Source organism: Nomascus leucogenys, chromosome 12, assembly GCF_006542625.1.
Source record: "Nomascus leucogenys isolate Asia chromosome 12, Asia_NLE_v1, whole genome shotgun sequence".
NCBI classification, from domain to species: domain Eukaryota; kingdom Metazoa; phylum Chordata; class Mammalia; order Primates; family Hylobatidae; genus Nomascus; species Nomascus leucogenys.
Genome location: NC_044392.1, coordinates 33391602 through 33463690, shown reverse-complemented (window position 1 = coordinate 33463690; position 72089 = coordinate 33391602). Strand labels below are relative to the sequence as shown.

At 43.3% G+C, this 72089-nt stretch overlaps 1 long non-coding RNA gene and 1 pseudogene across 1 annotated transcript; one reads left to right on the top strand and one right to left on the bottom strand.

Annotated features, from left to right (window-relative positions):
- Positions 1–8326: 8326 nt before the first annotated feature.
- LOC100606518 lies at positions 8327–8875 on the top strand (annotated as a pseudogene).
- A 31318-nt stretch (positions 8876–40193) lies between these two features.
- LOC100606864 lies at positions 40194–64131 on the bottom strand. The gene is made up of 4 exons (XR_121227.2): positions 64065–64131; positions 63606–63679; positions 53720–53863; positions 40194–42349 (listed from the first exon to the last, which is right to left on the bottom strand). It is a non-coding gene; the product is annotated as an uncharacterized LOC100606864 (long non-coding RNA).
- Between the last annotated feature and the right edge of the window lie 7958 nt (positions 64132–72089).

Here is a 72089-nt window from a genome sequence, read left to right as displayed (position 1 = left end):
ATGTTCCAAAAAGGGGTTGCTGCAAGTCCGCTTTTCTACAAAAGGGAGAAGGGAGAATTAAAAAAGAGGCAGGCCACTCTCAACCCAGGCAAGGCAGTGGTGAGCTCTGCTGAAGAAACGTGCAGATATCAGAGCTTTGCAGATAACAGCTGAGAAATCACAGAGAGCGACAGGCAGATAAGCAAGTTATGACACAGATAACATTCAAATGCATATTTCTTAAAGAGATTACGCGTATTTGGAATAGATGGAAGGATAAATTCCTACAGGAAGAACATATAAGAAATTAACATCATTCTACTTTTTAAAACAGAGCAACTAATTTGTAATCTCAGGGACATCTGTGGATACAATGTATTGTCATTTCTGCCTGACATTCAGGAATGTGCTTTCTGGCTATCTCGGTGGAGAAGAGTGTATAATATATGACTGGATACTATTGTTGTCAGATGTACCCAGACTTGTTGAAACAAACAACATCCATGCTCAACCTGTGGGATGGTCTCTAGTTGAGACAGAGGACTCTGTCCTGGACTTTGACTTTGTCCTGTTCAAGAATTTTATCCTTGACTCATATGAAGAAAGAATATAGAATGAGAACTGTTCATGGGAAAAGATCTGGGGGCCAAAAGATACAGCAGTTACAGAGACAATGAGAGTTCAGAGGCAGGCAAGGTCTAGATGGAGTGTAAAGAACTTGCCTGTGTGCTGTTGGGTCTGAGTCTGGAGTCGGTGGCAGACCTAACACTTAAGGAAGACATTGAGAGTCAGGGCTGTGGTCAAAGCAGGTCTTCAAGGTGGTTACAACACTGGAAAGTGAACATTGCACAAAATTATGGGGTGATTTATGGAAGGGTAGAGAAGAGAGAGTTTTCTTCAGATCTTGGAAGATATTTTATATAGAAGTGTGACTGAGTAGTTCTGAGTGGCACCACAGGCTGGAAATAGTTCTCCAAACCCACTCTTCTTCACTCTTCACTCTCTCAGTTTATAGCAACTCCATTCTAACAGGCCTTCCTCTGAGCATCCTACAAAAAGATCAGCCTATCACTCTTTTTTTCTCCTTACCCATCTCCCTACTGTGTTTTTCTTCACAGCACATGTTAGCACTAAATAACTCTGTGTACTTATTTTTAGGCAGCTTTTGAGAAGCAGTGTAAGTTGGTGTATGATGCTAGGCTGTGGAGTCTGACTGCCTGGGTTCAAAGCCTAGTCCTGTTTCTTTCCTGTAACTTTAGGTATGTGTGTTAACCTCGCTGAACTCTATTTCCTCCTCTATGAAACGGGGGATAAGATAATAATTGTATCTACTTTGTAGGGTAGTGCAAGCACTAAATAAAGTAATTCCTGCAAAGGACTTAGAAGAATTCCTCCCTAAGTACTCAGTAACCATAACTCAGGTGTTGACGAAGGGGCTGGTGGGTCCTTGATTGGGAGTGAGGTACAGTTTATCTCTGCTTTGGTTGGGATGTTGGACTGTCAAGATGCTCTGTAGCTTCTGAAGAGGGAAATGATCTTATAAAGTGACAAATGTCATCACTGGGCAAGAAGTGCAACTGAGGAACTACTGAGTCCACTGACCTTGTAAGGTGCCAGGTCAGACTCTTCTGGGTGTAAATAACAGAAATAGAAACTGGGGCTTGCAACTCCTTGGGAAGCTGAACAATCAGGCATGACAAGCATGCAGGAATTGTAACAGTAGGTAGCTAGTCAGGCATGAGCAGGGCAGGAGGCGGATCTGCCTAATAATGTGGGGCAACCATCAGGTGATGATCAGGTGGTTTTCAGCTGTCTCTCTAAAATAATAATTGGTCACAGCCAGTGCCAGGGAAAGGCAGTCTCCCTACAGATAGAAAAAACCTGAAACTGGTGATCAGTAGCTTCCTGATAAAATTTCAGGAGTTGGGCGAGTTAGCTCAAGCATGTGCATTAAGAGGCAAAATGGTGGAGTTTAACTGGTATATGACCTTCTGCGGGCATTGCACTGGAATGGGAAGAACGCCTCAAGTGAGCATGTGTAAAGACACTGAACCCTCCCCTCCCAAGCACTAGCAGGCCATTACACATGCAGAAAACCCACCCCAAAGGAAGAAGCGGGGAGAAGGGATGCAAGACCCCAGAAGTATGCCAACATATAAAACTCCAAGCCAAAACGTCAAATCCCACACTTGTTCTCCAAGACACCCGCTTAACCCTCTTCCAAGTGTACTTTACTTTCTTTTCATTCCTGCTCTAAAGCTTTTTAATAAACTCTCACTCATGCTCTAAAATTTGCCTCAGTTTCTTCTTCTGCCTTATGTCCCTCAGTCAATTTTTTTCTTCTAAGGAGGCAAGAATTGAGGTTGCTTCAGACTTGTACACATTCGCTGCCAGTAACTCAGATACCCATCACTGAAAACAGAACCAGGTTGGCTCCTGTGGGTCATGAGGCATGAAGCCAAGGTGCTTTTTTCATAACTCATAGCTTCATTGGACGACTACTCTCTAAGTCACTAGGTTGACTTATGGCTGAAAGAAATCTGTATCTGGCACCATCTGGTGTTTGAAGTAAACGAAGTGCTGCTGTCAGCATTTGTTCCAACACTTCACCTTATCATGACACTAAGAAAACCTCAAGCTGGCAATGACATCCAAAGGGGTAGAAGCAGTTTTCTAAATGGTACTGGTATCTGTACTGGCATCTCTGGATGAGAGAGTTCAATTGGCCCCTGTAGTATGTAGGAGGCAGACTCTCTTACCAAGATTCACAAAAATGGGAAATTTTTCCAAATAGAATGTGGGTTTCTGTTATGGTTTGAATATGTTGCTTTCAAAATTCAAGTGGTGCCAATGTGACATTATTAGGCAATGGGAGCCTTTCAGAGGTGATTAGGCCATAAGGGCTCCTCTGTCATTCATGGGATCAAGTCACTTATTAAAGAGGCTTCTGCCAGCATTCAGTTGGCTTGCTAGCCTGCTCTGCGGCTCCCTCTTGCCCTGCCACCTTCTGCCATGTGAGGTTGCAGCAAGAAGGTCCTCACCGGACCAAATACCAGTATCTTGATCTTGGACTTTCCAGTCTCCAGAACTGTGAGAAAATAAATTTCTGTTCTTTATAAACTACCAAGTCTCAGATATTTAGTTTTAGCAGCACAAATGGACTAAGACAGTTAGTTGCTGGCCAGCTGGACAGTGTGGCAGAAGTCCCCTGTGTACTGCCTGCTTCCCCACCACATGAATGCTCATATTCTCAGTGAGCTCCAGGTGTTGGGAGGATAGGCTTGCCCTGCAGATCCGGCTCATACTGTGGATTTGCCCTCAGTCCCCATTCAGCAGCTTCTCTTTTTGCTAGTTCTTCATCTCCCAGTTATGCTGGTTGGTGATATGTAATGTGTCACTTTGCTGGCACGAGATTATTTAGTTTTCATGGTAGCCTTAATAATCTTGTGACTCCAATAACTGTCCTATAATGGTAAGAAAAATAATGGCTACCATGTTAAAAAATGTATCAGATACCAAACATGGTACCTGGGTGTTTACATGTGATATTTCTTTTAATCTTCATTTCCTTGAGGAAGATATAATTTTTTTCCATTTTGTAAGTGAGGAAACCGAGGTCAGTAATCATTAAGTAACTTTCCCAAGGTCCCAGAGCAAGGAAGAGTAGGAGCTTGGATTTCTAAGCCTTTGTCTGACTCCACAGCCTGAGCTCTCAACACTGCACTATATTCTCCCATCATGCAGGTGAAAAAAAAGGTGAATTTCACCTTTACCTTTGTAAAATGCCAATAGTAGATTCCTTAGGCTAGAGCTTGCTCTTCTCTAACTCACTGTAATGTTTACTTTTGAAGTAGAGAAACTCTGTAAGCATGAAACCAATGTAATCTTGCCCTCCAGCGCAGCCACACAGATACGCTCAAACCACCCAGTCAAGGTGGACTGTGAGAGGGGCAGGTGGCAGTGTCAGCTCTAATATCTTGTCCTGGCCACAGTCTTCCTTTCCCTACCTGGAAGAATGTGCAATGCATTGCCGGCTTCCTTTCCCCTGTCTTGCTTGTCTTGGTTTTTCTCTTCTCCTCCCTTTTCATCTCCCTCTCCTCTTTTCTCTTTTCTTCCCTTTTTTCTTCTCTCTCCCTCTTGCTTTCTTTGCTTTCTTTCCTTTCTAGCTTAACAATATTCCCCACCTTATCCCCTGGAATTTTGCCCAGGTACTTTAGAAGAATATCCCTCCTTTACTTACTTCCTTTTCTTTTTTCCTCCTTTATCTCTTTTATTTTGTTTAGTCCATTTGTAGACCAATTTTTTTTTATTATCATTGATAAATGCATGAAAATCGCCACCAAAACATCAGTGGGAAGGAAAGTTGTATATCTGAGGGTGAAATTAGGCAACTGGTATAGTCAGGATAAAAAATCCTGGAAGTCATTTTAGAAAATCCAGGTTTGGCATGGTGCCTCATTCCTGTAAACCCAGCATTTCGGGAGGCTGAAGTGGGTGGATCATTTGAGGTCAGGAGTTCGAGACCAGCCTGGCCAACATGGTGAAACTAAAAAAAAAATAACAAAAATTAGCTGGGTGTGGTGGCGGGCTCCTGTAATCCTAGCTACTTGGGAGGCCGAGGCAGGAGAACTGTTTGAACCCAAGAGATGGAGAGGGCAGTGAGCCGAGATTGTGCCAGTGTACTCCAGCCTGGGTGACAGCGTGAGATTGTCTCAAAAAAAAAAAATAAAAAAAAATAAAAGAAAATTCACACAAGTCTTTAGATACATCTGAATACACTTTTAATGAAATCTGCTTTTTTTCTCAAGCACTGAAATTTAATAAGTAAAACATTCAGTCATGGGCAGTTGGCTAAGACTGGGAAAGCAGAAAAATAATTAAATAAGAAAAAAATCATGCACTCAAAGAACTCCCAATCTAGTTCTACCCATTATTTAAAATCATCTTTGACATTCATTCCTAGTATCAGAGTTATTTTTCTCTCCCTACTAGGTGACTTTTCTTTCAACTACATTTTGGATGGGAATTTTTGCAGGTGGATTTGGAACCCAGCCACCTTTTATAAAAACAATTCTATGGGAAAATGCATTTTTAAGTTCACAGAAATGGACTTGGACACAGATGGAACACAATCCCTTTGTACATGAGGGCTGCTCTGTGAGCTTCGTTGGACGGCTACTCTCTAAGTCACTAGGTTGACTTATGGCTGAAAGTAATCTGTATCTGGCACCACCTGGTGTTTGAAGGAAACGAAGTGCTGCTGTCAGCATTTGTTCCGACACTTCACCTTATCATGACACTAAGAAAACTCCAAGCTGGCAATGACATCCAAAGGGGTAGAAGAAGTTTTCTAAATGGGACTGGTATCTCCACCAGCCATTCAGTTTGATCTTTGGGTTTAAGCTTTATGTCTGTCCTCCTGTTACAGCCGTTCCCTGCCACCTTTCCTGGCTCCTGCCACTCTGTGACACTTTACCACATGAGTAGGTCACTTTATCCACAGAAATCATGTGGTAGTCTGGGAATGCTGTAGCTATGGAGTGGCTGGCAGGGGAAGGGAGAGGAGGGCCCCTGAGAATCTTGGTTGTCCACTGACAGCAATTGGAGCAGGGTGAAACAGATAAGGGCCATGAGAGGACTGTGTCAGCTGTGGCTAGCACTGTTAGGATGGTGATGATGATGATGATGCCAGATGGAAAGCTTGGGCAGGGAAAGAATGGAGGGAAGGAAAGAGGCGAGTGTCAGATTCTTCTGTTACTGGAAGGCTCGTGAAAGAAACAGCAGTACTGGGTATTTCATAATACATGCCACTGGGTGAGAAAATGAGTTTCCTGACATTATTATTTTAAAAATGGCAGTAAAGAGAGCCTACCTAAGTAAAATTAGTCATGAAAGTATGGGGTCCACAAATCTGGAGGTAGATTTAAATCAGGCAGAGGGCCCAAAAGAGGATGGGGCAGTTTGATAGATTATTCTCTTTACATTTCCTCTAAGCTTTGATTTTTTTCAAAACATCAGTGCTGTGACCATGGACTTATGGGGATGAGGTTGGGAGGTGGTAAGGAGAGGAGAGCTCAGAATGTGTAGATCTCTTAGCTGAAAGAGCTTCTGGTGTACAAGGGAGGTGACTGCAGGGTTACTTATGAGACCATCGGCAAACTCGGAGGCATCTTGTTTTTTGAAAACTATCTTCAAGAAAACCAGGGCTCCCTAAATATTATGGCATATAGCACCATTTTCTGAACACTTATGAATGCTCAGAAGATGTATAATTCTGTGACAGAGTTACTTATTTAGCCAACATGTGTTTACTCAATACAGTTCTCTGGCTTACAGAATAGGAGGCAGGGGGTGAGAGAAAAGTGTAAAAATAAAGATAGGGTCCCTTTCTTGAGAGGCACATATTCCTTATGAAACGATGATACTAATATGTAGGGATCAATAAAGGCAAGATCAGAGGCAATGCATAAGGTAGTATGGTACCATGTATATAACCTGTAAATGGAGACCAACAGGGAAGGCCAAAGCCCCCTCGGTGGGCTGGCTGAGGAAAGTGGCATGAAGGAGTTGGGATTTGAGTTGGATCTTGAAAAGGGGGAGGATGTCAGATTGGCAGAGAGGAGGGAAGGAATTGTCAGTAGAAGAATGACCGGCTGATGGGGGAATAGGGAATAGACGTGCTGAACTGGCACAAAGGGAAAGATCTGAACTGAGTGGAAGGTGAGAGGGACAGGCCAAAGTGAGAGTACACAGTCCTATAAGCCAGTGTTGTGTTGATTTTTTTTTATTTTTTTGAGACAGAGTGTTGCTCTGTCACCCAGGCTAGAGTGTGGTGGCATGACCATGATTCACTGCAACATTGACCTCCTGGGCTTAAGTGATCCTCCCACCTTAGCCTCCTGAGCAGCTGGGACCACAGGCGCATGCCATCATGCCTGGGTAATTACAAAATTTTTGTGGAGAAGGAGTCCCACTAAATTGCTCAGGCTATTCTTGAACTCCTGGACTCAAGCGATCCTCCCACCTTGGCCTCCCCAGGTGCTGAGATTACAGGAGTGAGCCACTGTTTCTGGCTGATTCTTGATTCCACAGATGATGAGGAGCCACTGTAGATGTTTGGAAAGGAGGAATGACATGACTTGAATCATAGACACACTTCATTAGAGTTGGAAGAATCCTTAGAGAGCATGAAAGTCAAATTCTTCATTGTATATGTGAGGAAACTGAGGCCCAGAGAGCAAAGATGATTTGTCCAAGGTTATCCACCAAGTTAGTGGCAAGGCCAGGTCTCTGATACCACCCAGCAGTCCAGAGGCCCTTCCCTAATGTTTCAGGGTCCTGTGCTCTTTGGCATATTCCAGTCTTGAGGAGAGAGTCCAGGTCTGTTCATGGTTGCTGTCTTCTACTGACCCAGACTCTGCCTCTGACTCTTCCCTGCCACAGTCCCTGTTTTCTCTCTAAGATTTAGACATCTTTGTGAGAGAAGCAGCTTCCTTTTGGTGCAGAGAGCTAAGTCCAAACAATGATTGTATTCAGAATGACTGGGGAGTTGGAAATATGGCTGATGACTAATCTGTCATACAGCTTGGACATTTGTTCTTTCATCAAATATTTACTGAGCACCTACTAGGTAACAGGCACTGTGCAACATGCTGAGAAGACAACTGGGTTTTTAGGCTAGTGGAAAAAAGAGAATGAGAACATAGCTTAGGAAGTGACATGGGCACAGAGAGCACTGACCTGGTGTGGGGAAGGCAAGGAGCAGTTGGGCAGGCAAAGAGATAATGGGGAGGAAGAAGAGAGAAAGAGAGAAAGGGAAGACATAGTGAGAGAGAGAGAAAGTGCTTTCAGGGTCTGCACTAGGCTCAGTGTGTCTGGAGCAGTGTGTGCTGGCTTGGGAGATTGGGAGATGGGACTGGAAAGGTAAGTGGAACAGACTGTAAAGTCTTTTATCGACCATTTAAGAAGCTTGGATTTTAAATAGCAATCAGTGGGGAACAACAAGTGTTTACAGATGTCTACTTTATGCCAGATATTGTCCTAAGCCTACTACTAACCTCAATCAGTTTTTAAAGCAACTCTAAGAGACTGGGGCTATTATTATTCCCCTTTTACAGATGAGAAGCCTGTGCTAGAAATGAGAGTCAGGATTGAAACTAGGTAGTCCAGCTTCAGAGACCATGCTTTTTAGCACAGCCCCTGGCCTATGTGGCCTCATTTAAGGGTTTCAGCAGAGAAAGGCCATGGCCAGATAGAAATATTGGAATGGCGGAAGTAGCTGGAATCTCAGAAAGACTGACTGACTGACTCTGACAGGATCCAGGGCTGAGGGAAGGAGGCAGTGGCCATGGAGTTGGTTGAGCTGCTCTACAACAAGTCTGAGTACATCAAGACGGCATCTGGGAACAAAGTCAGTCTCCAGTCAGTGTTGTGTGGAAGCCAGAACATAGTTCTCAATGGCAAGACCATTGTGATGAATGACTGTATTATCCGAGGGGATCTGGAAAACGTAAGAGTTGGACGTCATTGTGTTGTGAAAAGTTGTGGTGTCATAAGGCCACCATTCAAGAAATTAAGCAAAAGTGTTGAATTATTTCCTTTACATATTGGGGATCATGTCTTTATTGAGGAAGAGTGTGTGGTCAACGCAGCTCAGATTGGTTCTTGCATTCATGTTGGCAAGAACTGTGTGATTGGGTGCCGGTGTTTGTTGAAAGACTGCTGCAAAATTCTTGACAACACAGCATTACCTCCAGAAACTGTGGTCCCATCATTCACTGTCTTCTCAGGCTGCCCAGGACGCTTCTCAGGAGATCTCCCAGAGTGCACTCAGGAGCTGATGATTGATGTCACCAAGAGCTACTATCAGAAGTTTTTGCCCCTGACACAAGTCTAGCGTCTCTGCCTCACGTCTTGAACCTGCTTGAGCTCTAAGATGAACCTGGGGACAAAGTAAGCCAGTCAGCACCTACAAAGAGCTCCTGTGTCTTTGACATCTACCACCCTCCTTCTTTTAAAAAATTTCTTTGGAATTTCTCAATCCTCAAGGCTCTAAGCTCTTAAGAATTTACTAACAGATGGACTGTCTGGAGGAGTTGTCTTCAAATGCTGTGCTTACACCTTATCTATGACCAGTCACTTTGTACCATTATCTGTGGAACACAGAATCATCTGTTCCCAACACTCCAGCCCCTTGGTCCTGTGCATGGCTGGATCCCACCGGAAATGGGCCTGCACAGCAGCAGCACCCTCCTGGTGTGGAGGTTATGCAGCTGATGTGCTGCTCACGGCCATACACTGCCCATGCTGAGCGCCTCCCACACAGGTAATACCCAGCTTTTCTGCTGTTAACACATTTGGCCAGTTGTTGCAATTGCTCATAATCCTGGGAAAAGGTGTTTGTGACTTTTCAGAGCCCAGATGTCTGTTGGCTATTAAAACTTGAAGGGAGGAGTGATTAATGTTTCTCTCTCTTCTTCCTAAAAGGACCTTAGCTGTCCTAGGGTAGTTAGTAAAAGGCTTTTTACCATTTTGACCTAGGGCCTTTGGCTTTCACTAAAAGTGGGGACCTCAGCATCCCAGATTTTACTTCTGCCAAGTGTTAGATCTGATTCTCTCATGTGGATGCATTAGTCAGGTGGTTACTCCTTGCTTCAAGGTACTTACCTTATTTCATTGAAGACACTGCATTTGTGAACTCTTGCTCCCTGGCCTAGAAAAATTCAGCCTACCCTGTATTTGCCATAAACTCTACAATTCACACCAAAATGTCTGTACTTGGAGACCATTTGCATCTATACATGAAGGACTCTGGAAATCAGTTTGTGGGCACAGAGCACCAGGAGTAAATGAATTTGCTAGGGCTGTTCTTATCATCTCCTTCTGGCCAATAGCACAACCCTTCCTGGTTCTGCTCTGACCTCTTAGCTTAGAAGGAAGATTTAGAAATGAGGGGCTGAGAAGGTTGGCCTTGCTTAATGCTCTGATCTGAAAGTGAATAGGGCAGAACAGTTCAGCCTTGAAGGTTAGAATTTAGCAGGAGCTATCCTGACTTAATGTCCATTTGTGGGGTTTGCAAAATAGAACAGCTGTATGAAATCATTTCCACTATTTCCATCTAGAACTCCTTTCCAGTTTGTCAGTTTTTTAAAACATTTATACATTAAAACAACCAAAATACATAGCTCAGACAAGATGGAAGTTAATTTCTCTCTACCTTAACAGTGCAGAGATAGTCACTTGGTCCAGGCCAGGCAAGCGGCTGGCTCCATGATGGCATCAGGCACCCAGGTTTCTACTGTCTTGCCATGTGGCCACAGTTAGCAACAAGGGAGGCTGCAAATTTAGTTTCTACTTAGGCAGCCAAAACTCTGAGTTAGGAGATTCCTAGTAAAAAGGAGCAGGGGGAGAATGGCCACTGGGAGACGACAAGCAAACTCACCCAGGCCTCTGTGTTGGCTTCGTTTCCTCCTGCTGCACATGAGCCTTCTCTGTGCCATTTGGGGCCATAACAGCTGACAGCTCCAGACCTGCATCCTTCCAGCTTGGGGGTCCGGAATAAAAGGTTTCTTCCAGTCCAGTTCTAATTCGGAAACTCCCGAAGTTCTCAGTGGTTTGTTGTGAGTCCCCATGCCCTCTTGGATCAGTCACTGTGGCCTTGCCACAGTGATTAATCCAGTCTGGATCATGACCTTTTCTCCTCCAAAACAAGGTGCTAGGAAGACAAAAACAATAGCTACTACGAACAATAGGAGTTTATAATTATGTGCTGATGTATTTGAAGATGTTGATAGTCGTGAGTGTGTATCCTCAGAAAGGCCAGCTGGACTCTGTCTCCATGGTGGCTCTCACCCTAGGGACCTAGAACAGTCTGTCACCACACAATTACTTTTATAACCCTAGAGAAGAAAGTCTCCTTGTCCTCAGAATACTTTCTGAAGAACAACCAGATGGGAAGGACCTTGATTTGGACTATTTCCAGTGGGCTTGGGGCAAAGGGAATTTAATGGCTCACATAGCTGAAAAGGCAGGGCTAAGTTGGGCTTCGGGCTGCATCCCAGAACTCCAAACAGGGATCTGTCTCTTCGGCTCTCAGCTCTGCTTTCCTTTGAGTTGGCTTTATTCTTGGGCTTCATGGTGTGGCCCCACAGCACGAGTTATTGGTAAAAAGAGCTCCCATTTGCTGACAGAACTGCTGGATTTAGTTCTCATTGGTCCACACAAGGAAGATATCCAGCCTCAAGTCATCACTGTGGCCAGGAAGATGGGATACACTGAGTGGACAGGCCTGGCATGTATCCACAGAGACTGAGAGTTGGTGCTGATGGTGTGGTGGTGGATGAGATTACCTGAAGAAGGGACGAATGGGTGCTGGGCAGGAAAAAGCATCAGCTGTCCAGTTTAGGCCTCTCCTCTTTCCCTGGCATCTTCACTTTCCTCCCTATCCCTGCTGTCCCTTACCCTCTGCCCAATCTCTCAGTACTCCTGGTCTTGGGAGGTGCCTTCTGAGGATGCTCCTGGCACAGGTACCTGAGCCTGGATTAGAAGGCAGGGGGAAAATGTTGCCTAGCCAAAGTGGGTGTTCAATAAAGAACCATTTGGAGATGGTTTTAAAAAAAGAAATGTTAGAATGACCACTCTGGCCACAGTGAGGGCAGACCTGGCCCAGGTAAGGAAAATGAGCTGTGAAGAGCTGCCCTTGAAAAGGGTGGGACTGTAAGAAGAAAAACATTATCTTTAGCAAGCCGGAAGACGCTGCTGTCCCTGATTCTGGAAGTGGCAGTTGCTTCCTTCACAGTGCGGACAGGAGAACCTCATGCACAATGAGGCTTTTTAGCTGCTGGAATAGATGCACACTTGTGGGTGTTTAGGAGAAAGTAACAGAGCTGACTGAGGAAATGGAGGAGGGATGATGACAGTCAGAATTATGTATGACGGAGCCAAGTGCCTCCTGAGGGCTACAGTGGAAAGCACTGGAAAAAGTCAGATGGACAGAAAGCAGGAAGGCGTGGGGCAGAGGAGGAAGGTGCAGCACCAATCTACACACCCTCGATGGCAGAGAACGCCGTCAGTATGCCCCACGCAGGAGGGGACTGGAGCATCGTTCCCCTTAAGGCAGAATAGGGAAGAGAGGCAACATCTTGGGTGGACATTAGGAAACACCCCCAGCAGCAAGGGGACGCGGGGAGATGATGACCCCTGAATGTCCAATCAGCTCCTCTGTCAGGCGTGAGTCAGCCTCAAAGAGGAGCTTCCCAAGTTCAGCTCTGGATTCTGGCCACACAGAGGTGGCCTGGCCCCTCACTCATGGCTCTGCTCCTGGGGCAGATCCTCTAGGGAGAATAACGCAGAGAGGCAATGGGCTGGGAGAAGGCAGGAATTCTGCAACTGGGGCTGACGTGCCAGTGTTCAGCTTTGCCTTTTCAGCTATAAGGCCTATCTGTTGCTGAAGGGTGGGAAGATAAAGGAATAATGGCCACCGGGCCTGACCCAGGAAGATCCTGTTCTTCACCCTTCCCAGCCTAAATTACTAACACCTAACACAGGGCTTAGCATTCAATTCATGCTCAAAATGCCTGCAGTGCACATCAGGAAGTCCTGCAAAATCAGATTTATAGCTGGAAATAGTGACGGCATGAGGACCCGACAGATAGGAGAGGTCAAAAGCGCATATAGAGTTTTGCAAGCAAACCCAGACTGGGGAAGAGTTGAGTGGGCATCAGTCCTGCTCTGGAGTGGGACAGTGGCTTCTGAGACAGGACAGTTCCTTTATAGTAAGGAAGCCTCTGAGACACTCCTCTTTTGGAAACAGAGAGAAGGGACTTGCTTATTGGGTTAAAAGCTCATCTTGTAAGAAAACCCAGGTTGGCTGTGCAGTTTCCATGGGGAGGGTGCTGCAGCCTGCCTCCCTCCTGCTGCAGGCTGACTCATTCCCTTCTAGACAGACAGATTGTGTCCTGCGTGGGAGTCGCGATGCAGAGCCCAAAGCTGTTCCCTGAGAGTTACAGGAATTACAACCTGCTGAAGGGAATAATTGTTCTGAATATGTTCTTTTTTAGTATATGTGCTGCTGAAGCTAGCATTAAATATGTTCTTTTAATGAGACTTTATTTTTATTATTATTTTATTAATGGAGTCCTAAGAGGAAACAGCAAGAACCACTGTCTTCAGAAAACCATTTGCTTTTTTCTTTGGAGGTGTTTGGTCAATTGGCTCTAAATTCTAAACCCTCCAGTCAGGTCAGGTCTGACTTTTAGTGCCCCTGTGTTTGGAGAAAATCCTGGGCTAAAATTCCCCAGTAAGGCTGCTGCCTTGGGATCAGAGTCTCTGGGTGATCTCCCTTGGCACATGGCATCACCTAGGGATCTAACGCTTAGCAAGGACCTGAAGAAGCATTACTGGTTCATTATGGTTAGGACCTGTCAGAACGGAGCTGGCAGCTGTCAAGGCCTCCAGGGCAAAGAAAAGAGCACATATCATATATGTTATTTTTCCATGTGCCCAGGCAAAAAACCCCCAGGAGGAAGCTGGGCTGGCAGAGGTCCTCACTGCTTGTGTGTGGCACCCCCTAACGTCAGATGATTGCTTTTGGTTCTGTTCTGTTAGAGATGTGGCAAGAGCTAAATTTTTAACCATTCCTAGTTTGCAAAGCTTGGATACTGTGCCTGGTGGCTGCTGATAATGCAGGAGACATCCAGGCCGATTTTTACTAAGTGAATATAAACAAGAGAGGGCCCTGAACAGCAAGATCTCCACTGGGGGTCATCAGGAGGTAGGCTGCACACAGTGCCCAGCTGGCTCGTTAATCCGGCGCAATTTAACAACTGTCTGCCGTGTGCCTGTTGAAGGGCTGGGGCGGGAAGGTGAAAGGTAAGCCCACCTCAAGTTGCACGCGGATAGCAAATTCTTCTTTGATAAAAGTGCTGACAACTCAGCTTTATCATATATAAAATGGAGGTAATAGAAACCTAATGGTGTCCTTGGGAGAATTTAAAGGTACAATACATGTAAAGTATGTTATACATGCCTAGCCCATAATAGGTGCACATTATTTATTGAAGGGATAAATGAATGAAAGTGAATCAAAGGAACAAATATGAGTCAAGCATGCATATTGTGCTGATAGGTAGTAAGTCTGAGCTAGTATCGTAACCCACTTCCAGGTGGGGGAAGGTGCAGGTTAATTTGGGATGGGCTGACCTATTACCTAAGTCAGGAAGTGTGAAGGCTGAGAGCTGACGATCAGAAATGGGTCTCAGAGTGTGTGCTGGGTTGAGTTGGAGGCAACAGCCAAAGTGTTATCAGACCAATGGGGCCTTGGGAGACTCTTGGGAGCCAGGGCCCAGCATTAGCGGTGATCAGAAAGGCAGGGCCAGATCGAGGGTGTGCAGACAGAATGGGCAAAGGAACAGTAAATTTGGAGGCCTGGGGCCCTCCCTGTTGCTAGAGAAGTGTTTCATGGGTGGGCCTTGTCTTTGAAAGGAGGTGGAGAAAGGAAGCTTCTTCCATGAGGCACTTACATTCATTTCTATCTCCCTGGCCTGAGCACAGAGAAGTATTACATTAATACATACTGGTTTAAAGGTTGTTTCTCTTTCCACTGCTTCCACCAGTTTACAGCTTAGCCTAAGAGATAAGGGTGTGGACTGCGAGCCAGGTTCCTCTGTCTACCTCTGCTCTGCCTCTTACTAGGTGTGCAGTCTTACTAAGCAACCTCCTTCTGTCTCAGTTTTCTCATTTGTTAAATGTGAATAATACCTCATAGGGCCATTATAAGGATTGGATGAGTTACCATAAGTCAAATGCTGAGAATAGTCACTCACGCATTGTAATCTTTCCAGCAGCTCTTAGGTGTTATCATTACCTTCACCACTGAAATAAAGATCCATGGAACTCTGGCAAGAGAGTACTGATTGGGAGGAAGGACCTTTGGGTCTCATCCTACAATGTTGTATCCTAATGCCTAGAGCCTGGCACACAGTAGGTGCTCAATAAATATTTGTTATTGTTGAATTGTATAGAGTGGGGTTGCTGGTGCAGGGTAGGGAAGGAAGGACAGGACCCAGGGTCCTTTAGACAATTGCCTGACTTCGGGAAAATGGGGCAGAAAATTGGTGAGGGTGTCTGGACTTGGGACCCAGGCACAGCTGGGATTCTGGTGCCACAGACTTGGGGACTGATCAGTGTGGGGAGCAGGACAGGCAAGGGAGAGGGAAGAGTGAGAATGACTGACTGTGGCCAGCTCCATTCTTGGATAGGCAGAAATCTGGTTTTGAGTCTGTAATCAGCTCTTTAACTTGCATAGGATAGGAGTATTGGGTCAATATTTCTGGTTTTCAGGAGTCTTTTATGTAAAATGGAAATGATAACACCAAAAATATGTCTTGCTTTTCTAAGTCATATGTTTGTTAGTAAGTATCAAATAAGGCTAGACCTGTGAAAGTGCTTAATCAACTGTAAATTACCATGGAAATATTATGACTAGTGTAATTTTCTATCTCGTTGAAACCTTGATTCCTTAGCATGTCTTCAACTTTTCTGTCTCTGGGATATTTGCATTTTCAGAGAGAGTCTAGAAAAAAAGCCTTAATTATGTCAAAGGAATGAATGGTGAAGACTGAAATATCAGAAAGGTGCTTCTGTGCAAGAGAACTTTCTAATCCTGCACATGGGGACTATGATCGCTGGGAGAGAGGAGTCAGGGAAGAAGGTTTAATAAAAGGGTGGCTGCAAAATGCTTCTAATTTCCATTACTGCTAACCTCCACAATTCTGTCCTTTCTTTTTTAATCTCACTAAGTTGTAAGTGTCACAGAGGGTCAGGATGGGAACTCTGTCCGTGAGGCTAAGGTGAGGGCAGGAATTGTCCTTGTGGGGCTTCTGTCCCCAGAGAGTACAATGCCTGTTGCTTTTAAATAACTCTCATAAATAAATTGAAAATATCATGTTGCAGTAATATTGAATCCACTTGTACACATGCAAAAATACCTCCACTGAACACTCTGGGGAAATATTCCCCTTCAATTTCTTTCCTTGTGCATGTAAACCTCTTTTTTCAATATTGATCAATCTACGTACAGCAAACCATGTACAGCAGGAAGCAACCCCTTCTTTTTTGAAAGAGGGAGTTTCATTCTCTTTCCATGTGCAAGACGATTGGGAGAGAAAAGTTTGATTCTTATTTCCCATAGTTTAGTGAGGAATGAGTGGAACAAACTAAGGAAGGTTTTAGTTAGGAAAGTAACACAGTTCTGCAGAGAAATCACCACCTAGTTGCATTTAAGGAGCTGTCAGACTTGAAAGTTAAAAGAGTGGGCTGGGCGCCGTGGCTCATGCCTGTAATCCCAGCATTTCGGAGGCCAAAGTGGGAGGATCGCTTGAGCCAAGGAGTTCAAGACCAGCCTGGGCAACATAGCAATAATCCATCTTAAAAAAAAAAAAAAGTTAAAAAAGTGAGTGAATTTCAAGTGCTTCCTGGCAGGTGAGGTACTCACTGTTTATCCTCACACAGAAATGTTTTCCACCCTCCTTTTCATCGACTGTCAGAGCTACTTGACCAGAAGAATTGCACTTATGCATAATTTCCCTCTCAGCTCTCTTTCTCGTGGATGCTGATTAGTTAATGCGTCCATTTGCTTAAAGATGTTAATTGAGCAGCATTTGATTTTATAGTATGGCTTTTGATAGTAGCAAAGTGTGTGGGTTCTGCTAAAAATTTACCCCCAAATGCAAAGTCTCTTTCCTCTTTGCACTCGATTTTAAGGAATTCCATTCAAACATTGGTAAGAGAATAAATTACTGCGAAGATGCAACGACGAGGGCGGGGCAGCAGAATGGGGACGATGTGGCTGGGGCATGAGGTCAAGTCCAAATGAAGAGGTCAAGCTATTGAGAAAACAATTGAGGGCAAGATCGAGAGATATGCGAAGGAAACAAAAGAAGGGGTGAGTTCCAGTGCATGTGTAGAAATGAGGATACAGACTCAGATGATGCTGCACTCACAAATTCTTGGTAGGGAGGGCATCTTGAACCTAAGCAGGGCTTGTCCTAGGGTCCAGACATGACAGAATGAGAGAAGGGTCTGCTGGGGCTTTCAGTATGAGGACGTGCTTCTCAACCTCCTCCTGTTCATGGTCTACATAGAGAATGATCGTCATGGTATGCCACACTGAGGTAAACTGAGGGGCTGCTGTCTGCATAGGGGGCCTGGCTCTGCGGCTTTTGACCTTCAGTGCCAGCCCAGCAACCCTGGAGACTTCAGGGGAAGGATATCTCCTGGCACACCATGACCTATCTGCAGCATGCTGGTTGGAAAGCTCTGGTTTTGAGGAACCTACTTCTTTTCCCCAGGGGAGAGAGAACTGAGCTACACAAGTTTTTTTTTTTTTTTTTTTTGAGGCGGAGTCTTGCTCTGTCCCCCAGGCTGGAGTGCAGTGGTGCGATCTCGGCTCACTGCAAGCTCCGCCTCCCGGGTTCATGCCATTCTCCTGCCTCAGCCTCCCGAACAAGTTTTTTTTGAAGAAGGCGGGTGGATCATGAGGTCAGGAGATCCAGACCATTTTGGCCAACATGGTGAAACCCCGTCTCTACTAAAGTTACAAAAATTGGCTGGGTGTGGTGGCACGTGCCTGTAATCCCAGCTACTCAGGAGGCCAAAGCAGGAGAATTACTTGAACCAGGGAGTGGGAGGTTGCAGTGAGCTGAGATCGTGCCACTGCAGTCCAGCCCGGTGACGCAGCAAGACTCCATCTCAAAAAAAGAAAAATGACTTGGAGTCAGAGATAAAGGACAGTTTTGAGTATAGCGTTCATTCTGCAGGACTCCCTCTAGCCCAGGCCACTGCATGTTAAACAATGTTTATTGGGCTCCTGCAAGTGCCACACTGTGTGCAGTGAACACAGTGCTCCACTGAATATTGAAGAAGAGGAAACTGTTTTGTGAAATCTCAGAGACAGCCCAGCCCAAAGGTGGGAGGGCTTCTGCTGCATTATTGGTCAGGACACTGGGGCCCTGGCTGTGGTGGGATGGGAAGCATTGGCACATCTGTAGCTCTGGCACCAAGAGCAGCTTCTTGGGGCTGGCACTGCAGATTCAGAGGAAACAACAGGAGGCCGTGGCCTTGGCCATGCTGGAGGTTTTTCTCCCATGGTGTCCGTGGAGAGTTTGTGCTTTGGCATCACCTTTGAGTTTCAGAGACCTCAGGCATTGCAGCAGGGGAGAAGAAAAATGGCTGATGCCAAGTGGTGGCCGAGAGGACACTTTGGTGAGCACATGGAGACATATCTTGGGGATTTCCCCAGTAGATATGTTGACTTAGGAGGGAGGTTGGGATTCTGTAATGATGAGTAAGGGCAGTGTTAAGTAATGCTAAGTAATGAATGTTTGTGCCCTCCTTGTCCCCAAATTCAGATGCCGAAGCCCCAATTCTCAATACGATGGTATTTGGAACTGGGGCTTTTGAGAAGGAACTATGGTTAATGTTATGAGGGTGGGGCCTAGGTCTGATGGGATTAGTGGCGTTATAAACAGAGACATCAGAGAGCTCATTCTCTCTCTCCCCACCCACAGGCACTGGGGAAGGGCCACGTGACCACAGAGTGACAAGGTGGCTGCCTACAAGCTGAGAGATGAGGCCTCAGAATGAAACCTGCCTGGCTAGTGCCTTGATCTTGGATTTTCTTGCCTCCAGAACAGAAAATAAATTTCTGTTGTTTAAGTCCTGGTCTATGGAATTTTGCTATGGTAAGTAGCCCGAGAGGACTAATACTAATACTAATAATACTAATAATGGCCAAACCTTGCCATCACTCTTATTTTAACTCCCAGGATGTGCAGCCCAGAGAAACATCTATACATGCTTGAAAGCAAGGCCCGTTCTCTAGCAACAGGTATTCTTTAAGCCACAGTACTTATGGTGGGCAACGGGTGTGGGCAGAGCAGACCCTCATGGTACCTCAGCCGGACTCTCTGCTGGGTCCTTACAGATTGTGCCACTTACTTTTCACGACAGCCTGCAGAGTGGGTATTATTATTTCCACTTTACAGATGAGGAAAGTGAGATTCAGAGAGTAATTTCCTATTAAGGATGGTATCCAGATTTGGATGCCTGTCATTTGATTTACACTCAAGTTCCCATTCTCTTGAGCAGAGCTTAAGCTAGGGAGTAGAGAAGCTAGTATTGTATCCAAGAGCTATCTAAATTTGAATTTCATATTCTTTTCACTCTATCACTCTAATTCTCTATACTCTGGGAAGACAGTTTGTTTTTCAACTATTTTAAGTCTCTATTTCATTCTTAAAAGAATCATATTTTACTCTTAAAAATACGTAGTTAAATGTTATTGGAAAGTAAGACTTAACATTTTCAAGAATTGAGACAAAATGTCTTCCTTGCTTCTCTAATGAAAATTTGGTTTGGATAATTCTTTTTTTTTTTTTTTTTTTTCTTTTTTAAGACAGGCTTTTGCTCTGTCACCCAGGCTGGAGTGCAGTGGTGTGATCTTGTCTCACTGCAATCTCCAACTTTTTGGCTTAAACGAGCCTCCCACCTATGGCCTCCTGAGTAGCTACAGGTGTGCAAAACCACACCCAGCTAATTTTTATATTCTTTTGTAAAGGGTTTTGCCATGTTGGTCAGGCTGGTCTTGAACTCTTGAGCTGAAGCAATCAGCCCAACTTGGCCTTCCAAAGTGTTGAGATTCGAGGCATGAGCCCTGCCTGATTTGCATGATTTTTACATGAAAGAAAGGGTCTGGTCAAAGCATTGAGATAAGTGGATTGGACTCCCCATTACTTCACTTCTGTCCAAGAAGCTTCCATTTCTTGAGGGCTAGAGAAGGCAAGTTTGGGGAAGCTAGAGGGGGAACTGAAAAACAAGTGACTATATTAAATGCATTTATTGGGCCTAATAGCTAGTGAATTTGGTTGAAATTGAATATAAAATAGAACAATTGTGAGTCAGAGGTTAAATGAAGCCATTTGAAGGGTGTTTTGGGGAGACTGTCTTCATCATCATCATTATCAACACTGACAGTTACGCAGCATGCTAAGTACTTTCCATATATTACTGTATTTAATCTTCACAATGGCTCTAAAAGTAGGTACTGTTAATATCCCCATTTAACAGGTGAGGAAACGGAGACTTAGAGATATTGTTTCCCTAGGTCACTGGCTGGTTAACTGTGAAAAATAAGGGATTTTGGTATTGCTGAGTGTTACCTACATGAGTGGGGGGAATCGTGGTGTTGTGCCACTTGGGGGCGGTTTGATTTTGATTCACTAAGCAGGAAGATGTTAGTGAAGTTTAGGGGCAGAAGGTGATGTGTTTAAAGCAGTGGTTTAGGACAATTAGCCAGCCCTATCTAAGATGTATTGAAGCAGGAAGACTGGTGCTCTGAAGACCAGCTAGGAAGGTACCGTGTGGTTCAAAGGAGAGGAGATGAGTATTTGAATTGGGTGGTGGCAGGAGGTCTGGTAATGAGGGGATAGATTTGCGGCTGTCAAAGGAAGAAGGCATGGTCTCTGGATGAATACTGAAGTGGAAGAAGGATGAAGGACTTGAAGCTGATTTCAGGATTTCAGACTTGAGCAATGAAGGAACTATGAGGCCTTCAGCAGAAGCGGGAAGTGAGCAGGTGGAGCTTGTTTGGTTGAAAGAAGAGGAGTAGAGTAGGTGCCTTGAGCTTTAGTAGAGAATCTCTTGATGGATTTATAGAGCAGGCTGGCAAGAGGTCAGTTTTAGGGATAGAGATTTGGGCAATACCTGCAAAGTGGTGATAGTTGTAACCTTGGAAGTGTGTGCTTCCAGGCTGGGCTCCTAAAGCCATGGGGTTCAACCTTGAACCATCCCTTGGGGCTTGGCTTGCTCATCTCCTCTCTCTATCTCAGGCCTGTCAGCTAGTCCAGGTTGAAACCTAGTATGGGATAGAAAATAGCATCCTTCCTCAAGACACTTTTCTAATATCTTCCACAAGTTTGTCAAAAAAACTATACAAATCTAAAATGATTATGAGAAAATGGTGCCCCCTGGAGTTGTGTAATATGCACAACAAGCACCAGCCTAGTCATCCTACATTAGCCCTTATGGTCCAGATATTTTGGCCTCCACATTCACCCCTCCTTCCAAGCTTTCCTGGCTGGGTTTGACACATTGGCTCTGGACTGGGTACTTCTCAACCAAATCAATGCCGCTGGGTTCTCCACTCTTATGTGCCTCAGGTATCAGGTTCTGCAGCTGCTTCAGTGTTTCCCTAGGTCTCCCAGCCTCTCACTCTGTCCAAGGTCATGAGAGAGGAAAGATTGAGATAGTAGAAAGATAGTCAATATCAGGACTTTAGGGATCACCACTATTATAGGTGGAAGAGACAAAGTGACAAGAACGCAGAAGTTGAATGACTCAGAGCCCCAGTGTTTGGACTCACAGTTCAGTACTTGTTCTACTGGCCTATGCTTCCTCCATTTTACAAGTCCCAGGCAGCAGTGCTTGATCTTAAAAGCAGCCTTAACATATTATAAAATGCAAAGGCTCTATGTGTGTGGATTTATTTATTTGTTCTCTAATAACTATTGTATCACTCAACTGATGTCAAACTAAATTGCAATTTCTCAAGTGAGTACTGTCCCCCAGGTCAGTTCTCTTTCTGCCATTCTATACTCAGATGTCTATTTTGTATGCAAGTACAGACTTTTCTCTGCTTGATTGGTAGACATCTAGAGGCCAAGTGCTGCATCTGATTAATTTGTTTTTTATAACACTTAGCATGATGAAGCAGGCAGATAAGTGCTAATAAGGGTTATTGGTGATTCTGTCATCTTCCTGGGAAGAGCTCTAGGTGGCTTCAAACATAGCTATTTGTTAACTTGCAGATCAATAGTAAGGATGGAAGCCAATAGGGTGATGGGAGGATAAGGAGTGGAGGGAGGTGGAAAGTTCTGTCTCAGAAAAAGCCATATTATCTGCTCCTTTATAGTAGAAAAGCATTGGGAACATAATAGTTAATTTAAAATTGGTATGTACTAACATACACATTATGGCAAATTTCCAAAATTTTCTTTCTGTTAAATCTAACTTTGGTTTGTTACAAAATATCAGGAACACCAAAGACACCTTGAAAGCTAATCAAATTGGCAAGTAGCAGAGCTTTGAAAAAGCAAAAAAGTGGAGGCTAAATTGATTGCTGTTTTGGTAAAATAATAGTGGTTGTGCTGGATGGGGATAGGCCAGTATTCTGAGGATTTAGGAAATGAATTAATAGCATTCCTCCTTCACTTGCTAAGTTAAATGAAATGCTGTCACGGCAAATCAGCTGCTTTTGACTGTCTACCTGAAAGTATTTGAGTAACAATTTGATTATTAAGGCAGATGGTGTAGTGAAACATCCTATGTTATGTTTTCTTATAGGTGATATTCTAAGCATTCAGTTTGTCAGTTTCTGAGATTTTCTTTCCATCTTAGTTTTTTAAAAGTCAGAAAATGACTTTTCACATTCAGTTAGGGTATATAACAATGTTAACGTAAGTTTATGAGCTGAGCAGGTAGTTAATAAACATCCTTTTAAGTTATAATGCTTTGAAATAGCATATTAAAGGGCTGCAAGGGAGAACTGGAACATCAGTGTGAGTTATTTTACAGTCATTTGTAGGTCTGTTTGTGACCTTGGCCTTTTTGCACTAGTTTCTCTATCACCTTTAGTATATTACTCTTTGGCACAGATTGTCTAATCACGTTAATTTTTGCATCAAAAATCCCTTAGTTTAGTGATTCTTAATGATGTTTATTTTGGAAAGTCATGGATCTGAATTCTTTGAGTAGTTCATGAAAACCATATACCTTTCCCAGAGAAATGGGCTGCATATAATTTCAGGAAGTTCAAGGTAGGGAAAACAAGCTAAAAATCCCAACTTATTTCATCTTGAGAACTTAAATCGCCAACCATATTCTCCTTCTTCCCTTTCCTGAACCCCTTCATTTGCCCCTTCCTAAACCAGCAAATGCACAGATAGGTGAGTAAGAACACAGCTGATAGTAGCAGATCAATCTGGAGTAAAACAGATATCCACTGACTCGGCTTCAAGAATACTGTGCTAATGAAGGCGACATATTAAGTTTGAACAAAGCCCACTTAAATCATGAATTCATATAATAAATAGCACTTGAGCACCCACTATATTCCCGGCTCTGAAACGGGTCTGAAAATGAACAATGACTAAGATGTGACTCCCAAGGGGTTCAAGTCCAGTGCTGTAGATCAGCTTAGAAACAATTAGTAAAATACCAGGTCGTGGTTCCTTTACAAGATCAGATAGCATCTTGAATCCTAACCAAGTCACCTCACAGATGCATAGTTTCTGATAAAAAAGACTGAGAAAATTTCAAAGGAAATACACCTAAAAAATGCATGCTTTATTAACCACAAGCACCTTTGTACAGATTTCTCTAGACATTTCCAGTGTTGGAGTACTTCTGTTGCGTAAATTCCTGGAAATGGACTTGCTAGATCAAAAGGTTTGAATATTTAAATTTTTAATAGACAGAACCAAATTGCCTTTCAGAAAAGGTTGTGTCAATTTCCTATAAAATCCCTGTCATTTATGGATGATAATTCTTGTTCAGTGGTTAATTTTGCAAGAAATATTGGTATTTCCTTACATGGGCCTCTGTGTAAGTTTTCTTTCACTTCTTTAAAGTCTTACTTGTCTTTTTCTTCTTTTTTTTTTTTTTTTTTGAGACAGAGTCTCACCCTGTCACCCACACTGGAATGCAAAGGCGTATTCTTGGCTCACTGCAACCTCTGCCTCCTGGGTTCAAACGATTCTCCTGCCTCAGCCTCCTGAATAGCTGGGATTACAGGTGCCCACCACCACGCCCAGCTAATTTTTGCATTGTTGGTAGAGACAGGGTTTCACCATGTTGACCAGGCTGGTCTTGAACTCCTAATTTCATGATCCCCCCACCTCGGCCTCCCAAAATTCTGGGATTGTCTTACTTGTCTTCTATGGGAGAATCCTGTTGTAAGAATCATCCTCTGTTGCATCTCCGATGGATTGTTTTCGGAATCTCACTTGTCCTTGTCCTTCTTGTAGCCTTCCCCCATAGGCTCACCTCCCAGTTTCTCTCCCATCAGCTGCTCTGGGCCTGGTCTCCATTGCTGCTGGCCTGCTTTGTCCCTATTCTTGTCTCCAGAAGCACATTAGGGCCTCTAGGAGTGAAATTTATTGTGCCTTTCTCTAGACCTTTGAAATAAAGAGCATTCCTGTCTTTTCCCTTGCAGGAACGGAAAGTGGATTTAGCTAAGCATGGATAAGATTCTGGGTTGAGGAGGCGAAAAGGGATAAGGAGGGAAGAGAGAGACAATGTATTTTTCATTTAGCAGTGGCATCAAGCTTGTCAATTTTATTTTGGTTATTAAAATTTTTTTTCTTTGCATGTGACTTTTTGTTGATGCTGGCTTGAAAGTGAGAACTCTGTGGCCTGGCCTTCAAGAATCACAAAGGTCAAGGCTACCACCAGCCCACTGCCCTTGTGCCAGGCATATAAAGTGCTACCATAGGTGCAAGGTTAGACACAAATGGCACCTCTGCGTACATTTTAAAAAGCATCAGGTGGAGGTAGTCCTAAGCCTTTTCTTCAGGCGAACTCAACTCGGAGCCAGAATGCCTGGTTTGGTAAGAAAAGGGCAGGTTGTACTTCAGCCCCCACTTACATTCTTGGCTACGTGTCCTTGTGCAGTAAGGACATGAAGCCTCAATTAACTTAATCTCTGGGCAAAGCCCGTCACTCAATAAGTATAAGGATTTCTCCCCACAGAAGGGTAACCACTGGGCAGAGAAGAGGAAGCTAGAGACCCTGATGCCATTCTCAGCTCAGCCCCTGTGGCGGAGACAGCCTTCTGCCACCAAAGTTTAGCCATCCCCTTCCATGCTATAAAACTGTTTTGGAGAAGCACTCCCAGCAGCCTCTGCACTCAGGCCCCATGTGACCAGTTCCTACCAATAGGCTGTGAGCAGAAGTGATATGGGTCATTCTCAAATCAAAATGAGGCCATCTCCACCCTCTCTCTCTCTCCTTCTGCTGCTCATGGTAGTTTCCATACCTAGCTGCTGCTCTAAAGACCTCTGTGTCAGTGGCTTATAGTGTGCTCAGGGAGACACACATATGACCTGAGGACTGAGCAGAGGCCTCAGCCTCAAAAAATTCATCTTCCTTCAAACTTCCCTGCCTCGACTGACTGCCCTGTCTTCCTCTTGCCTACTATCCCTCCCGTGTCCTGGAAACAGCCACATTGAGGTGTTTTGCTGTAGTATGTCTTGTTTTAGTTACAGCAAGTTTTGTGTTCAGCTTTGGTTGATGGCCCAGCTGTGCTGGCACCTCTGAACCCAAGGCATGTGTTATTGGCTTAACCTTGCTGGTGATAAGGCTGTGTAAGTTAGTGCTAGCTGCCGTAACAGAGACACTCTGAAATCCCAGCTGCCTACCACAAGAGAATTTTGTTTCTAACTCACAAAGCAATCCAACGGCTGTGTTCAATGGACAGTTGGCCCTCTGTATCATGGGTTCCGTATTTGTGGATTCAACCAACCATAGGTCAAAAACACTTGAAAAAAAAAATGAAGAAGAACAATACAGTATAATAACTATTTACATAGCATTTACATTGTATTAGGTATTATAAGTAACCTAGAGATGATTTAACCTATATAGGAAGATGTGTATAGGTTACACACAAATACTATATCATTTTATAAAAGGAACTTGAGGATCCCTGGATTTTGGTATCTGTGGGGATCCTGGAAACAACCCTTCTTGGATACTGAGGGACACCTGTAGTGATTTAGGGATCAAGGCTCCTTCTATCTCCCTGCTTTGCCATCTTAGCCTGAAGCAGCAGAAGGAGAAAGAGAGGGTGGAGATGGCCTCATTTTGATTTGAGAATGACCCATATCACTTCTGCTCACAGCCTATTGGTAGGAACTGGTCACATGGGGCCTGAGTGCAGAGGCTGCTGGGAGTGCTTCTCCAAAACAGTTTTATAGCATGGAAGGGGATGGCTAAACTTTGGTGGCAGAAGGCTGTCTCCGCCACAGGGGCTGAGCTGAGAATGGCATCAGGGTCTCTAGCTTCCTCTTCTCTGCCCAGTGGTTACCCTTCTGTGGGGAGAAATCCTTATACTTACTGAGTGACGGGCTTTGCCCAGAGATTAAGTTAATTGAGGCTTCAAGTAGGAAGGGAGAGGGGAGGAGAAAGAGGTTTTAACCTTTCTTGATCAGATTTGCCTCTGTTCCTGCCCCACAGAGTGAGCGCAACCCCCTTCCCAGTCTCCCGCTGCTATCCATTTTCTCATTCCTCGGATCCCAAGGCAAAGTCACAGATACATTCGCGTGGGGATCATTCGGGACCCCTCCCTGGTTCCCTGTCCTGTTTTTTTTTTTTTTTTTTTTTTGCTGATTTTGCCTTTTCATAAAGGCAGCTTCCTCCCTTCCTGTGTTTGCTGAGGTGGGTGGGAGTGGGAGGGCAGCTCTTGGAGTTCTGGAGAAGCTCAGGGAATCAACCAAGTCTGACATAGGCCAGTGAAGCCCGCGGGAGGCGCGGCCGCGTGGCTGCGGAGGTGTCCTCGCTCAGTGACGTCAGGCGCGGCTGCCGTTGCCTCGGCAACCTCACCTGATCCGAATGCCGTGGGCGCACACGCTGACTTCTGGGCTCTCTGCTTTGGTGACGAGGAGCTAAAAATGAATCGCACTATCCCAAAAAAGCAACTTAATCGTCAGGAGATACTATCCAGTACTCATGCAACCTGTAGGTGGAGACTGCTCAAGGGAGTGGATGATGTTGGAATAACCTGAAGGACACGTGGGGGACCAGGAATTCTTTCTTTTCACATAAAATCTTTATGTCTTTCCGGTTTCCTTTTTCCAAAAGGAAACTGCTAGTTTGCCCTCTTAACAGTGCTGTTCAGTTCCACCTGTTTCACATGTAAAGTCTCATTGAATTACGTGGCCCATTACCCGTGAGGGTTCTGGAAATATCACAGAGGTGGGCACCATTAGATGCCAACACGGTAGAGAAGGGGAAATGCCCCCACTCAAAGCCTACAGATCCTCAGCTACCCACGTTCAACAAATGTGTTCTTTTTCCTCTCATGCTTGTTTTTTGAGCCGCTGAGATGTTCGAATGTGCCAATTTGAATTATATGCAAGAATCAGGTCACAAGAACTAGTGGTTGAGACAGAATTGCTTTAGTGGCCAAACACCTAGGCATTTGCATGACGCTGACCCACTGGCTCTACCACTTCCTGGCTGTGTGATCTTGACCCAATTAATTAACATCACTGAGCTTCAGTCTCGTTGTAAAATGATAGCAATATCTACTCCATGGAGTTTTAAGGAATAAGTGACATAATGCATGTAAAGTGCTTCAATAGGTACTCAAATAAATGATGGCTATTTCTCCTCTTTAGAATACTTCTTAAAATGCTTCTGGTCTGGGGCTGACATTTGCACACACTGAGCCTTTGCACACATTAGAAAAAGTGCCTCAGCTGGCATACAAATTCAACAAAGGTCCTTCCTCCTCCAGCCTAATGCAGGCCTGTGCAGGCTCCCAGAGGCTTTATGGTTTGGCAAACAAAGAGTAACCTTCACATCAGCATGGAGCAGCCCTGGCACTGAACTCCTACGTCTCTAGTTTCTCTGTAATTTTCCTGGAAGGCAGCTTGGAAGAGTTAAGTCTAATAGAAACATTTAAAAGATTCAAAATACATAAGGGATGGGGAAGATGAAAGTTCTACATAGATTTAACCATCAGAAATCAGGTGTCAGTTCAACATTGCTGGTTTCCTCTCTCCTCTCACCACAGGCCTGCTTACTCCCAATGGCTACCATACCATATCTGTTACAAGCTGCAGGCAGCATCAGCAACTTGTTTTTTTTTTTTTCTTCCTTCTTCTTATTATATTTTAAGGTTGGCTTGTTGTGAGCTGGCACTGGATAAGGTGTGACCTTGTTACAGGTGGTGTAGAATTTAGGAGAATTCGATGCTGGCTCCGAAAGCCCCTGCTCAAAGCTGGCTCCTTGGGACTGTTTTCTCCGTTGGGGTGCAGCTATGATGAGTATTAGAACCATTCACTCAACATGCATTTGCAGAGCAATATCATACACCACAGCCTGGGCTGGACTCTGGGATCTGACAGGTTGGACATAGTCCCTGTTCTCAGGGGACCTGTATTCTAATGTGGGAGAAGAAAGAAAGTGGTCATTTGGTCTTGTATATGTATGTACACCTGGGAATCCTTGACTGAATGCTTGGATTTTATATAAGAATAACATCCAGTTAGCATCTGGATGATTGTAACTTTCTCCAAAGAGAATTTATTTCTGCTTCTGGCAGGCTGTTAAACTAGGGGCACATCACCTTAATCCTGTTTGGGATTGAGAAGATTCACAGCTGTGTTTCAGTTTTGTGTGGATTTTTCTACTTGTAAGTCACTTTTACTTCAAGGATGTGTCTGCTGAATAATGGCTCCCCAAAGACATCCATATCCTAATGCTCAGAATCTGTGAATATGTTAGGATATACAGCAAAGGAAGAAAAGTTGAGGTTGGAGTTAAAGTTGCTAATCAGCTGGCCTTAAAATAGAGAATATCCTAGATTTCCTGCGTGGCTCCAACATAATCACACGGGCCCTTAAAAGTGGAAGAGGGAGGCGGAGGAGGAGGTCAGAGTGATGGACTGTGACGAGAGCTCCATCTGGGCTTGCTGACTTTGAAGATGGAGGAAGAGGGCCACCAGCTGCGGAATACAAGCAGCTTCTGTAAATTGGAAAAGGCAAGGAAACAGATTCTCCCCTAGAGCCTCCAGAGGGAATGCTGCCACCTTGATTGGAGCTCAGTGAGATTCTCGTCAGACTTCCAACCTACAGAGCTATAGGTTAGCACCATACCTTTGTGTGGTTTTAAGCCATTACATTTGTGGTAATTTGTTGCAATAGGACACTAATATAAGGGGTCCCTGCTGAAAGTCTTGAGTGTTTCCAAGAGCATCCTCTTGGTGGGTCCTGAACTCCACGTTTTGTTTCCATATCTCTGTGAGGCTGCTAAAATCCTTCCCTTTTACCCAATGGTTTCTGCTTGCTGCTTACAAATCAGCAACTGCCTGGAGTGCAAAAGCTGTCCAGAATTGAGAATCACTTCTCTGCATTTCCTTTCTTTTAGGAATCAGTTCCCTCAGGTTTGGGCTGCCTTGGTAGCCCTAAATTCAAATATATGTCTCTCCAGCCATGTGGTACTTACCAGTTTCTTAGTGTGTAGCCTCAGGCTGCTTATGAATCAACAGATATATATGCAATAAATAATTGTGAGCTATTTGTTGTCATTATCATTAACTGAGTTTAGGAAATCCTGGCTCAGCCTAATGGCTTTGGGTGAGTCATTGCATTTCTCTGGGCTTCTTTTCCTTCATCTATATAATGAGGGTTTCAGATTAGATTATCTCCAGGTTCTTTCCCAGCTCTTGCTATCTGCAATTCTGGGGTGACCTCCATGTGCAGGAGAGCACTGTGTGGACTGGTTTTGTGAGGGTCTAAGAGGTGGAGTCCTTCTGTGGAGAAAAGGGAACTCTTGTAGACTGTTGGTGAGAATGCAGATTAGTACAGCCATTATGGAAAACAGTATGAAAGTTTCAACATAAATTAAGAATAGGAACTACCATACAACCTGGCAATCCCTCTGCTGGGCATACACCCAAGAAAAATGAAATCACCTTGTAAAGATATCTGCACTCTCATGTTCATCGAAGAATTATTCATAATAGCCAAGATATTGAAACAACCTAAGTGTCTGTTGATGGATGAATAGATAAATAAACTGTGGTACATTATTACAATGGAGTGCTATTCAGTCCTAAAAAAGAACGAGATCTTGCCCATTGCTACAACATGGATGAGCTTGCAGGACATTATGCTAAGTGAAATGAGCCAGACACAGGAAGAAAAATATTGCATGATCTCACTTACATGTGGATTCTAAAAAAATTTCTAATATACAGAGATAGAGAAAAAACAGTGGTTACTGGGGGTGGGATGGCGGGAGGAAATGGTGAAGTATAGGTCAGAGGACACAAAGTAGCAGATATTTAGGATGAGCAAGTCTAAAGAGATAATATACAACATGAGGACTATAGGCAATAAAATTTTATTGTAAATAGGATTCATGCTAAATGAGTAGATTTTAGCTGGCTCCCCCCAATATCGGTAACTGAGATGATGAAAATGTAAATTTGCTTCACTATAGTAACCTTTTTACTATCTATACATATTCCATAACATCATGTTATGTATTTTTTTTTTTTTTGAGATGGAATCTCGCTTTGTCACCCAGGCTAGAGTGCAGTGGTGCAATCTCGGCTCACTGCAGCCTCTGCCTCCCCAGTTCAAGCAATTCTCCTGCCTCAGCCTCCCAAGTAGCTGGGATTATAGGCGTGTGCCACCACACTCAGCTAATTTTTGTATTTTTTAGAAGAGACAGGGTTTCGCCATGTTGGCCAGGCTGGTCTGGAAGTCCTGACCTCAGGTGATCTGTTTGCCTTGGCCTCCCAAAGTGCTGGGATTACAGGTGTGAGCCACAGTGCCCAGCACTGTTATGTATCTTAAATATACAAAATGAATTTTTTTCTTCCTGGGCCTTTTTACACAATGAAATTTACTTAAAAGTGAAAAAAAGGGTGAAGTCTGTGCCCGGAAAGTGATTCCAGTATCCTTATTATATTGATGAAATAGGCCTATTTATGCAGAAAAAAATTAGAGAACCAAATAGCATATCATCAAATGACGAGACAATACAGAGCAGGCAGACAGCAAGATTTCAATTTAGATCCAATGAAATGACACAGCCAAATATTATGAGCTCTTGTCTCTAGAAAAATAGCAACCATAAGCCTTAATACTTTCATGTCAGCACAGTTTGGTTAATTAATCCATGATTAATCAGGAAAGTTAATTGAATTCACAGAATTTAACGAACTAACATCATGATGGATTTAGGATCCCAGTGGAGTTGCAAGCTGTCTAACATTGGTTATTTGCACAAGCTGTGGTTTTGACCTGACGATTGAGGTTCTTGTAAGCAGTGTGGCATTTAAATGGATGGCAGTGGGTTCCAGATTAAATAGGATGGCATTAGGTGGCATTTTGCAGGCTCTGCAGTTCGGTTTGCTTTCTGGGAAGGGAATCAAGAAAAAAACAATAAAAGCCCTTGATTATGTAAGCATTAGAACTCAGAGAGTTCTAACTCTTATCATGTTTGCCTCCTCAGCACTCTAGTGCATTGCTTGGCACATAGTAGATAATTAGCTAACTGAATGAATGAATGCATGCATGAATAAATAAACAAACGATTCCTCCATCTCTGAAATACATATTCAATAAATTACCCTGTTCAAGGATCTAAGGTAGGTACTGTATCTAAAAGGTGACTAATAAGCCCTAGTCCCTGCCCTGGGAGAGTGCCCAGCTTCATCAGGGTAGCTGTGTCCCAATAAGTAATTGCATACAATTTGACGTAGTATCAGGTCAGTGACTAGAATGGGAAGGACAGAGAGAAGAATCTGAGGGAGGCTTTCACAAAGGAAGTCACACTTGATCTAGATCTTCATGTGCGAATAGATGTTTGCCAGAAAGAGAACTGGGGAAACCATGGTCCAGAGAGAAGGATGGCGTTACTGTTAAAGATGGAGGTGCAAAAGCAGAGAGCCTTTGAGGAATGCTGAGTAGCTTTGGGCAGCAAGAACGTGGGAGGAAGCAGAGGGTGGAACCAGAAGGAGGATTGGAGCAAGTTTGAAAAAAGGAGCTGAGAATGCCAGTTTAGGGAGCCTCGACTTTATTTGGACCTAAAAGGGAGTCTTTGAAGGATTTTCAGTATGTGAGTGACATGGTCAGATTCATGTTGTAGGAAGGAATTCTTGTAAGTTGACTCAGGTGGGTTGGAGGAGAGAGAGACTCACGGAAGACTCTGGTTAATAGTTGGTATAGACAGGCACAGTAAGACGGCAGAAGGTTGGGTGGGGAGGATAGGTGGCCATGGTGGGAGGAGGATAGGAGGGCACAAGATCGTGTCAAGTTAATTTCTCTGAGCATCCTTTAATCTGTTAAATGGGAAAAAATAATTTGTGTCTCATAGGGTTGAGATTTTGATGAGAAATTGCATGCAAAACTCTAAGTATATATTACCTGGCTTGTAATAAGAACTTAGTAGATATTAGCTGTTTATGATTCACCTGGAGAACAATTCTAAGAGCCCCAGCTAAGGCAGTAGCTATAGGGATGGAGCTCAGGGATGAAAATGAGAGACATTTAGGAGGTTGACTAGAATGCTGAGTCATGTTGCTGCCCCTGGAGCTGAAGGCAGTTTTATGCTGACATTTGCTGCTGCACAGTCGGCTCTGCTGGCTTCATTATAAACTTCCCATGAGGCCCTGGGTCGTTTGACCTTGGGCCATCCTGGGCTGCCAGGTAGCGCCCACAAAACTAACTCAGCCTCCATCAAGAGAGACCCCGCTCTGTTTGATAGCAGCTGCACCTGAGCATCATTGCTCCTGGCCTGGCAGGAGCCCAAGGCACGTCTTGCCTATGTGCTGTGATGCATGGTGATCAGCTTTACTCCTGAGCAGCAGAGCCATATGGGCCGTCCATGTGGAGTGGCAGACATGATCTGCATTGAGAAGGAGGCTCAGGTGCAGATAGCGGCTTCTGTGAGCCCCAAGTAGGTGCTACTCACTGGGAGAGACTTGAGGGGTGCCGGGAAGGACCTCTGCCCACTGACTTTTCGCTTGGTCTGAAGCCTTGCTGTTAGGAACCTAATCGTTTGTATTTAAATGCTCTTTGTCTTCCACTGAATGCAAATACCCCAAGGAAAGGTAGTATATTCATTAAGGGAAGGGATAATAATGGTACCAGAAATAATAATAATATCGTGACATCAAATATTTATGGAGAACTGTTTAGTATCACTAAACACTGTGATGGGCACCTTCTATTCATTGCCTCATTTGATTGTCTGACAGTCCTATGAGGTGAATATTATTACACATACAGAAATGAGAACTGTGAGAAGTTAAGAAACTTAATTAAAAACACACAGCATGCATCATTGAGAGCACTGTGGCAGAGAGACCGAGAACTAGGGCAAGAGTGAGAGCGAGAGCTGGACAGAGGTAGATGTCGGGTATGGGATGTTGAGTAGGTGTCCCTGCAGGGGAGAAAAAAGGAGAATGGAAGGTAAAGGAGTAGCTAAATTCTGGCCAGGACTGGTTCTGCTTACTTCATAATCATTAAATTTACAGATTTGCTTCCCTCCATGCCACTGGTGCTATCTTAGTTTGGAGGCACAGAGATGATCACAGAGCTCCTAAGATGGGTTGGGTTAAAGACTCTAGAGAGGACTAGCTTGACTGCCTAAGAGATTCAACTTTCTTTAAGTCTGTCCAACCACAGTCAGAGAGAGCGAAAATCCCTTAAGAGCCAGGATTGGGGATTAATAGCTTTTACATTCCCTACGCAAGGCACAGGGCATGACACTCAGTAGGTGCTCAATAGATGTTGACCTTAAAACATTACCTAAGCAGTCCCACTGGAACTCAGGTTTGCTCACCTCAGAGCCCTGCACACCCGTCTGACTGCTCTCTCTGTTTCCAGTGACAAAGGAATCAGAGCTTCTTTACTTACGCATTCAGGAGGGACCACATGAGGATCAAATGGAATTGAACTGCATTGTTTATTAATGATCGCTCATCTGAACTATTTAAAATTTTAATCCTAAATTCTAAGTTTTCAATCAGAAGTGGGCAGAGAAGACACCAATGGACAAGGCAACTGGCCTGTTCTTCAGGGTTGTGGTGACACATGTATCTCAGACACAGGGTCAGAATGGCTTGATGGTCTCCAAGAGGTATAGCATCCCAGCAGTAAACTGTATATAAATTGTAAAGGTAACATGGGCAGCTCCAAAATGACACTGGAGAGAGCACTGGAAGTTAGGAGGTCCTGGTTTTGCCACTAGTTGTGTGACCTTGGATATCATGTTCCCTTTTTGGGCCTCAATTTGCTCATTTGTAAAATTGGGATATTGGATTTGATGAGTAGTTTTCAAACTGCATTGAGATTTGGAGTTTTGATAGTTTTACAATCTATTCCAACTCAAACCTGTTACATTTGGTTTCTGCCCTCCCTATTGCACTGAAATGGAGTCACCAATGCTCTGCAAAACAAAGAGCACTTTTTATTCTCTGCATTCTTTCTGTGAACCATTTTCTTTTCCTTCCTTCCTTCCTTCCTTCCTTCCTTCCTTCCTTCCTTCCTTCCTTCCTTCTTTCCTTCTTCTTTCTTTTCTTTTCTCTTTTCTCTTCTTTTCTTTGGTCTTTTTCCTTTTTTTTGGCAAGGTGTTGCTCTGTCACCCAGGCTGGAGTGCAGTGGCATAACCACAGATCACTGTAGCCTTGAACTCCTGGACTCAAGCGATGTGATTCTTCCACCTCAGCCTCCAGAGTATCTCAGACCACAGGTGTGCACCACCACATCTGGCTAATTTTTAAAATTATCTGTAGAGACAGGGGTCTCCCTATGTTATCCAGGGTGGTCTTGAACTCCTGGGCCCAAGTAATCATCCCGCCTCTGCCTTCCAAAGTGCTGGAATTGCAGGCAAGAGTCACTGTGCCTGGCCCTGTGTAGACCATTTTCTTGTAGCAGTTCTCTTTCCTTTTGACTTCTGAGGAATCACTATATTCTGGTTCCTTCCTAGCCCTACCTTCTTCATGGAATCCTCTTCTTTTGCCCACTTAAACTTCGGTGTTTATCTTCTTATGCCATACCCTAATGGTGAGTGACCTTATTTAAAGCCAATTTCAGCTTCCACAGATGAGTACCAATTATCTCCAGCTTTCCCTCTGGTGTCCCACAGAGCTATCTCTCTACTAGATAGTTCTACTAGGACGCACATAGGCATTTCAAGTTCAGTATGCTAAATTCTTGGTGACACACACAACTTCTGCTATATTTCTTATTCCCTTAAATGGCATCACAGTTCCCTTAGTTGTTCATTTCAAGGATGACTCCTTTCACTCACTTGTGCATCTTCTCTAACTCAGCAAACCAGTCACCACCTTCCGTAGCCTCCTTAAACTCTCGCATATCCATTAACACGTCTCCATCCTCACTGATGTTGCCTCAGATTAGTCCTTCATTGCTTCTTGCCTGGGTTACTATATGTAGTTACCATAAAGTAACCAAGGTTACCATTCTTCCTGCCATCAGTATTTTCCACCCTCCAATACATCTTGCATACTGCAGACTGAGTCATTTTTCTCAAATCCAGTTTCCAAATTGATATGTCACTCTCCTCCAGTGGATTTTTCTCAATGTGCTCCTTGGTAAGGTGTTTCAAGGTCTGGCTTTTGCTTACCTCTCTAGTGTCATTTTTCTTTACAAGGTACATACATGATTTGCTCCAATAGCACTACCCAACCAAGGCCTGAGCTTCTAAAAAATTTTTTTGCTTCTTTTTTGTCCTAACTTGCTTTCCTGTCTTTGAGCTTTCCCAGATCATCTTGAGGCCACTATCTTTAAAGTCCTAATATTTTAATGGTAATGAACTTAGGCCATTTATATTTAATAAAATTTATAGTTTCCTTAGGAATATGCCCATATAAATTAATCACATAAATGAATGGGAACACACATACAAAAATACGTGGGAGAATGTGTTTTATGTTACAAAAATGTGATTTATACTCAACTTTCTAAGCACAATTATAAAGTAAGGAAAAGTGCATAGCTTTAAGGAAGCAAGCAAATTTATTAATAGATTTTAATATTGAAAAAATAAAGTAACTTGAGAACGTTTTGCTCCTCCTTTAGGAGGAGCAAATGATTGCCACTGGAAACCATTCTTGCACTGTTCGCAGACTGGACAATGAAGCATCTAATTAGAACAAGAGTGTAATGGAGAGTGTTTTCCAAATTGTGGGTCAGGTATAAATAATTAGAGGAGACGTTGGCAGGCTTATTATTTGTGTCTAGCTTAATTTTCTTCAGATACATGTTCATATGCAAGGCTGCATTAAGATCAGACTTAATTTTCACTTAATCCATCAAAAAATTTTTCTTAAGCTCAATCAAGCAATGGTACAGTGACTGAAAGAAGCAAATTGTTCATATACTCCAACATGGCTTCATGTATCATTATTACAATTGATGTCATGACTTATTCCTGGAAAAATATTAAATAGCTATCATCCTGGCCTCATAATTGAGGGGATGGGTGGTTTAAAAAAATCTAAAAGATATCTAACTTGATTTGTAAATAATTTTGGCCCATAACATAATGAGGGGCTAAGCTATAAACCATGCATAAATACATGGAATACATTTTGGTGAAAACTAAATTAAGATGAACATTGTCATTATGAATCTCTTAAGTGGAGAAAGAGAAAGTCATTAAAGATTCCACATAGTTTTCTCTTCCTGGCTGCTTAGTGTTAGCACTCAATCAGATTCATTGAAAAAAGTAGTCCTATGCTGAAATAAGAGTGTTGAAAGAATGTGTGGATGTATTTTAGTGCTGATACCCAGTTACTATTCTAGGTCTATCACTATGATAACTTTTAGCAGTTGTCATGTGTTCTTAGGCAAATCCGCTAACTTCTTTGAGCCCCAGTGTCTTCACCTGTAAAAGGAGAACAATACTAGCAATCACACCCACATCATAGGCCCACTGGAGGCGTAATGAGTTCATATATGGAAAACTCCTACCATAGTGCCTGCAAATTGGTAGGTCCCCACTCAATCCAGCTCCCACAAATGTAAACAAGCAAACACATGTGCAAAACACATGGGCTCAGGCACAGAAGGACAAATATGACTTTCATGTAGGCATGAAGATTGTCCCATGGGTCATAGAAAAATGAAGACAAGCTAAAGAAAAGGAATGGCTCAGGCAGGCAAGTGGACTATTTCGTAGAAACCACTTAAGGCAAAATTCTTCATTTTTGGTGATCATTACTATGCTCATTTTATATGCTTGTTGGTTGCTAGTCAGCCATGACATCTCATAAGAGTTTCTAAAAAGGAGTAGATTAAAATTTATAATACTGTTTCCTCCAGTAACTACTCATCCCCACTCAGCCTGCAGGAATAGCTGATAAGGATCTTTTGTAAACTGGTTTCTCAGAATCACGTTCATAAAGCTATAATTTAAAGCCTTTTCATTCTATGGAATGTGATCCAATGTTATTTCTTTGTGGAATGGAAAGTGGTAGGTGGAGAGTGGTTGGAGACTGAGGGGATCAGGGCAAGGAGGGTGAGAGTAAAATTACGTATAAATATATGTCACCATCTTCTAAATTAAGTATAACATTTGGTCTCTTTCTTAGATATACAAGTTGTCTCTGAAATCTTGGAACATTTTCCTCTTATTGAAGGTTCTGGGAAAAGATTTCTGAGGTTCCCCAGGGCAGGATCTGCCTACAAGTAGCCGACAAGGTGGATCAGTGATTTGCCAGCTTGAGGCTTCCCAGGGACTGCTCTGAGAAGTGGTGGGGGCCCAGAGCCAACTTAGGGTGTGGTTCAAGGCATGGGGCCATTCATACTGGGAGCACCCGGGATGCTCTTTTCTAGAGAGCATCTGGGCAACAGTGGTGGTGGCATTTGAGCACCAGTGTGCAAGTCCTAGCTCTGACAAGTGAATGATTTCAGGGAAGTCACTTAATCTTTTTGTTTCTGATTTTCTGTGTCTGAAATGTGCAGATTATGGTATCTGTCCTGCTTGTCAGAAAACACTGTTTTGAAGAGCAAATTGTATAATGTATATGAAAATACCTGGAAAACAAGAAAGCTTAGTACAAATACAAACCATTCCAGGCTAAAATGGAGATTCTGTGCTGCTTGAAGGGGGAAGGTGTGTTGGAAATGCTACCAACACGGCTATCCTGATAAGTGGAGGGATGTGGCAGAGAGACAATACGGAGTGGTGGCTTTTAGCCACCTGAGGTTGAATCCTGATGCTACCACTTAGGGCATGCACATCAGGAACATGCTATTTAACCTCTCTTAGTCTCAGTTTCATCATCTGTATAATGGGAATTATCAAATATTTACTACCTGGGTTGCTGTGAAAATGAAATGAGAAAATACAGGTAATGTGCCTGTCATGTTGTAAGCTCTCAGTGAATATTAGCAACATAAAAATAGACATAACAGCTCTTCTAGTTTTGTGCTATGGGCTGACACTTGGTTTTTTTTTTTACACAAGACCTTTCCCAAGTTCTTTATGCCCTACATAGGAGAGGTAAAATGAGGGAAATCACAAAAATTGTGACAATTTCTAGATTAGACATAGTGTAGGTGTTGTCATGTCTGCAGTGTGGAAGTCACCTTGGAAAGAGTTTGGTCATATTTCTTAAACATTTTTTAGGGTTGTCTTAGAGATGATCCAAGAACATTTTCTTTCATTCATTCAACAAACTTTTACTGAGCACTCAGTGTGTGTAGGATGAGCTAGGCTAGGAGATAAGGATGCAGTGGTGAGTAGGATAAATAAAATTCCTCTGCTAAAGAAGCATATGCTGTAGTAGGGAAGACACAAAAAAGTACATATTTAGCATGTAGTATGTAGCAACTAGAGCTAGGAGGAAAAGTAAGATAGGGGAAAGGGACAGCATTGTCTTTGGGGGGACCAAGGGTGGAGACAGTAGCCACTCTCCCCTGTTCAGAAGCCAGGAGCACAGAGTGCAAGTCACAGCTCAAAGGGCATTGTACTTGGCTGTCCAAAGTGGCTGTTTTTTTTTTTTTTTAATACAAGCATCCATTTTTGTTTTAAGACATGAAATGAGGGAATGACCACATATCCTCTCTGTCTCTAATTGGAGACAGTGAGTTTGGGCAGTTAAGATCCTAGGATCATAACTAGGATAAGGCAGAGGTGACGATCTCCTCCTGCCTGGACCCCTGTCCTGGCCCATCACTACCCATAGGGTAGGTGTGTGTGTGTTTGTGTGTGTGTGGTCTGGGTGGGATGGGAAGGTGGATGGCTTGGTATACATAAGGTCTTTTTCAGAATGCAGACCTTGTCTGATAAGACTTCTGTGACTCGGGTATATTATCTTCACAGCTCACAGTTTCATGGGACATTTGTGCAAATGAAATTGATCAGCAGCAGGAGGAAAATAGTCGTTGCCTAGGCAACCAGCTGATGACTCATCCAGGCTTTGAAGCAGCCAAAGCCATGAGACTGCAGTAATTTTCCAGATGCTTAACTCGCCTTCCTCTTTCTCTTCTCTCTCGTTGTTTCCCACTCTCCATCCTTCATTTCTTTCTCCACACCCACTTCCCTGGATGCTGCTCGCTAGATCCTGAGCTCTCTGGAGCAGGTATTGAGACCTTATCCCACCACTGCATATGTGGCTTGATCTGCTGCTGCTCCTCATTCTAGCAACCAGGGGATGGATGGCCAGGCTGCAAAAGTCTTGTTGCTACAGAGCTCCAAGATGCTGCTTGTTGCCTTTAATCATAAAAAGCTTAAGTGAGTGTAGCACCTTTTCTCCTAATTGAATCTAACCTAAGCTTCTCCGTTTGTCTTAGAGATCTGCAGAGCATTTCTTTGAGGAGAGGCAGTTAAACCTTGGGCCTCCCCAAGCAAAGTTGTGGAAATGATATTTAAAGGTGACAAAGCCCCTTTTGACAGCAGTTCTCTCTGCTGGGTCTTCTCATCCTCTTGGCCCACCTTTCCTCATTCATAATCTGGGGTCTGATTTTCCAGGCTCTTCTTAATTATCCACCGTAATCCCCTCTAAAATGCAGTGATAGAAGTTTAAACCATTCCCTTTTTCAAAGGCGTTTTCATTTTAACAAAGAGCTTTCAAAGGCAAAATATTTCAAGACCCCAAAGAAAAAAAATCTTTAATTAGCTTTTCAAATACAGATTTAGGCAGAGGGGCTTTGGTGGTGGTCTGTGTCTGGTAAGAAGGTTTTCCCCCACACATCATATGTGCAGTACCTTCTTTGCTGCTGATACTGACTTTAAAAACATTCATATTGGATACTTGTTGGTGCCTCAATTTTGTATCCCACCCAACCCCCCACACATATGTATTCCATTCACATGTGTACACACACACACACCCTTGAGCAGCAGGAGCAACCAACCGATGGGGAAAAAACAAACCCCAAGTGATAAAGTTTGGTTCACTCGCTTTTACTAATTGGATGTATGTCAAGCATCTATTCAATGCAGAACATGGTAGCCATCATTGGGATTGGGATGTCTTAAAATGGCTTACAGTCAGAACAGATTAAAGGCAAGCAGACACACATTTCTGTGGGAATGAGTAATACAGTTTGGGGAGAGGGTGCTGGTTATGACTGCCTCTCAGAGTTTGCCCTCTGGGTCCCTTTACTGTTCTTGGTCTTAATTAATTCAGTTGGCTCAGGCCTATGAGAGCTTCCTCACTGGTGCTCCACCTGTCCCACCACAGTGTCACTCCACCTTGAGGTGACCAGCCTGCACAACCACCAGAGTCACAGATAGATTCTCGTTGCCTTCATCCTTTCCTGAAGACAGCTCTCCTTCTGGTTGCAGGGACCTTCGCAGTCTGAAAAGACACTGAACACATATCCTTCCAGTCTCTCTGTGCATTTACACATACATAAACACACACGACTTCTGAGATAGGTGAGTCCTTAAAGGGTACACACTCCAGCCATCTGTCTAGTGCCAGCATCACTTTGAAAGCATCTCCAATGGTCATCATTGTCATCTCACTGCACTTGAATGCCCCAGAATGAGCAGCTGCTTCTCACAAGAAAACTCCTTTGTTTTTGGACAAGTTTTAATGTGAATTTATTTGTGCACTTATTGAACAATTCCTTTACTCAACAAAAATGAATTGACATTCCTATGGTTTTTAGACACTGGAGGTGCAATGGTGAGCAAAACCATCATTGCCAACATGGCTTATGGTCTTCAGGGGAGGCAAAATTAACTGAACAATCAAGCAGAACTATATTACCTATGGGGAAGAGTCCTGGGAGGCAGCAGTTCCTGGGAGGGAGCGATGGGACCATAGGATAGGGAAGTCTGGGCCAGTGAAGATGGAAGGCAGGGGTCAGGGAAGTCCAGAAATGGCTTCCTTGGGAAAGCGATGCAAGGGCCAAAGAATGGAGTTAGCTGGGTAGGGCGGGATTGGGTGGGAGGAAGAGCATTCCAGGCAGAAAGAATAGATTGTTAAGAGATTATCTTGAAGTGGCAGGAACCACAGCAGGTTTGGGAAAGGGAAAGGAGGCCAGTGTGGCTGGAGAGTCTAGAAATGGGCAGCAAACATGGCTTCCAGGACACTGTGGTGGAAGCCCCAGCTTACCCGCAGTGCAGTTCAGATGAGGGAGCGATAATGGTTTCTTGCTTTTTCTTTCCTTCTTCCTCTGCTCCATGTTGCCCTCCTCCTCTGACTTCTTCTGTTTTTTTTTTTTTTTTTTTTGGGAGCTAGTGCTCTATAACTAATTTGGTCTTTCTCAGAAACCCCATCTGCTGAGGAGCAAGAATTTCAGTTTCAAAGCTTAGTGTGAAGTAAAAATATAAATACAGACAGTCCCTGAGTTACGGTGGCTCGACTTAATGATTTTTTGACATAACGATGGTGTGAAACTGTCACAAATTCTATGTAATGTACAGTATTCAATAAATTATGTGAGCTATTCAACACTCTATTATAAAATAGGCTTCGTGTTAGGTGATTTTGCCCAAATGTAGGCTGAGGGAAGTGTCCTGATCACGTTTCAAAGGTAGGCTAGCCTAAGCCACAATGTTCAGTCAGTTAGGTTGTAGTAAATGCGTCTTCGACTTATAAGATATTTTCAACTTATGACACATTTGTCAGGATGTAATCTCATTGTAATTTGAGGAGCATCTGTCACCTTTTGTGAGTAAACATGCTCAGATGCAGCAGCCCTGACCTGCAACTCTTCAAGATGGTTTTGAAGAGTAGGGTGGATTTTGGCTTACTTGGTACTCGTAACAGTAATGACAAAAGAGACCTTGGAACCCTGCAGTGACTTGGACTGTCTTCTGCTTTTTTCAGTCTCTTCAGAAGTGTCCTTGTCTTCCTGGCCTCCAATTGCTCTGCTGATGTTGGTGGCTGTGGCCTGCTACTTGTGCATCTTGTAGCTGGATTCTTTTTCCTTTTCTCTCTCAAATTGGTCAGAGCCCAGCATCTGCCCCCAGGATGATCTGATCTTATCTCTGCTCGTGCTGCATTTTTGTCATGTTCTCAAATGACTTTGTCCACATGTCCACCTGAAGCTTGTGGAGTAAAGTCTTCTGATTTCTGCTCCTATAAGTCCTGGTGCAGCAGGATAATTTAGGAATCAGAGAGACCGAGGGTCGAGGAGGATATATATTATTTATTATTTAGGTGCACCGGCCCAGTCAGATTAACATCCAAAAAGATTGAGCTCTGAACAAAGAGTCCGGTTACCTTTTAAGTATTTTGTGGGCCGGGGAGATCTGTGCAGGGGGAAGCATATTACAGAAGTGAGAAACAAAGACAGTTATTCAATTGAGACATGCATTACATTATTTCCTACTTTCCAAGGAAATACACATTTTATGACTTGAGTTTATCTGCCTAGTGACCTTGCAGCTGCACAGCTAGAGAAACAGGGTCTTCACAATGCCTGAAAAAGGAGGAGAGATAAGACTCACTGGCCACAGACAAACAGGCAGTTAATTTTTAAAGGACTTCAGCTCTTCCTCTTCCTCAAGGGGAACTGGGTTTTCTTACATGCAACTGAGTTTTTGCTTACACATTCTTTAATTTCTTTTAATTCCTGTTTCACTGGTAGGCTGTGGGCTCTCAGCTAGGGGCTCACTGTATAAGGGAATGTGTGCAGGATGAGAAGTATGGACTAGATGTTTTGTTTTCTACTATAGAACAGCAAGGGGAACCTTCTGTGTTCTATGGGGAACCCAGGATCTCGGCAGCCAGACTTGATTCTGGATTAAGCTAAAAGAGAGGATAAAGGAATTCAGGAAATCTTTTCTTGCATGACTACTGGCTTGCTGCAAAATTCCATTTTAAAGTAAAAAATCAGAATATGAACTCTTCCTCCCAGCCTCTTTGCATTTTTCCTTTACAGTTTTAATCTTTCCCAGAGCAGATGGATGGCTCTGGCCATCTATGGGATACATTTACTTTTTCGGGTTGGCATAAGAGAAAAGTGTGTGGGGTGTGTCTATGTTTCAAAGTAGGATTTCTGTTACTACAGTATTTTAAGGATTTTGGGTGCTTCTCCCTAGGATCATTGGTAAGTCACTGAAGCATTTTTAGCAAGGGAGTGACAGATTCAGATTTGCATTTTTATAAAGACCTTGTTGTTTACTGTAGAGAATAGATTGGATGGGGCAAGCTACATGCAGGCAGATCAGTTGGCAGTTAGCGGGTGGTGGCAAAGGAGATAAACAGAGACAGAATTGAGGGATGTCTAGATGGTTAGACAATAGAATATGGAGACGGATCAGATATAGGGTTGAAGGAGAAATAGGTATCAAGAAAGAACCTCAGTTTCTGCTTTATATGACTGGAGAAATTTGGGGACCATTTACTGAGAAAGGGAATAGAAGGAGACCCAGATTTAGAGAGTGGTGAAAAATGATGTCCAGTAGGACATTTTGAGTTTAAAGTATCTCAGAGAAATGCAAATAGAGATGATCAGTAAGTGGTGGGATGTTTGAGTCTGAAGCCCAGGCAGAGTCATTTATGTGTAAATGTCTTAGTTTGTTTGAGTGGCTTAACAAGATACCATAAACTGGGTAGTTTATAAACAACAGAAATTTATTTCTCACAGTTCTGGTGGCTGGAAATCCAAGATCAAAGTGTCAGCAGATTTGGTGTCTGGTGAGGGCCCACTTTGTGGTTCACAGATGGCTCCTCCTAGCTGTATCCTTATGTGGTAGAAGAGGCAAAGCAGCTCTCTGGGGCCTCTTTTATAGGGGCACTAATCCCATTCATGGGGGGTTCCACCCTCATGACCTAATCACCCCCTAAAGGCTCTACCTCCAAATACATCACATTAGTGACTCACTTTCAACACGAATTTGGGGGCGCATACACGTCAGACCATAGCTGTAAGTGAACATATGTGCAGTGGAAGCAAACAACCCAAGGAGGGAGCATGGAAGGAGAAGAGAAGTGGGTGTTGGACGATGAAAGAAAGCACAGAGGTCTGGTGGTAGATAGAGGCGACTTATATTAAACATCTACAAAGAATTTATAGTAAGAGAGGCTTTTCTTGTTAAAGAGGGGAAAGCCTTGAGCACTTTTAAATACACAATCCTGAGATAGTGACAAAGTGAAGAGGAGAGAGTGGATGGATTTAGAGCACAGCTTCCCTATCTCCTTTCTCAGATAGGGAAAAAGAAAATTCCTCTATGACATAAAGGAGGGAGCAAGGGTTCACCTAGAGAAGATAAATTTGTAGTGGGGAGACCAGGACTTGAAGGCATTACCATCTGATGATCTCCGTTTTTGTTGTCATATAGGATACAAGATCCCCCAGAAAGTGGATTGGCTTTTAAGGATGGGGTTTTGGTTGGGGATTTAAGGATGTGGTAAAGGTGTTGCTGTGAGGTAATGGGAGACAGGTGAACTGGGACAAATAGGGTGGATGATAGTATTTTGTTGCGTCATCTCCAGCCTTAACTTATGTGTTTTCCCCGCTCTGGCGTTTTCTTCTCTGACTCTTCCCAACCACCGGTTCTCAGGATCTATTGCCTTCTCCACTGGATTCTTTCCCCATCCCACTCCCAATTACTATCCTCAGACTGAGAAAATGATGCACCCATTGAGTTAACAAATCAAAGAATCACTCCATAAAGGTCAACCATTTGTTATTTGAATAAAACTTTAAAAACAAAACAAAACAAAACACCATTTCCCTTAATTCTCTGTAGCAAATTGGAATCTTCCTCTTTACTTCCCTTCTTCCTTTCCCCCAAACTAGATGTGCTAAGATTCCCTATGAGTTGCCCTTCTGCTAAAAGATTAAGAGAGGAGAATAAGTTCATGAGCATGGCAAGGCTGCCAGAAACTGGGAGATCCAATTAAGACCATTGTAAGCTTTGCTGCCATTAGAGAAAGAAAAGTTAATTGTACGAAATGAACAAATATTTGAAAAACACAGTAATTTCAAAACATCTAAAAGCAATTATTTTGTTTTGGTCTGCGTGGAAAACATTAGAGTAAAAAACAGATTAAAAAATGAAGATGGCTAATGCTACTAATGACAACTTTATAATAAGAATACATGAAAAACAGTATGTATGACTGCCCTTCAAAACCATAATATATTCTCAATATATGTCAATATATGGACAATAAACATATGCATAAAGATATAATGAATATATTGTACAATAAAAATATACATGAAGAAATAATCAATATATTGAAAATATATTACCTATTTATTGGAGTGTAGCAGGATAGCATTAGCTACAGAATATAATTCTTCCTTTTAGAATTGTGATGGAAGTTCAAAGCTGAGCACAGAAGGTGCAAAGAGCATACATTCTACCTTCAGAGGACCATTGTGAGTTGCTGAGGCCAGTCTTCAGAGGACTGTACATAAAGAGGAGACCTGAAGAGAGAGGAAAAGGCTATCTTTTACAGGAATGCAGCGTTTGTGTTAAGGGATGATTCTTTTTCCTCCTCTTTGCCTCCTCCCACTGTGGATATTGCAAGAGAGCTACCTATAACATTACAAATGGCTAAGGCAGGCCCTCTTGTAAGTTTCAAAACCACTGGGGCACCTGATTGTTGGTGGCTATTGGGGTATGGAGAAAGTCAAACAAAGAAAGTGAGAGAGAGAATATAAATAAGGAGCTAGAATACATTTTCCCTGTTTGGTATGATGAGAATGCTGTTGTTAAAATTAGATTTGGCTGCAGGTGACAGAAAACCTAACGTAACAGTATGACTTAAGTTAGATACTTATCTTGCTCTCTCATATAAACAAAGTCCATGGATCTGGGCAGTCTAAAGGACTTCCAGTTCTGGTAATAATAGAGAGGCAATCTGGGCCAGCCACCGCTGCCAAAGGCAACAAAAAGCTGGGAAAAAACCTCTTCTTAAAATCATCAAAGAGCTAGCAAGATAGTGAGACATACCAGGCTATGACCCAGAGAAATGAGTAACAACAGGCTACTTTTGTCCTGGGGGTACTTTTCAGTTCAAAGGAGACCAGAGAGACTGATTCGTACCTTCTGGTGGCTCCTGAAGAAGAGAGAAAAAGCAGTAATTGGTGGACCCTGGTGAATCACCTCTGCTTTATGCTGTGGCCCCAAAGGGCTGTACTTTAGGAGTGTAGGTAAACCAGAAATTTATTTCCTTGCACAAGAGTCCAGTTTCTTTGTGTCATATGATGTTCCACAAATCCAAAGCCCTTCAACCTAGATTAAAGGGGTCTTCTACTGCTAATGTCTCTAGTGCTTGGTAGAAGCCAACAAAAATGCCCTAAGAAAATAACAATATGTTAGGTCTCAAATTATTTCAGCAAATACTTTTCTTTCAAATAAAATATGTAGTACACCATCAAAGATAATGCAGCACATGAGGAAATAAGACATGATGAATAAGAAACAACAGAAAAAAAGACAGTTTAGGTACATAAGTGATAATAGATATTGGGATTATCAGAGACTATAAAACAATTGTTTGCTCTCTTCAAGAAAATAAATACTTGAAAATTTTAGCAAAACCCAGAAATTCTAAAAAGTGACAGAATAGAGTTAAAAAGAATATCAAATAGAAATCCTAGAACTAAAAAGCACAATAAGAAAAGTAAAGAACTCAGATGGAATTAACAGAAAATTAGATATAGTTGAAAAGAGAATTAGTAAATTGAATATTATTAGAAGAATCTATCCAGTGTGGACTGAAAAGAGGGTAAGAGACAGGGAGATTACAGTGAGAAGGTAGGACAATCATCTGACTCTTAGAAACAGGGGAAGGAAATAGTGCATCTGTCAAATTTTTCTAATGGGGCAGATGTGATATTTGAAGTGATAATGACAGAATTTTTCAAAACCGATTAAAGACATTACTCCATAATTTTAAGAAGTCTAATGTGTTCCAAACAGAATATATTTTAAAAAGATCCATGCTTAAACATGTCATAGAAGAAATATTAATCCAAGAAAATACCTTGGATTCCCTTGAAAGTAGGAATAGTTTGACCAACAGCTAACTTCTCAATAGGAGCAATGGGATTACAAATACAGAGCACTCACATTCTAAAAGCAGAAAACACCAAGTTAAAGCTCCATGTCTAAGGAGAATAAAGACAATTCCAGACAAAATAAAACTGGGAGAATGTGTCATCAGCAGATCAACAGAGAAGGAAATACTAAAGGATAAAGAAGAAGGAAAATGATGCCAAATGAGCGAATTTAAGATGAATGAGAACGTTAATATGCAGATAAATGGAACTAAATAATGCTGTATACAGCAATCATCAGCTTCATCATCATGTCCTTTGGAATTTAAAAAAAATCTACAGAATTAAATATAGGACAACAGTTGCCTACAACAGGGGTGGAGCAGGGGTCAGAGAATGGAGTTAAAATGTTCTAAGGTCTTTACATTGTCTTGGAGGAGTGAGGGTATCAATTATCATCAGACTTTGTTAAGTCATAAATGCACATTATAATTTCAAGGGTAATTATTGAAACAATTCAAAAAAGTGTATAATTTATGAACTAGTGGAGGGGAAGAAGTAAATGATCAAAATATAATCAATTCAAATACAGCAAGAAAGAAGAGAAAAAATGTAGAATAGGCATGTAGTAAATAACCAACTTAAGTGCTAACATGTCAAATTATGTTACATGTAAGTGGAGTAAATACCCTAACCAAAGTTATCTGACTGTATTAGAAAGAAAGCATATACTTTTTACAAGAGACAAGCTAAAAGACTGCAAGTAGAATGTTAGAAAAAGATATACCATACAAACTGAAACCAAAACCAAAGTCAAAGTACCTATTTTAAAATCAGATAAAATAGACTTTAAGAGAAAAAAAGCATTATTAGAAATAAACAATCTCTAGATAATGACAAAGGACAATTCCTCAGGTTATAAGTCATTTCTAAATTTCTTTACTTTCTAACATAATCCCAAAATACATAAAGTAAAAATTATCAACACTTCAGGAATAAGTAGAGAAACTGACAACCATAGTGGATGATTTTACTACACTTCTGTCAGTAATGAATAGAGCAATCAGACAAAAATCAGTAAGAATTTAAAAGAGTTGAACAACACATTGAACAAACCTGAGAATGTTTCGGGAACTGTTCTAGGTATTGGGGAAAGAGCAGTAGGTAAAACAACAATCTTGGCTCTCATAAGGAAAGCTATGAAGAAACATCAAGCTGAGAAGGTAATACAGAGTACTAGGGGTTGAAGGGTGGTTTGCAAATTTTAGTGGGGTGGTCAAGGAACACCTGACTGAGAAGTTGACATTTGGGCAAAAATCTTAAGGTGGTGGGAGGAAGAGCATTCCAGGAAGAGCGAATAGCACGGATACTCCTAATACCACGTCCCAGCTCTCTCCCATTCCCCAGGGATGACCTCAAATATGAGGAAAGAAAGGGATTGTGTGAGAAAGGGAGTGGCAAAGTGGAGGAAACTTGACCTTGGAAAAGAAATCTAGAGGCAGAAATAAAATTTTGAACTTTGTCTCAAAAAAATTCCAGTCCTGGTCTTGGCTCAGAGGAAGAATAAAATTGTAATGATGAATTTTTATTTTACAGGAATTTATCCATTTTTATTCTATAGTCATTTATGCATTAAATAAAATTTCAAACCACACACAGAGATCTCTAATCTCACCACCTTCGCAGAATTATTTTCATTAATTAATTTTCCTTCTTGTCTTATCTATATGGATGCCTCTTTTTTTCAACTCATAAAAAACCTTTATTGAGACCAGATATGAGTCAGAGTTAGGTGACTCATCGCCCACAATTTCTTTGAGCCAGAATCTGAAGGTGAAAGGGTGATGATTTCCATGGACACCCTGTGAAGAATGGTTCTGGTGCATTCAACTACACGAGTTGCTCGGTAGCTCCTGAGGGCATGATGGGTAATAGAGGATTAGAGCAGTTGAGTCAGAAGTCAGGGTCCTCAAAATAGGAAGGGCTGGGGCAAAAGCAGCACAAATGAGCCTAGTTTCTATTCTGCACACATGGGCAAAATGGCAGCAAACAGCAGCATAAAAGGGAAGGCGGCCCAAATTAAAAAAAAAACCCACAAAACGCAACACTTTATCAATAAGAAATCAATTTCATCAAATCACCCTGAGAGAAGCCATGGAAAAATTCAACCTCCGCAGCAGAAACTTATTCCTAAATTTCTAATGAATGTATACTCTTCACTGCAGATGTGGGTTGGTTCTGAATTTAGAGTTATTTTGGAAAGTGATGGAGTCCCAAAACAGGAGGCTCGGGTGGATGGGCACTTTCTTGTCTTCAGAGTTGTGCTTTGCTGCTTTCCCCAGAAATTCCAGACTCCTCTGAAATCAAGTGGATGGGTTTCCTCTGCACTGCTGCTGTTGACTTGTTAGACCATACAGTACGGCTTTAGCTGCTGCTTCTCCCTGGCTGGCTTTTACCCCAGCTTTCTAGGGCCCTGTTGTATTTTTCTGTTTTTAAGCTCTTAGCCAGAGTGGTGTTGAGTTTCATTCTTAGACTCCTTAGTGCCAGGAACTGTAGACTCCATGTTTTGCATTTTCTTATCCGTCACATACTGGGGCTGATCATTGGGTCTTGTTGATAGGAAATCCCATTGTCAGGTTGCTGGGAGCATTGCAAAGCAGACTGAAGGAACTCCTTGATGGGTAGGTGAGGAAGCCATGAAGGCACCTCCCAACCCAGGCCATGCAATGTGAGGCTGAGGTGCCAGGTACTTCAATGGTGGGATCCTGGTGACCTGGTGCTGTCCAGGGCACTTCATGTGCTAAGCTGTTAGTCTGGGCCCTCTAACAAGCCAATGCCAAGATGGGATTAGGTGTGCGAGATTTTATTAAAGGCCCATGAGAGGAAATGGGGAAGAGCCTGGGAACACTGGGAGGGCTGTAAGACTGAAATGCAAATCTGACCCCAACTGAAGGAGAGAGGAAGGGGAAGCTGGGTGGAAGCATTTTAGACTTCTGTGTAGCCTAGGGAATGTTCAAGAAGGCCTTTGACAGTCCTGGAGCCTAAGAGTGCCATGTCTCACAGGAACGGGTCAGCTGTAGCATCCTTGCTGCTCTCATCTGTGACCACGAGCCTCTGGGGAAGCATGGCCTCCATACAAACACCACAGTGGGTTTCAGAGAGCAATGCATTTCACAGAGCAGGAGCTGGCACTGTTGTCCATTATGCTCCAGGGGTGGAGGGGCTGGTGGTGGTGGTGGGGGTGGGTGGCAGAGTGAGTGGGGTGGTGAGGGTGGGGGCTGATGTGGTGGTGGGGGCTGGTGGTTGGGGGTGTTGGGGGGGTGGTGGTGGTGGTGGTGGGGGAGGTGTAGTGGTGGTAGGGGAGGTGTGGTGGTGGTGGGGATGAGGGTAGGGAGCTGGTGGTGGAGATGGGGGTGTGATGGTGGTGGGGAGTGGTTGAGGGGGTGTGGTGGTGGGGATGGGGGTAGGGAGCTGGAGATGGTGGTGGGGGTGTTGGTGGTGGGGGGTGATGGTGGGGGTGGTGGTGTGAGGGTGGGGTTGGTGGTGATGGTAGTGGTGGTGGCTGGTGATGGTAGGGGTTGATGGTGGGGGGTAGTAGGGGTGGTGATGGTGGTGGTGGGGATTGGTGGGGGGTGGTGGGGGTGGTGATGGTGGTGATGGGGGGTGGTGGTGGGGGGTGGTGGGGGTGGTGATGGTGGTGATGGGGGTGGTGGTGGGGGGTGGTGGTGGGGGGTGGTGGTGGAGGGTGTGGTGATGGTGAGATGGTGGTGGTGGGGAGTGGTGGGTGTGGTGGTGTGTGTGGTTGTGGTGGTGGTGGTGGCAGGGGTGATGGTGGTGGTCGTCATTGGGGGTGGCGGTAGTGGCGTGACGGTGGTGGTGGTGGTGGGGGTGGTTGGGTAGTGGTGGGGGGTGTGGTGGTGGGGTGGTGGTGGTGGGGAGTGGTGGGTGTGGTGGTGTGTGTGGTAGTGGTGGTGGTGGGGGGTGATGGTGGTGGTCGTCGTTGGGGGTGGTGGTAGTGGGGTGATGGTAGTGGTGGGTGGTGGTGGTGGGGAGGTGGTGGTGGGGTGGTGGTGGTGGGGAGTGGTGGGTGTGGTGGTGGGGGGTGTGATGATGGTGGGTGGTAGTGGTGGGGTGGTGGTTGTGGAGTGGTGGTGGGAGGTGCTTGTGGGGGTTTGGAGGTCTGCAAGGTGCGTACCCATGGCTGCTATATAAAGTTCTAGAACTGTCTTACTAGACCGCAGATCGGTGTGAATATTTACCTCAGTAGGTGCTAACTGTGAAGTGAAACCAATTATATTCACATGGAAGAAAAAAGTATCTCTCTAGTAGACGTGACCTCAAAGGAAGGAAGCAAAAGCAGCAGGAGGGAAAAGGGCTCCAGGCAGAGGGAGTTGAGCCTTTTATTTGGGCTGCGAACCGCGCCCTTCACCATTAGACTCCATCTTTACCACGCTTCATTCTTTGCAGCCTCCTCCGAAGACACTAACCAGCAATTCCAAATATTTCATCTTCACTCACAGGTTATACTCCTTTATACGACCTCCAAAGGCTAGCTGATGTATTTTTCCCTTGGGGAGTGAGGTAGGACAGAAAAAGAATAAACCATGTATGTGGGCTGCTGCCTGCAAAAGTCTTTCCAGATCTCTAGTGAGTGGTAGCCCAGGGTGGCGTTTGGTGTACCAGCAAGACCCTGCAACCCTCAGTCAAGAAACTCAAGTTCTAGTAATTTTTTTTGCCCATCAGTTACTTCATGATCCAGGCAGTTTGTTTCCTTCTCTGGGGTTTTAATATCCTCAGCTGCAGAATGAGAGAGCAGGCAACTTTTTTCAAAGGATTGATAGTCTATAATGTCTATATTTTATTTTATTTTAAAATTAATTAATTGTTTATTTCAGAGCCAGTGTCTCACTCTGTCTCCTGGCTGGAGTGCAGTGGCATGATCGTAGCTGACTGCAGCCTTGAACTCCTGGGCTCAAGGGTTCCTCCAGCCTCAGCCTCCCGTGTAGTCCTGTATTTTAAAATGGCAGGTGTGAAAGGGAGAGGCAGTGGGCTGGAAATCAAATGTGCTCAAGTTTTACCAAACACTTCTTTCTGCCATTTTTCTACTTCAATTATTGCATTTCTACAGTCTTGAACTGTCATTGTTTACTTACATGTCTGCCTTTAAACTGTGAATTTCTGGAGGGCGGGATCCATATCTCTCCTATCTATGTTACCAGAGCCCCTTACACAATGCCTAGTACACAGCGAGTGTGCCGTGAATGCTGGTGGGATTGGCTAAAGAAACAGTGATGTGGCCGGGCACCGTGGCTCACCCCTGTAATCCCAGCACTTTGGGAGGCTGAGGTGGGCGGATCACGAGGTCAGGAGATCGAGACCATCCTGGCTAACACAGTGAAACCCCGTCTCTGCTAGAAATACAAAAAATTAGCCTGGCGTGTTGGCGGGCACCTGTAGTCCCAGCCACTCAGGAGGCTGAGGCAGGAGAATGGCGTGAACCCGGGAGGCGGAGCTTGCAGTGAGCCGAGATTGCGCCACTGCACTCCAGCCTGGGCGACAGAGCGAGACTCCGTCTCAAAAAAAAAAAAAAAAAAAAAAAAAAGAAAGAAAGAAACAGTGATGCAGTGGCTAGATGTAGTTAGCACTGTGAGAAACTGTGAGCTTGACATGCCTGGGTTCGAATCCTAATTTTGCCAGTTGCTAGTTGTGGGCCTTGGACAAATTGCTTTTTGAGCCTCCGTTTCCTAATTTTAAAATGGCTGTAATAGTTCTTACCTGGCAAGGTTATTGTGAAAATTAAGTGAGATAATTCATGTCATGTGCTTCTCAGCACATGGCAGATGGCAGATGCTGTTTTGAAGACTGTCACTTTGGCCCTGTGACCATCATGCTAAAGGCTAGAAGTGAAGATTGGGGAGATTAGTAATTCGATTGTTAATCCATAACAAAATATTTCAGGATATTTTGGTCTGCATTTTGTAGGAAATATCTTAATTCTAGCCTGCATTTTATCATCTACCACAGACTTAAGTAGTCTTTTAATTGGCAGTAGCATTACTGTCTCTGGCTGTGAAAAATAGGCAGTTCTCCAAAGACCTTTCCATGTCTGTGCTGAAAGGTGCAATGCAGAATTTTGCTGCAGTGAGTCTGCAGGCACTGTCTTGCTGAGGAAGCATCTTAGACTTCCCAAAGCTGGTTTTGTGAAGTTGCTGTTTTGCATAATAATACATTTGGCCTAGAAAGGGCTTCAGGAACATCACTGTCTTTTATACCGTGAACCCGATTATATTAATAAACTCCCAAAGAGCAAGTCAATCACTTTTCTCCTTGGACCTCTTTGGTGCCATTTAGAAAAGTATTTTGTCAGTGGAATACTGGTACCTGTACCTCCCTGTGATCTATATGGACTGGGGCAAGGTGCAAATCAAATGCCCCCTTCCTTCTGTCTGTAGAAGAAGAAAAGCAAGAGACAGGAAAATATATTCAGATTTACTAACCTGGGACTTTCTGATTGGAGACTGATTATCACTTGATGTTCAAGTTTAAATGGGTCAACAAAAAAATGTATCTCCATCCTCAGGAACGTCATTCCAGTTGAGTTTGATTTTATTTGTTTATGTGCTTGTAACTAAAAGTTTCCTCTGGAAGGAATAAAGTTATAGGAAATTAAATAAAATTATTAACAGTTTCTCTGTCTTCTTAATGCCACAATTAAATATTGCTCCCACTAATTATAATAGTAGTTATCCTTTATTGAATAATTAGTATATGTTAGCTATTGTGCTAAGTGCTTTACATGTTTAATCTCTTTTTCATTTTTAAAACAATTTGCAAGGAAAGAAGTATTTATCCCTATTTTGCTGTAAAGGAAACTGAGACTCCACAAAGACACATCTTTACCTAATTTCACTACAATGTCCTTCATTTAATACTCTACTTACCTGACACTGCAACTCTGCCTTCTGAGCCCTCGTGTCTACATTTGTAGGCCTTCAGTCTCTTCCCTCACTGTTGTTCCAAATGCAGTCTCAGCAATGACCCTAGTATCTGAGTATCTGAGCATGGGCTGGCTGCAGTCCATCACTATTGGTTGTTCTGGGACCTTTTTGCTTTTTTGCTTATATACTAGGTAGATGAGGATATCAGGTCACTACCACAAAGGAGCTATGGTACTGTGTTATTTTGTAAAACTGCTGGTAAATATATGGCATTTGATAAATCTTGAGATGGTATATGCTCAAAGTGAAAGTGGGTTTTAGAAAGTATTTAGGCAGCCTGGACATGGTGGCTCACACCTGTAATCCCAGCAGTTTGGGATGCTGAGGGGGGGTGGATCACTTGAGGTCAGGAGTTCAAGACCAGCCTAGCCAATGTGGTGAAACCCTGTCTCTACTAAAAACAAAACAAAACAAAAATTAGCTGGGTGTGGTGGCAGGCGCCTGAGGAGAAGGTAGCAATATTCAAACAATTTGATCATAGGAAATAGGGCAGCGCTTCGCAGCTAACTCAGTGAATTCAAGTCTATCTCTGACACCAGCAGGATGTTTCCTGCTAGAGCTTAATGGTTTTCTCTGTTCTTAACATCCTAATTTCCAATTAAAATAGTCTCTTAAGAGACCTGTGGATCCAATGCCCTCATTTACAGATAAGAAAACTGGGCCGGGCACCGTGGCTCACGCCTGTAATCCCAGCATTTTGGGAGGCCAAGAGGGGAGGATCATGAGGTCAGGAGTTCGAGACGAACTGGGCGACATGTCGAGTGACTCTATCTCAAAAAAAATAAAGAAAAGAAAGTATTTAGGTAAATGTATACAAGAGGTTTTACTATGATTATGGGGACTAAGATTCCTATGGCTATCACCTCTTTTGTTCTGCTTCTCTTGGGAACATATGTTCCTCAAGTCCCAGCAGGCATCTTCATCAGTTCTATTGGACAATGTGTGGTGCTATCCAGCCCATCATTCTGGTACTCATTTCCACCAAGTGTGAATGGGGGGTTGGTGAGGGAGAGTAAAGAGGTGCCTGGTATCTGCAAGCCTGGTTTCTCTTCTCAACTGTACCACCCACCAGCTATGAGACTTTGGGGGAAGTCAATTAATCTCTCTGGGCTTCAGTTTTCTTTTTTTTTTGAGACAGTCTCACTCTGTCACCCAGGCTGGAGTGCAGTGGCACGATCTTGGCTCACTGCAACCTCTGCCTCCCAGGTTCAAATGATTCTCCTGCCTCAGCTTCCTGAATAGCTGGGATTACAGGCGTGCGTCACCACACCTGGCTAATTTTTGAATTTTTAGTAGAGACGGGGTTTCACCACGTTGGTCAGGCTGGTCTCGAACTCCTGACCTCATGATCCGCCCACCTCAGCCTCCCAAAGTGCTGGGATTACAGGCATGAGCCACCACACCCGGCCCAGTTATTTTATCTATAAAATGAGGGCACTGGATCGACAGGTCTCTTAACAGACCATTTTAATGGGAAGTTAGCATATTGAGAACAGAGAAAACCATTAAGCTCTAGCAGGAAACATCCTGCTGGTGTCAGAGAGAGACTGTTGAATTCATTGGGCGTAGCTGCGAAGCGCTGTCCTATTTCCTATGCTCAAATCGTTTGAATATTGCTACCTTCCCCTCAGATGTTGCAAGCATGTCTTTCTTTTTCAGATGAGAGATCCGAGGCTAATTTTGGGCATTGGTTGGCCATGGACTCTTAGTTATTGCTGATTACTTAATGCAGGGCAAATGCAATGTCAGTGAATGGCAGATGAGTGGCAGCTGATGTGATGGTAGCCAGGAATAATTGCCAGTAAATGTAGAGGGCTGCCCTACTTTGCTTTACTAAAGTTAGCAGGCGCCTGCAGAGACTTGTATGGCTCCTAATGATTTTTGTTAAGTTTGGAGAACAGTTGGATTGTAGATTAATTTCACCATGTTTCTTCCTGACATTTCTCATTTAAAAGGTGCTAAAATTCTAAAATGAACAAAAATCAAAAGTGTCTTCTTTACTCAAGGGGAAAATTGCCTCTTTGCAGAGATACTTTCTAAGGAATATTGACTTCTTGATTTGACTGAGACATTCATCTGTCAGGAACTTCCTCACTGACGCTACTTACCTTTCTTCTTCCAAGTATTTGTTTCTAAGCACGTTTGTTCTTTCTTCTCTTTTGTCTGAGATAAAAAGATAGTGTTCTTCCTTTCTAAGTACCAACTCTTCCACCTGCACTCTGGAATTATCTTTCTGATTTCAAAAGTAATACATATTTATTGCAGAAAATTTGGAAATTGTGGAGATGTAAAAGAAGAAAGTAATATTACTCACAATCCCACCACGTAGAGACAGTTGCTGTTAACATTTTGAGGTCTTTCTGATTTTTTTCTAAGCACACTTTTTAAAATAATAAAATTGGGATTCTATTGTACACTAATTTGAATGGCACTTAAAAATTAATATACAAAGAGCATTTTCCATGCTATTAACTATTTTTTGAGAACCTTGTTTTAATGACTGTATTGAATTTTATTGTGGGATTGTATGCTAATTTGCTAAATTGTTCCTTTCACCTGGCATTAAGGCTTGTCCCTGCACTTTTGATCCTGTCCTTTCTTAGCTCCCCTGAGAGTGCACCCTTCCATCATGCCTCTGCTCTTCCTTCATCACCCTGGCGTTTTCTGCTGATGCTTTCTTGCATCTTCAGGCACACAGGTGCATCTCTACTCTCATCTCTAATCTGCTGTGTCATTTTGGATGTTTACCATTTCAGTCTCTGGTTTTTTCATTGTATCACAGTCTATGAACTGAATGTTTTGTCTCCTACAAATTCATATGTCGATATCCTAACCTCCAGTGCGATGGTATTTGGAGGTGAGGCCTCTTGGAGGTCATTAGGCCAAGAGGGTGGAGCTTTTATGGATGGGATTAGTGCCCTTATAAGAAGAGGCATGAAGGAGCTTACTTCTGTCTTCCACTGTTTGCCATGTGAGGATACAATGAGAAGGCAGCCATCTGCAAACCAGGAAGAGGGCCCTCACCAGAACCTGACCATGTTGGCACCCTGATCTCAGACTTCCCAGACTCCAGAATGGTGAGACATAAATGTCTGTTGTGTAACCCACCCACGCTATGGTACTTTGTTATAGTAGCTAGGACAGACTGAGACACACAGATAATCTAAGCATGGCTCTGGGCGTGTCACTCTACCCAGTGAAGATCAGGCCCCAACCTAGCTTCCCAGGCTCATTTGCCCTCCACATGCACCCCTTGATCTAATCTAATTGTATCGCACGTGTACACCCAGATATCCAGCTCATGACCTCCTTTCTGTCCGTCATGCATAAGCATGATACATATTCATCAAAACCACTGACAAAAATATCAAACCTCAGCCCTGTGGCTCAACATTAGGGACTTACAAGATGAAGCCAATCTACTTATCAACAGTCTTTAAGCAAAGATGATTTAGCCAATTGTTTATATAGAGAATGGTTGAACATTGCAGCCCATGTTTCTCCATTCTGCCTCCTGGGATATTGTTAGTGGTCCATTTGAAACTTTGAAGTAGGTCAGACATGCTGCACTTCCACATTTCCCTAATCATCACATCCAGCTTCTCAGAGCAAAAAGGGAGGAGACATTGTCAGGTTCTGATCTTCAGGAGGCCATGCTGGCTCCTGGGGATTACTGCTGCCTCTTCTAAAGGTTCAGAAGATTCCTTATTAAACCACTCCAAATTTTTGAATTTTTTCGCTCCTTTTTTGAAAAATTGAAATTATCTGTTTTGATTGTTTGTTGATATCCATAAGGTAACAGATGGAGGGTGCAGGCCATATGCCTGGGGTGGACTTGAAATGGGTCCATGGTCTTTGTAGGCATTTGCTGTGGGGAGGACTTAGCTCTCCTGCTTTCCCTCTGTTCCATGACCCTGAACTAAGGCCCACTGCCCCTTCTAATGCTGCAGCCACCAGCTGCACATAGTAGGGTGGTAGGCAGAATAACACTCCTGAAAGATGTGCATGTTCTAATCCCTGGAACATGTGAACAGGTTGTCTCACAGGGCAAAAGGGCTTTGCATATATGATTATATTAAAGATTTGAGATGAGGAGATTATCCTAGATTATCTGGGTGGGCACAGTGCAATTACATAGGTCCTTAAAAGAGTTAAAAAAGGATTTGAGGATGGAGGAAGGAACTATGAGTCAAGGATGCAGGCAGCATCTGGAAGCTGGAAAAGGCAAGGGAGCAGATTCCCCAGAGAGCCTTCAGAAGGAACATAGCCCTGCTGACACCTTGATTTTAGCCCCGTGAAATCCATTTCAGGCTGCTGATCTCCATAACTGTGAAATAATAAATCTATGTTGTTTTAAGCCACCAGATCTGTGGTGATTTATTATCACAGCAATAGCAAACTAATACAGTAGGTAACCAACAGACATTTTAAATTCTTGAGATTTGAAAAAGGCCTTAATACCTGTCTACTGTGATCCTTATCTTGAATTTCTGTTTTTATGACTTCTGTCACAGGGGAAGCCTGTGGTGTATATATTGGGATTGGAAAGAAGAGTACAGCCAAAGGAAAATGGGAAATAAGAAAGCGTATGTAAGTATGCTTTATTTTGGAGATATAATTCATGTAACATTTCACCCATTTAAAGTATAGAGTTCAGTAGATTTTAACATATTCAAAGAGTTGTGCAACCATCACCACAATTGATTTGGGAACATTTCATCATTCCAAAAGGAAATCTACCCATTAGCAGTCATTCTCTAATCCCTCTCACCCCCAATTCCTGGCAACCACTAATCTACTTTCTGTCTCTATAGATTGATCTATTCTAGACATTTTACATACATGGAATCATACTGTATGTGGCATTTTATGTCAGGCTTCTTTCACTTGGTATAATATTTTCAGGGTTCATCCATGTTGCAGCATGCATCAGAACTTCATTCCTTTCTATTGCTGAGTAATATTCCATTGCATGGATAGGACCACATTTTGTTTAACAATTCATCAGTTGATGGACATTTGGGCTGTTCACACTTTTGGCTTTTATGAATGATGCTGCTATGAATAATTGTACGCAAATTTTTGTGTGGATATATACTTTCATTTCTCTTGGCCGTATACCTAGGAGTAGAATATCTAGGTCATCTGGTGACTTTATGTTTAAACCTTTGGGGAGCTACTAGTCTGTTTTCCAAAGGAGCTACACCATTTTCTTATACCTTCCCACAAGCAATGCATGAGAAACCATCATCAATAGGAATTCTTGCTGGCCTCTGAAAGTTATGTAAAGGACACAAAATGCAAAATGTGGATAAGAAAGAGTGGCCTGGATGTTTTCAGAAGTAAAACAGCATCAAAAGAAACTTGGGTGACCAGCTGGCCTGGAAACTCTTGAATGATACCTGGATTTTTTTTTTTCTTTCTGAGAAACAGTTCATACTGGCTAAAATCTATTGGCAAATGGCTGCAATAAATTATTTTGATGATTTTAGTCTGTTTGGTTTCTTTGCATTACATTTGATTAGTTTTTGAGAAATTCTGATGACTAATGCCTCTGAAGAGCTTCTTGAACCACAACACAATGGGGCAGGACTAAGTGCCCCATATGAATAAACACATGCTATTATTCTTAGTTAAAAATAACATCATTTCAAGGTGAAAAGCATTATGCATTTTGGAATTTTATTAGTTTGTTAGGGTTGACATAATAAAGTACCACAGACAAGATGGCTTAAACAACAGAAATGTATTCTCTCATAATTCTGAAGGCTGAAAGAAAGCTGAATCAAGGTATTGGCACGTGTGGTTTCCTCAGAGGCCTCTCCCCTTGGCTTATAGGTGGCCATCTTCACCACAATGGGTATGTCTTCACATGGCCTTCCCTCTGTGTGTATCTGTGTCTTAATCTGCTCTTGTAAGGGTATCAGTCATGAGGGCCCACCTCGATAACTTCATTTACCTTAGTTACCTCTTTTTTTTTTTTCTTTCTGAGACAGAGTCTCACTCTGTCACCTAGGCTGCAGTGCAGTGGCGCCATTTCGGCTCACTGCAACCTCCTCCTCCTGGGTTCAAGTGATTCTCTTGCCTCAGCCTCCTGAGTAGCTGGGATTACACGTGTGTGACACCATGCCCGGCTAATTTTTGTATTTTTAGTAGAGACGGGGTTTTGCCATGTTGGTCAGGCTGGTCTCGAACCCCTGACCTCGTGATCTGCCTGCCTCGGCCTCCCAAAGTGCCTACCTTAGTTACCTCTTTAAAGACCTTATCTCCGTATACTGGGGGTTAGGTCTTCAACATAGGAATTTTTGGGGGATATGATTCAGCCCAAGACAAAGTTCAGTATCATAAAATCATACTTACTATACCAAAGGGGTCTGGGCTAGTGGAGAAAACAGATTTTAAAAATATATATTATTCTTACTGTGTGTCTTTAGGTGAAAGCATAAGCCTCAAGTCCTTATTAAACATGGAAAGATGTTTATTCTTGGTGCAAGAATGAAGGGTACTGTGCGACTTAGAGCAGACTCGAGAAAAGGTTAAGTGGATGCATTCTTAATTGTTCTTCTACCTTCCCCTACGTCTCCCCCTCACTCATCACAGTTAGGTATCAATATCTTCTTGCTGTAACCCTTCCATTAAAACCTGTTCTCACTATCTGCAACTCATTTACGCTATAATATGAATGTCTGGCAACCACTTCAGGAGTTTTTTTCTGCTTTATGTTTTATTTTTCCAGAGACCCAAGCCTTAAGCCAAAGGAATCATGCCTTAAAGGAATTTCAGAGATCAGTTAGGGGATGAAGAAAGTATTTCCTGAAATCCTTTTCAGTACCCTGGATATCACCCCACCCAGATAATTGCTTACTCACCCTTTTACAATGTCAGCCTTGATGATAACTCAGACGAAAGATGTACTTAATTAAAAATAAAGCCCAACACCAGAGAAAGATATCTTGTAGACAAATTTTCTAGCCCTAATGTTACCCACCTGTGTTGCTAATGATGGTATACTTTTTAATGTGAGTCAACACGTGCTGGCTCCCATTTTCAGTGTTCCTAGATTTTTATCTGTCTGCCTTATTTTCAGAGGAACTGGCCTAACATCTCATGAGTGTTGATACTATTAGAACTGGCCAATATTTGGGTTGGTTGGGGGGTGGGGTGGGCCTGGGAGGCTGGCTTTCCTGTTGATCTCTAGCCTGCGGAACTGTTGTTGTCGATCATGTAGAATGAAAACTCCAACTTTAGTGGTGCTCATTACATCATTCACTGTCTGAAGAGCATGCACACTGTAAGTTAACACAAGAAATGATAGCTGAGGATGGAAGCCTGAATATATTTGATCTTCATGATTTCAGTGTCTGGAGTGACGACTAGATATCTTTGTGCCACTTTCCTTTCTAGTGGCTGAAAAGGTGTCTGATTCAACAGAAAAGTCCTTCAAAGTCTATACAAAAGAATTTGTCTCAGAGCTTCTTGATTATGTAAAGGCCTCTTTAGCTTTGAAATGAGAAAATAATCAGAATCTTCCTATTACATTCTGGGAAACATACTCAGAGACATAACAATTCAGGAGGAAAAAAGGACAAAATGCCTTCCCGTCTCACCAAAATTGAATTAAATAAGTGGAGCCTGGAAAAGGGCGGGCTTTATGTAGAAGTGATTTCCCCCTAGATCTAGAGATGACCTGATAGCCAAAGGTTGAGATTCATTTGATTAAAGCCTAAACTTCCATCTTTTATGTTGTGAGTCTCTTTGAGATTTATAATCCTCATTTATAAAATGGGATTAATATTTTTACCTGTTAGTGTCACAACAAAATGAGATAATATAAGGTTTGTAAAGCACCAAGCACATAAATATTAGATTACTTTTCCTTGCCTTGGTAGCAAAACTCTCTAAAAAACCCACTTATTATGAACATGTTGAATTTGTTTGAAAAGTAGAAAGAGAATAGTAAGATGAACACAACTTAAGATGAACACACCTGGATTTAACAATTGTTAACATTTTACCATATTTACTTAATCTCTTTTTAGTTATTTTCTGAAGAATTTGAAGTAAATTACAGACATAACTTTATTTTAACTTGAAATATTTAACATGTGCCTTTAGAAATGAACATATTCCCCTATAACTACAGTATCACTTTAGTTTAACAAAACTAATAATAATTTCTCAACATCAGCTGACACTTACTCTATATTGAAAATTTTCAGTGGTTTCCAAATGTCTTTCAAAGCTGATTTATTCAAGCAAGATCCTGATATGAGCACCTCATCAGGGAACTCTATTTTATCTCATTGCTGCCCACTAAGGGGCCAACTTTGTTCTGTTGTTTACTAGTCAGCAGATCTGAAATTCCCCCATAAGTCAGGCTAGGAACATACTTTAAGCTAACTCAATACGCAAACTTAAAAAGATAAATTGTTCACAACAGCAAATGACTCATGTTTTCAGGGACTGTTTGAAGACTTGAAGTTGTGGTCTTCCTTTTGGTACATCTCAGCGTGCATGCATAGGTGCGTGAATGACAGGAAGATGATTAGTGATAGTGGGTTTGGGGTGATGCAAACAGGATGAAAAACTCATTTACGTGGGGAATCTAAAATAATCAAATTTACAGAAGCAGAAAGTAAAGTGGAAGGGAAACTAAAATTGGGGGATCCCAGTGGAGGAGGTGGCTTTGCATGAGGATGGAATGGATTCATCAGTACCCCACATAGGTTTAACTCACCACCTATCATGGCTCAGTGGAAAGGCACAGATCTGGGTCCAGAACCCAGCTCCACTCTTCTAGCTGCATGACCTTGGGAAAATTACTATACATTTCATACTTTAGTTTTGTTTTTTCTTCTGTGTTGTGCTGATACTTTTGTCTACTTTTCTTTTTTTTTTTTTTTTTTTTGAGACAGAGTCTTGCTCTGTCGCCCAGGCTGGAGTGCAGTGGCGCAATCCCGGCTCATTGCAAGCTCCGCCTTCCGGGTTCACGCCATTCTCCTGCCTCAGCCTCCCAAGTAGCTGGGACTATAGGCGCCCGCTACCACGCCTGGCTAATTTTTTGTTTTGTTTTTTTTTCAGTAGAAACGGGGTTTCACCGTGTTAGCCAGGATGGTCTCGATCTCCTGACCTCGTGATCCACCCGCCTCGGCCTCCCAAAGTGCTGGGATTACAGGCATGAGCCACTGCGCCCGGCCTTGTCTACTTTTCATAGATGTTGAAGAGATTATAGCAAGTGAACATAGAGTTCTAGTTATATAGTAACCACACATAAAAGATATCTATCTATCTATCTATCATCTATCTATCTATCTATCTATCTATCTATCTATCTATCTATCATCTATCATCATCTATCTTTATTATTATTATTACAATACTTTACCTCCTATGGTGGTTGATGCTTCCAGCTCTATTGATGAATGCATCCCACACACAATTGTGTCAAAATGTCATGACCTAAAGTGAAATAAATATAGGAGACATAGAGACTTATCATAGGATAGAGTTTTTTGGTCATATTTCAAGCAAAGCAGTTCTCCCCTGATCCCTGTGCATCTCCTAACCCTCTTGGTCCATATGGAGGTACTGCAGCTCAAGGTCACAAGGCTAACCATGGCTGAAGCCTCTCTCTAACTCCCAGATGCCAAAACCTTGCAAAGCTCTGCCTCCTGCTGGCCCTACTTCCCAAGGTCAGTCCTGGACCTAGCTCACTGGCCAGAGGGTCTTATAAGCACCCTCAGCTCAGCTCCAAAGAGAAAACTATCTCTCCCAACTTCCTTGGTGGCCAAATTATCCTTTTCTAAAGCAGCTTTATTCCTATAGAATTTAGAAAGCAAAATACTTTTGTTTTCCCAGGACAGAGGTTTTCACAACAGTGTTTGGCAGGTACTTGTCATTGCTCAACGGTTGCTAGGAGACAAATGAAGGCTGGCTTAGGATAGTCGCGAAGCATGGCAGTCTACTCTCTAGAACTGCAGTCTTGATTTCAAATTTTAGCTTGCATCTGAATCACCTGGGGGTAGTTAAGATTCAGGTTCTTGGGTCACTAGGTCTGGGATAGCTTGTGTTTCTAATAAACATTCTAATACAGATGACCCAGGGATCAGGATCACACTTGGAGAAACATGGAAGCAAGTCAACTTGCCTAAAAGTGAGTCTGTGGAAGTACCTCTCTGGCAATTGGTTTTCAGTGAATTGATTAAGAGCTGGGAAACATTTTCCTAAAGTAGGGTCTTTTCAGCATGATTTCAGGAATATAGATCTCCACAGTCATTTATCAGTGCTGGAGTGGTGTTCTGGTTCCTTTGCCTTTATTATCAAAAGCTTCTGTAGCCTGTTATCATTGACCTGATCGTTGACCAGGTGGCCAGGAGAGGGAAGGAGGAGCTTTTTAGGCCATGGAATGTCACGTGAAAGGCCTGTGACGGGAAACATATGAAGAGCTGAAGGGTCTGAAAGGTATTCAGCAGGTAAATTAATATGATTTGGTGCTAGATTGGCTTTGGGAAATGGCATGGAAAAGATGATGCCCATGATGGGTTCTGGTTTCTGCTTATCCACCTGGTTGGTATCATTCAGGAAGTCAGGAAACACAAGGAGAAGAGTCTTGTCTTTTTTTATTGTTTCTTTGTCTGGAGAATTGGGAGATGGAAATGAGGATTTGGTTTTGGACCTGATTAATTTAAGATGCCTTTGAGATATCTAACAGAGATGATAAGTAGGCAGCTGGGCTGATGGGCATGGGGCTGGGAGGCATCTGGGTTCGACACAGAAAACTATGGGTCATGTGGGAATTGGTGGTTATGGAAGCTGTGGGTATGGGTGAAAGTTTCCAGGGATAGTGTAGAGGGAGAATCATCGAGTTCTAATGACTGACCCTGAAGAATCTTAATAAGTAAAGTACAGGGAGAAGAGGAGGAGCCAGCAAAAGGAAGCCTGAGGGAAGCTAATTTTTCTCAAGTGAAAAATTTAGGCATTAAAAGTCAACTGGAGGGGCCAGGTGAAGTGGCTTATGCCTATAATGCCAGCACTTTGGGAGGCAGAGGCGGGAGGATCGCTTGAGGCCAGGAGTTTGAGACCAGTCTGGACAACATAGAGAGACCTCATCTCTATTAAAAATAATTAACTGGAAGAAACCAGTTGTCAGAAGGAGGTTGAATGTACTAGAGAGAGAAAGAATCCACATGAGATGTACGTAGGAAGGCAGGAAGGATGGGACGTACAGCCCTGTGTTCCAAAGAGGTTATGGTGACACTGTCACAAAATATTTTGCTGAATATCTGTCAGGACACAGGTATTCTGAGAGAGTCACAGGGTTTTTGGTCTCTGAAGGGCTAGTGTGCTTCGGCTTTGGCTTCCACGTTGACTCCTCTGCCTGGGGAAGAGAAGTCTCTAGGTACATGCAAGAGCTGTGCATTTTTACAGAAACTCAGGACCGAGAAGGGTTTCTGTGCGGGAAAGTTTATCTCCAACATTGCCTTCAACCAGGCTGGTCATGCAGTGTCCATAGTGCTCTGTGCCCTGACTTGGCTTCAAAAGGAATGGCCTGGAGAGACCAATACTTGTTTATTCTTTTCTATTTTCCTCTACTGAATTATGCAGCCATACAGGATTCCTATTATAAATTCCATGAATCAGCTCTTCCTAATGAAAGATTTTTGCATTTTGGGGCAATTTTTGTGGAAATATTTTGCAAAATGTGAAGTGACAGCTGCCTCTTGTCAGACACCCTGATTCCAGCTGCACTAGCAATTTGGGTTCCAGAAAGTTCTCAGACAGGAAGGAGTCATGCTATAGACAGAAAACAACCCATACATTTAATTCCACTGGAACTGCATTTAGATCCTGTGGTCATGCTAGAGAAAGTTTGTAATTCTGGAATGGTTGCTGAGAAAGACTGTTTCCAGATTTTTACTCATCTATTTGTAATTTCTTGGTACCAATGATCAATTTAATGAATGTCAACTCAGCACTTTGTCCAAGTCCCTGGATGGGAGACAGATGAACAAGGCATGGTCCGTGTTACCAGAGTGCTGGGGATAGATGGATTCACAGACACAAAGTCATCATCTCTACAATACAGAGGAAACAAAATGAAATGAAACAGTAACACAGAAGCAGAGAAGGTAGGGAGGTGATGGAGTGTGTGTGAGTGTGTGTGTGTGTGTGTGTGTGTGTGTGTATTTAAGGGTGAGACTGGCAGAGCTAGGACAAAGGCTGGAACTGGAAAATGCTCATAGAGCAGATGACAGTCAAGTTGGATCTTGAAACATGGGTGGGAGTTTGACAGGCAGAGATGGAGGGTGAAGTGGGGAAGCCAAAGTCAAACACAAGGTCTGTTTGGTTATGTTTGCTGAGCAGAGCTGTTACCTTGGACCTCTCTAGTCCACATACCTTCGATGAATTCCCACCACTTGCAAAATAAAGCCCAACCTTACAGCCAGTTTGGAGTAGGGAATGTCTGGCCATGCAGTTGGTCTTCATTTTGCAGGTAGTGGAGAGTTATTGAAGGAGTTTGGCCTGGAGAGGTCCGAGGTAACAGCTCTGCTTAGCAAGGTCACCAAGGGGAGAAGCAGAGGAGTGAGTTGCGGGGCAGAGAGGCCTGTTGGGGGGCTGTGGCAAAATCCTAGCTGAGAATCCATGAACAAGAATGAGAATAGGAACAATGGGACTGAAAAATAAGATGGCAGCTATGAGGGAAGGACATAGAAACGAAAGGGTGAAGTCAACAATGAATTGGAATCAATAGACATATTTACTCTGTAGAGACAGTTAATGCTTCTCCCCTACCCCTAATATTTCCTCTCTTCCTCTTCTTTTGTTATGGAAATACTAGCTAGGTACATGGTTACTCAGGATAAAGACAACATTTTTTTCCAGCCTCCTTGCAGCGAGGGGTCTCTAGGTATCAAGTTTTGGCTAACAGGATGCAATGGGACAGTTTCTGCCTGCTCTCTATTCTTCTTCCCCCACCCCCATTTCAATTCTTGGATGTGGCTGGGATGGTTGAAGCCCCATCCGGTCATTAGCAAGGGCTCTGCAGGACTGGTCAACAAGAGAGAAGGAGTATTTGTTCCTGACACCATGGACTAGCCTGGTAAGCAACCCAGACTTTTATGGGAGGAAGTAATAACTATGGTCTTCGTTAAGCTACTGTTATTTTGGGGTTTCAGTCACTCACAGGTGAACCTAATTTGAGCTGATATAAATGGTGACTGATTTTGGCTTCTGCTGAGAAACCCAGAGACTAAAGTTAGGAGCCTGGGCCCCAAGAGAGGGGATGTTGGAAGGAACATCCCATTCAGGAGAGCAGGGCATGTTCTGAGCACAAGGTAGCAGGCTAATGCTAAGAAGAAAGATGATCAGGAAGAACCTCTGCGCCATGTGCTGTCTTTCGGCCCTGGTAGAGTTTGTCACATGCTGGAGTCCTTAGTTAGCAATGTCTTAGGAAGTGAAGGGGGATGCCAATGTCCAGGCTTGGCTTTACAGAGAACAGGATGAGCAGCTTGGGCAGCCAGGAGAAGCTGTTATGAGTTGGCCAGGGATAAAGGACAGAGAGGGAGGCATAAGAGACATCTTGGACAACATAAGCACTTCTGGGCATCCTTAGATATATTTGGGAGGGTATTGATAATTTTGTCTTGCACAATGAGGGAGCTCAGATGGTCTTCTTCCAAATATCAAAGGGGACAATTTGCATTTGGCCTTAGGTTAGAGGTTGGCCTAGGTGACCTCTAAAGCTATTTTCAAGTCTGAGAATCTATGATTCCATAAAACAATTAAATCACTAGCGTGATTTCCTAGTAGACATCATTCTTGTTTCCCCTCAGCTGACTCCAGGCCAGAATCTTTTCTGGCAAGAGTAATGTGCTCAGATGGTGTGCATGTACTGGCCGGTGGGGCTAGGATAGCAACATTGTGATTGGGTTTTCAGTCCACTAAGGTCCCGCTAGTGCTGACCCTGAAATGGAACCAGACTTGAGAACCACCTGGGAGGAGGGCCAGGATGTGGATCTAAATGGAAGTCCTGGAAAGGAACACTGGGTTAAGTGCCAGGCCATACGATAATTATTTTTAGAAGGTGTGATGATCAAAAACAAGTTTTTGAGCAGGAAGCATTCCAGGACTGGATCTTGGGGCTGGGATCCCAGAAGAAGGGAAGCCAAAGGGATAGGTAAGGTCCAATCTGATGTGGCTGGTGGCAGAGAGGGTGGCTTCCCTTGGGGAAGTCTCTGTTTATTTTTGAATGTGCAGAAATGCTGAATGAGAGAGATCTGATTTAAACTAGGGAATTGGAACTAGTTGCAGAAACTCCATTTATATGTCAACCAGTACCAGGGGGCACTGTGGAATGTGCAATGATGTGCCTTTTGCTTAATCTGTGCATATATTGTATCCTCAGACTTTCTGACACTGTCGAGTATGCTTTCTTACGGAGAACTGGGTAGGCAGCTGGGGAGGAAGTTCCTGATTCCAGAAGCAAAGCTTCTGAAAGAGAAATGCTTGCTTCCCTGGGTGGCAGCTCTGGAAAATTAGCCAAGTGGTGGCAAAACCAGGAGGGAGATTTCATCATGAAGACCAGATCTGGGTATATTTAATCTCCAAATTAATTAATTAATTTATTCTTTTGTCATCTTATACCATCTATATATTTATATCATTCATATACATCTTATATTTAATTTACCATCACATAGCACTAAATCCTATATACTGCTTGACACAAAATTGAGTCTGTCTATCTACCTATCTATCTATCATCTATATGTTTTTGGAGGGAACTTAGTTGATCACTTTTTTTTTTTTTTGGGGGGGACGGAGCCTCACTATGTCGCCAGGCTGGAGTGCAGTAGCACGATCTTGGCTCACTGCAAGCTCCGTCTCCCGGGTTCACGCCATTCTCCTGCCTCAGCCATCCGAGTAGCTGGGATTACAGGCACACGCCACCGTGCCCAGGTAATTTTTGTATTTTTAGTAGAGACAGGGTTTCACCATGTTGGCCAGGATGGTCTCAATCTCCTGACCTAGTGATCTGCCTGCCTCGGCCTCCCAAAGTGGTGGGATTACAGGTTTGAGCCACCACGCCCGGCCTAGTTGATCACCTTTTAAAGATCGTGAGAGGCATTTTATATTCTGCTCCAGGTTGGCTTGGATGATCTGTAAGGACATCTATCAATCGATCACCGCTCCCCCTCATCATCTATGTCTAAAGTGTTTTTAGAAATAATCCCTTCAGCAAATGCTTATTCTGTTGCCTCCTCAGTATATTAACCCTTTGGGACAACTTGCCCAGAAAAACATTTCCAGCCATATCTTACTCAGTAAACAGAGGGTTGTGTTCTACGGATAGAACACTGTGAGCCCAGGCAGCTCTGCAATTGCAAAGAAAAAAGCCCTAGTCCAGAATTATTTTTGGAATGCAAGAGAGGCCAAACCCATTGCTGTGCTATATGAGAAAAATGAAAAGTGGAGAGGGAGGGACACTAAGGAAAAGGCAATGAGCATAAGAATGAATTTCAGGGAGCCAAATCAGCATACAAATGGTGAGAGGCAGCCCCACTGGAATCCTTCATCTTGACAGGTCCCAAGGCACAAGCTGGGCACCTTCTTGAGGAATGAATCATTTCAGCCTGCAGTGGGGGGAGCTGGACAGCCAAGATCTGCCAGAGACAGATGCTTCTCTGCAAGTGAAGAGTGAGGGCACTGCAGCCAAGTGTTCCCAGAGCACAGTGTGGCTTTGCAGAGGGGAGAAAAGGGCAGGAGGCAGCACTGAAGGACCCTTTCCCTGGGAACGGGCACTTCCACCCATCTGCTCCCCGAGGTCTCTGAGCATCCCTCAGGGGCTCAGTGGACTGGTGTGAACTCAACTCTCTGTATTTTCTTGTGGTAGCCTTGAGGTCTCATGCCTTTTGAACTCGTGGGAGGCAGTATGAAGTTGGAAAAGCATTTTTTTTTTTTTTTAATGAGATCAACTCAGTTTGAATGCTGGCTCTGCCTCTTAGATGTAAGATCTTGGACTAGCTACTTAACCCGTGTAGGCCTCAATTTCCTTGTCTGGAACATTGGGATATCTCCTAAGACAGCTACAGAGACTAATTAGTAATAAACAACAATACTTTTAGTGTTTTTGATCTATAGAGGATTCTCAGTAAATGTTAGTCCTCTTCCCCTGGGACCATGTTTTAGACCTGGCACCTGTGGAATTTGTGTGATTTTGTAATTAATGGCTATTCCTTCTAAGATGGCACCAGCAATATGCCTAATGTCACCGGACCCAGGTGAAAACTGACCAGCTGAGAATGCTTCACAGCCTTCACCAGAGAGGGGACAGAGCCACCCCCCTTAGGAATCCCTCACCAGACAATACCAGCTATTTATAAAATGCCCACCCCGTGCCCTGCTTTGTACTAGGGACAGTGAAGTAAGTATACATAGCTATTTAGAAGAAGACTTCTGCCCTGAAGGCTTTATAATCTGGATGGGAGAGGAACGCTGACACTTGATAGATTGGAAGCTCTGAAACTTAGAAACAGACACGCAACCCCAGACATGGTCTACATTGCAGAGTACATGAGGGACTATGACATTCTGGCAGAGAAATTCTCTTTTAATGCAGCAAAAGATGGCAGTGTCTCTAGGGCTGAAGCATCTCATGCTGAATTAAACAGCTTGAGAAGGACTGATAAAAACAAATAAGAGCTAGTGTTTCTTTAAGGGTTTGTTTTTTTGTGTGTGTGTGCCAGGCCTTGTGCTAGTCACTGTACTCATTCATCTTTATTGCAGCCTGACAAGGATAAGTAATATTAACCACAGTTTAGAGGTGCAGGGCTGGATGCTCTGGGAGGCAACCCAGTGTCCCACGGGAAGGGCCAAGATTCAAACCTAGGTCTTTCTGACCCTAAAACTCGATGTTCCTTTGACTATGATGTGCTGCCTCTCACAGAATTAGGCAGCACATCCCTAAGAACTGCTGAGTACGTAGCATTTCCCCTAAGAACTTTCAGACATTCCTTTGGAGTAAGGACACCCAACCCTGGTAGACATATAGCAAGTGGCTCATTACAGCATCACAGGTAGAGGGAGGGAGTTAGGAAGGTTGAGTTGAAAGCACCCCTACCAGTCTGCTCCTCTCTGCAGAGTGCGAATACTCCCCACCACAGCCAGCTGTGGGTCACTTCCTTGGCTCTGAGGGACAGAGGCTGCCTGGCAGGTGCTCTTACCTCTCCTGGGTCCCCAGAATGAGGTGCTTTCCTCAGGGAAGGACTATTGCAGCCAGGTGAGACAGATAGAAAAGGGGAGCACTTTAGTCCCGGGTCCTTGTTCTAAGTCTTCCCTTTTCTGGCTGGTCACTGAACCATCCAGGCCTGAAAACTGGGTTAGTTTTACCATCTCCTTCCCAGGGTTTTGAGGGAGTGAGATAAAGTCCTAGAGTAAGAGAGCTCTGTAAAGTGCTGCATCCATGCCGGGTTAACATTTGACCATTTGACACATAGCACTGTGGTGGGTGATGGGTAACTTTTTTTTTTTTTTTTCTTAAAGTGTAGCTTGTTAAAATTCTCACTGAGAATAGACTCCAAACTACATTATTGGCAGAGTACGAGAGAAAGGCCTGACTGTTGTCTGCCGAAGCCATGAAACTTCTTTCAGGGAGCTGTTGGCTGCAAGGAGAGCCTCAGCTGAGGACAGTGTCTGAGAGAATAACCTCCTCAGGCCCCGCGGAGGGAGGGATGCCTGCGGGTCAAAGCCAGCCATTGCTCAGAGCAGCATGGGCGGCCGGGAGGGCCCACACAGCACTTGACTGCTGCGCTGCAGCCATCATTCCCAGCAGGGCATCTTCTCACTCCACTTGTCTGGCATCGGCAGGGCT